At 43.2% G+C, this 71,829-nt stretch overlaps 2 protein-coding genes across 2 annotated transcripts in view; one reads left to right on the top strand and one right to left on the bottom strand.

Annotated features, from left to right (window-relative positions):
* The window catches only part of LOC123990320 (zinc finger C3H1 domain-containing protein-like), a 26,174-nt gene extending 1,381 nt beyond the window's left edge, over positions 1-24,793 (bottom strand). The window contains 34 exon segments of the mRNA XM_046290917.1: positions 168-269; positions 557-657; positions 832-997; positions 1,324-1,428; positions 1,683-1,790; positions 1,957-2,051; positions 5,525-5,723; positions 8,254-8,359; positions 8,634-8,871; positions 9,082-9,273; positions 10,638-10,824; positions 12,528-12,708; positions 12,920-13,048; positions 13,216-13,317; positions 13,512-13,633; positions 13,760-13,891; positions 14,029-14,138; positions 14,322-14,906; positions 14,939-14,956; positions 15,215-15,352; positions 16,279-16,453; positions 16,541-16,684; positions 17,329-17,444; positions 17,617-17,763; positions 18,767-18,928; positions 19,213-19,317; positions 19,319-19,408; positions 19,482-19,573; positions 19,772-19,898; positions 20,516-20,739; positions 20,952-21,492; positions 22,870-23,054; positions 23,219-23,677; positions 24,062-24,793. Coding sequence (XP_046146873.1) covers positions 168-269; positions 557-657; positions 832-997; positions 1,324-1,428; positions 1,683-1,790; positions 1,957-2,051; positions 5,525-5,723; positions 8,254-8,359; positions 8,634-8,871; positions 9,082-9,273; positions 10,638-10,824; positions 12,528-12,708; positions 12,920-13,048; positions 13,216-13,317; positions 13,512-13,633; positions 13,760-13,891; positions 14,029-14,138; positions 14,322-14,906; positions 14,939-14,956; positions 15,215-15,352; positions 16,279-16,453; positions 16,541-16,684; positions 17,329-17,444; positions 17,617-17,763; positions 18,767-18,928; positions 19,213-19,317; positions 19,319-19,408; positions 19,482-19,573; positions 19,772-19,898; positions 20,516-20,739; positions 20,952-21,492; positions 22,870-23,054; positions 23,219-23,677; positions 24,062-24,596 — 6,218 coding nt within the window. The 5' untranslated portion in view covers positions 24,597-24,793.
* An 8,520-nt stretch (positions 24,794-33,313) lies between these two features.
* On the top strand, positions 33,314-54,122 carry LOC124003865 (TBC1 domain family member 15-like). The gene is made up of 17 exons (XM_046312492.1): positions 33,314-33,469; positions 34,099-34,194; positions 34,290-34,364; positions 34,762-34,918; positions 35,212-35,419; positions 38,987-39,089; positions 39,265-39,474; positions 40,965-41,093; positions 41,364-41,467; positions 41,687-41,781; positions 49,289-49,405; positions 49,628-49,728; positions 49,874-49,973; positions 52,633-52,730; positions 52,932-53,048; positions 53,169-53,255; positions 53,398-54,122. Exons 1-17 carry the CDS (start codon positions 33,446-33,448, stop codon positions 53,596-53,598), a joined length of 2,022 nt encoding a protein of 673 aa, XP_046168448.1. The 5' UTR covers positions 33,314-33,445; the 3' UTR covers positions 53,599-54,122.
* Positions 54,123-71,829: the final 17,707 nt, after the last annotated feature.

Here is a 71,829-nt window from a genome sequence, read left to right as displayed (position 1 = left end):
AGCTATTCCCGCAATTCAAGTGCAGCGGCTTTTCAAAGCTGCGATTGAAGCAGGACAGAGGCGGCATTTTGTATGTGAAAAAGGGCATCAGAACAGTGAGAAACCATCTAGAAAGAGAGTCACCTTATAATAAATCATTCACAGCGCAGGAGAAAGTTTGGACTTACATTTTCCAGTTGGCCAGATAGTTTGGAATGCTACTGCTCAACATTCTCGCCTGGAATTTCAGATGTTCTATATTTCCATCCTGCCACTCTTGATGCAGCAACCTATACAACAACAAAAATCTAACCTAAAACGTCTGGAGAGTACAGCCTAGACAACAAAATAAGACCGGAGCCGCAGTTATAACACTAACCCAGATAATAATAGATTCCACAACCAGTAACTAACTGAGATTAAACAACAATAACAAGGCTCTAAAACAATTCCAACTTGAATATATTCCAACTTCCATCACCCTCCTGTCCATGTCAAAATGACTAGTTTTACAACAGGTTTAGGCCGGTGGTGTCGTGAGGTGGTGTCGTGAGGTGGTGTCGGGTGCTTTGGGTACCTCAGGGCCAGTTCAGCGTTGGTGGGCATGGTGTACTTTAGTCTCTCCAGGATATGGGGGTGCTGGGACTGGGGCAGACAGCACAAGTAGTGGAACATAACCTGAGTGTGGAGAAGTTTGCAATTGCACATTTCAAATACCACAAATGCTAACAGAAGGATTCAACTTCATAGACCCTTTCTGATCAACACTGGCTCTCTGGATGTTTCTTTTGTCACTGGTGCTCATCTGATCACTCGTCAGAGTGAAGACAAGTCCAGTCGCGGTTCCATTACCTTGTTGTGAAATCTGAAGCAGCTCCAGTACTGGGCCGAGCTGAACGGAACTTCCAGCCTGGAAGGGACAGTTACTAGGCAACGCTGGACCAGGTCTGATAACATCCGGAGCTCTCTGCCGTTGGAGGGGCTCCCAGCTAGCTTACTGCTGGTAAAAAGGAGATAACTGGAGAGAACAGTGAAAAGGTTAGTTAGGTTAGGTCTCTGGGCCCACCCCCACCTGGAGGTTTGCCAATGCTAAGGCAGCCCCTGTCAGAAACAGTGGAGGATAGCCGCCAACCACGCTGTGGTTGGTTAGTTGGTAAGGCCTTCTGATTGGATGCAAAGTCATCCCGATGAAAGCCTGTGCTCCCAATTGAGAACCCTTTTATTGTATGTGTCTGTTTATCATCGCTATAAAAAGGAGCATTAGATCTGGCTCGACTCTCATCAGATGTGGCCCCTTCATCCCATGGGAGGAGTTGCTGTAAGACATTGTAAGACTTGACTCACTCCATCCATAGCTTTTGAAGGACATTTAGCTGCATTACGGCTCCCAGGGCTCTTTCGAAAGCATCCATCGCCTCCCCAACACTACCGTGCACCCACTGCCACAGACTGCAAGACAAGACACCAGAAAACACCGTCTCGGACTGTATGAAATGACTTATCAGGAAGCCCAACTGTAATGTTTTATTGTATTGATGAATGAATGAATAACCCAATTCTAAAAACCTTTATGAAAAGGTAACCTTATTATAAACTGTTACCGGTAAAAGTTAACGATGGTGCATTGAACTGCCATATATGACTAAGAACTGGGCTTATGTGTAGGGCAGGGTCAGCCCGGCTTATCACAGCACAATACTTACCAGTGGACGAGGTTCAGGTAAGGCTTTTGGTGACTAAGCTGCTCTTGAAGTTGCTTTTTGATAACTGGGCCTCTTAGGATGTCCTCTGTTGGAATACCAAGGATGGACCTTGAAAAGAAATGGAGATTGTTCAATGAATTAATGCATTTAACCATATACCCCCTATACAAAAAAGGAAGCAACTTGGTTTACAAAGTCTTTTTTTTTGTTTTTTTGTAAGTTAAGAGAGTTAGGACATTCATTCCTGCTTAAGTTCTGGGAGGAAATTTCCTACCGTAGCACATCCACAGGTTTCTGTTCACTTCTCTCCCCATCACAGAAAGACAGGACAAACTCCCGGAACAGAGGAGTGATGCAACTTGACTTCTCCTGTTCAGAGACACATACAGTGCCTTCAGAAAGTATTCACACCCTTGACTTTTTCCACATTTTATTGTGTAACAGCCTGGATTTAAAATGGATTCAATTGAGATTGCCACTAGCCTATACACAATACCCATAATGTCAAAGTGGAATTATTTTTAGACATTTTTACAAATGAATTCAAAATGAAAAGCTGAAATGTCTTGATTCAAGTATTCACCCCTTCATTGACAAGGCTAAACAAATTCAGGAGAAGAAAAATGCTTCACCAACCACATAAGTTGCATGGACTCACTGTGAGCAATAATAGTCTTGAACATTATTTTTTGAAGGACGACCTCCTCTCTGAACCCCACACATACAATTATCTTTAAGGTCCCTCAGTAGAGCAGTGAATTTCAAACAGATTTAACCACAAAATGAGGTTTTCCAATGCCTTGCAAAGGGCACCGGATTGATGTTTTTTTATTTTATTTTACATTTACATTTAAGTCATTTAGCAGACGCTCTTATCCAGAGCGACTTACAAATTGGTGCGGTGCATTCACCTTATGACATCCAGTGGAACAGCCACTTTACAATAGTGCATCTAAATATTTTAAGGGGGGAGGGGGTGAGAAGGATTACTTTATCCTATCCTAAGTATTCCTTAAAGAGGTGGGGTTTCAGGTGTCTCCGGAAGGTGGTGATTGACTCCGCTGTCCTGGCGTCGTGAGGGAGTTTGTTCCACCATTGGGGAGCCAGAGCAGCGAACAGTTTTGACTGGGCTGAGCGGGAACTGTACTTCCTCAGTGGTAGGGAGACGAGCAGGCCAGAGGTGGATGAACGCAGTGCCCTTATTTGGGTGTAGGGCCTGATCAGAGCCTGGAGGTACTGAGGTGCCGTTCCCCTCACAGCTCCGTAGGCAAGCACCATGGTCTTGTAGCGGATGCGAGCTTCAACTGGAAGCCAGTGGAGAGAGCGGAGGAGCGGGGTGACGTGAGAGAACTTGGGAAGGTTGAACACTAGACGGGCTGCGGCGTTCTGGATGAGTTGTAGGGGTTTAATGGCACAGGCAGGGAGCCCAGCCAACAGCGAGTTGCAGTAATCCAGACGGGAGATGACAAGTGCCTGGATTAGGACCTGCGCCGCTTCCTGTGTGAGGCAGGGTCGTACTCTGCGGATGTTGTAGAGCATGAACCTACAGGAACGGGCCACCGCCTTGATGTTAGTTGAGAACGACAGGGTGTTGTCCAGGATCACGCCAAGGTTCTTAGCGCTCTGGGAGGAGGACACAATGGAGTTGTCAACCGTGATGGCGAGATCATGGAACGGGCAGTCCTTCCCCGGGAGGAAGAGCAGCTCCGTCTTGCCGAAGTTCAGCTTGAGATGGTGATCCGTCATCCACACTGATATGTCTGCCAGACATGCAGAGATGCGATTCGCCACCTGGTCATCAGAAGGGGGAAAGGAGAAGATTAATTGTGTGTCGTCTGCATAGCAATGATAGGAGAGACCATGTGAGGTTATGACAGAGCCAAGTGACTTGGTGTATAGCGAGAATAGGAGAGGTCCTAGAACAGAGCCCTGGGGGACACCAGTGGTGAGAGCGCGTGGTGAGGAGACAGATTCTCGCCACGCCACCTGGTAGGAGCGACCTGTCAGGTAGGACGCAATCCAAGCGTGGGCCGCGCCAGAGATGCCCAACTCGGAGAGGGTGGAGAGGAGGATCTGATGGTTCACAGTATCGAAGGCAGCCGATAGGTCTAGAAGGATGAGAGCAGAGGAGAGAGAGTTAGCTTTAGCGGTGCGGAGCGCCTCCGTGATACAGAGAAGAGCAGTCTCAGTTGAATGACTAGTCTTGAAACCTGACTGATTTGGATCAAGAAGGTCATTCTGAGAGAGATAGCGGGAGAGCTGACCAAGGACGGCACGTTCAAGAGTTTTGGAGAGAAAAGAAAGAAGGGATACTGGTCTGTAGTTGTTAACATCGGAGGGATCGAGTGTAGGTTTTTTCAGAAGGGGTGCAACTCTCGCTCTCTTGAAGACGGAAGGGACGTAGCCAGCGGTCAGGGATAAGTTGATGAGCGAGGTGAGGTAAGGGAGAAGGTCTCCGGAAATGGTCTGGAGAAGAGAGGGGATAGGGTCGAGCGGGCAGGTTGTTGGGCGGCCAGCCGTCACAAGACGCGAGATTTCATCTGGAGAGAGAGGGGAGAAAGAGGTCAGAGCACAGGGTAGGGCAGTGTGAGCAGAACCAGCAGTGTCGTTTGACTTAGCAAACGAGGATCGGATGTCGTCGACCTTCTTTTCAAAATGGTTGACGAAGTCATCTGCAGAGAGGGAGGAGGGGGGGGGAGGGGGAGGAGGATTCAGGAGGGAGGAGAAGGTGGCAAAGAGCTTCCTAGGGTTAGAGGCAGATGCTTGAAATTTAGAGTGGTAGAAAGTGGTTTTAGCAGCAGAGACAGAGGAGGAAAATGTAGAGAGGAGGGAGCGAAAGGATGCCAGGTCCGCAGGGAGGCGAGTTTTCCTCCATTTCCGTTCGGCTAATCTAATATCTAATAACATCTAATATCCCTAGTTGCATAGTGAAGTTATTAATTACTTTGGATGGTGTATCAATACACCCAGTCACTACAAAGATACAGGCATCCATTAACTAAGTTGTCGGAGAGGAAGGAAACCAATCAGGGATTTCACCATGAGGTCAATGGTGACTTTTCAACATCACTGAATACCACTTTTCAAGCAAGGTTGTGGCAGCATCATGTTATGGGAATGCTTGTCATCAGCAAGGACTAGGGAGTTTTGGGGGGATAAAAAGAAAACAGAATAGAGCTAAGCGCAAGCAAGTCCTAGTGGAAAACCTGGTTCAGTCTGCTTTTCAACAGACAAAGGGAGAAGAATTCATCTTTCAACAGAATAATAATCTAAGGCCGAAAATATACTTGAGTTGCTTACCAAGACGCAATTGAATGTTCCTGAATGGCCTTGTTAATTTTGACTTAAACTGTCTGGAAAATCTATGGCAAGACTTGAAATTGGCTGTCTAGAAATGTTCAAACAACTTGACAGAGCTTGAAGAATTTTAAAAATAACAAAATGTGCAAATATTGTACAATCCAGGTGTGAAAAGCTTTTAGAGACTTACCCAGAAAGACTCTTGAGATATTTCTGTATTGAAATTTAAATACATTTGCAAGATTTCCTAAAAACATGTTTTCACTTTGTCAATATGGGCTACTGTGTATAGATGGGTAAGAATGTGTTACATTTAATCCATTTTGAATTCAGGCTGTAACAAAATATGGAATAAGTCAAGGGGTATGAAGACTTTCTGAAGGCACTGTAGGTTAAGTCATGAAGAATCTTAGTGCAAAAAAACACAAAAACGATGTCACTACATGTAAATTGATAATGCCCTTCTTAATTGACTCTAAAGGGATATATAACATTTGAAATGACCAGGAGTGCCACCCAACCCACAAAACAGACAGACTGACCTGTGCCATAAAGAACTTGCAGGTGTGGTAGAAGACCTCTGCATTGTGTGGACACTGGGACAGAGCCCGGAGCCACACGCAGACACCCTGCTCACAGTCCCCCTTCCCCACGTAGAGCCCTGACAGTGCATCTAACAGGACACATGACTGCGGGCACAGCGCCAACAGGGACTCACACAGCTCCAGGCCCGCATCGTACCTACGGGGTGCAAGTCAGTTTTAAGTTAAGACTAGCAAGTAGATATTAATAGTTTAATGACACAGACACACACTAAGACCTGTCTTGTCCAAACACAAAAGTAAGGCTGGGCGATAAGACCAAAATGTCATGATATTTTAATAACTTATTTGACAATATTTTATGTTTTTTAATAAAAGTTAAATATTTATGAGTAGTTCATGAACCTACTGGCAAACACTATCTACAGCACCAGCCGAAGGTTTGGAGACCTAGTCATTCAAGTGTTTTTCTTTAGTTTGACTATTTTCTACATTGTAGAATAATAGTGAAGACATTAAAACTATGGAATAACACATATGGAAACATGTACGTAGAATGTATGCACACATGACTGTAAGTCGCTTTGGATAAAAGCGTCTGCTAAATGGCATATATTATATTATTATTATATTATGTAGCAAGCAACAAACAAACAAAAAGTGCTCAACAAATCAAAATATATTTTATATATTTGAGATTCTTCAAAGTAGCCACCCATTTGCCTTGACAGCTTTGCACACTCTTGGCATTCTCTCAACCAGCTTTATGAGGTAGTCACCTGGAATGTATTTCAAATAAACAGGTGTGCCTTGGTAAAAGTTCATCTGTGGATGATTTTTTGCTCTTATGCGTTTGAGCCAATCAGTTGTTGTGACAAGGTATGGGTGTTATACAGAAGATGGTATTTTACCAAATAGGACTAAGTTCATATTATGGCAAGAACAGCTCACATAAGCAAAGAAAAACAATAGTCCATCATTACATTAAGACATGAAGGTCAGTCAATCAGGAAAATTAAGAACTTTGAAAGTTTCTTCAAGTGCAGTCGCAAAAACCATCAAGTGCTTTGAAACTGGCTCTCATGAGGACCACCACAGGAAAGGAAGACCTAGAATGACCTATGCTGCAGAGGTTAAGAATAGGTGAACAGATTATTTCTGCATGTGTGGTTCCCACCGTGAAGCATGGAGGTGGTGTGATGGTGTGGGGGTACTTTGCTGGTGACACTGTTGCCTATGTATTTAGAATTCAAGGCACACGTAACCAGTATGGCTACCACAGCATTCTGCAGCGATACGCCACCCCATCTGGTTTACGCTTAGTGAACCTATCATTTGTGTTTCAACAGGACAATGATCCAACACACCTCCAGGTGGTGTGAGGGCTATTTGACCAAGGAGAGTGATGGCGTAGGAAATAGTCAAATTAAAAGAAAAACCCTACTGCAAGTCAGGCTTAAATCGACTAACTAATCACTAATTCTCTTGACTGAATGGAATTAAGTCCCCACGGAAAACGTTCCAACATCAAGTGGAAAGCCTTCCCAGAAGAGTAGAGGTTGTTATAGCAGCAAAGTGGGGACCAACTCCATATGAATTCCCATGATTTTGGAATAAGATGGTCGATGAGCAGGTGTCCACATACTTTGTCATCTAGTGTACATTATAAGTGATTTCAAAATGGGGCTCTCTCCATTCTGATCGTTTTCTACTTTTCAACTTAAACCAAGTGCTCGAGCAATTCTACTCTTCTTGACTGACACGGGGAGGTGGCATATGCAGAAGGAGAGAGACAACCCAAGTAGCAAACGCATACACTACACTGAACAAAAATATAACGACACATGTGAAGTGTTGGTCCCATGTTTCATGAGCTGAAATAAAAAGGTCCCAGAAATGTTCCATACGCACAAAAAGCTTATTCCTCTCCTTTTGTGCACAAATGTATAGAAATCCCTTTTAGTAAGCATTTCTCCTTTGCCAAGATAATCCACCTGACAGGTGTGGCATATCAAGAAGCCGATTAAACGGCACAATCATTACACAGGTGCACCTTGTGCTGGGGACAAAAGGCCACTCTAAAATGTGCAGTTGTCACAATGCCACAGATGTCTGAAGTTTTGAGGTGCAATTGGCATGCTGACGGCAGGAATGTCTACCAGACAACTTAACGTTCATTTCGCTACCATAAAGGCAGCCCAGGACCGAGCCAAACAGATAGCTGATGAAACGGACGAGTATTTGTTTGTAATTAACTCATTCTGATTGGCTGGGCCTGGCTCCCCAGTGGGTGGGCCTGTGCCCTCCCAGACACACACATCGCTGCGTCCCTGCCCAGTCATGTGGAATCCATAGATTAGGGGCTAGTTCCTTTATTTAAATTGACTGATATAACTGACAGCCTTATATGAACTGTAACTTGTTGAAATTGTCGCGTTTATATTTTTGCTCAGTATGTAAAAACAAAACCATTACACGTGTCGGAAGTTGCATATCACATTTATCAAACCAAACACTGAAATACCATTATAGACGGTAAAGTATAAACCCAAACCGATCTGTGCATCAATACCTGTATATAGTAAAATATGGTATACCGCACCACACACACACACACACACACACACACACACACACACACACACACACACACACACACACACACACACACACACACACACACACACACACACACCGCCCTGCTAGCAAAATGTTAGTGTTGAGCTTACTTTCCCAGCAGGCTGTAGCAGGCGATGAGGTTTGTGTATAGAGGCAGACAGGCCAGAGTTCTCTCACTGGGAGGCAGAGTCTGGTCTGTGCACTGACGTACTGCATCTAGCGTTGAAAAAACAAGAATGAAATCAATGCCCTTCTCAGCTGTAAACAACATTTTACATCAATGTGGCAGTAATTGTAGAAAAATGTAATAAGTAACTGAGTGGGAAATAGTCGAACTGGAAGCGTAACATTTTTATGCTTGCGAGCAAACTACATTTACCATGAGTAACGGTGGACAAAGTGACCATTTATAGACTGGGTGAAAAAGCTAAGTAGGAGACCTGTAAAAAGCACAGACAGTTTCCATGCGAGTCGTTGAACCGTGGCTCACCTTCGAACACAGCGATAAGTGTGTCAGGCTCGGTGCGGACGTCGAGCGGCTTTCTCCAGGGGAGGGCGAAGGACTCTGTGCTTACCACCCGGGAAGGGTTGGAGTTGGCCGGGTCATACAAGCTGGCCGGCAGGCGGTCAAACTCTGTCAGGTGGATGAAGGACAGCCAGACTAGGCAGCGGTCACTCGCGGTCAGGTGGTCAGCAATGCACTGCTCAGTGACCGACTTCAAGGCATTCTGGAATGAACAGGGACGCCAGAGAGGTGATTGTTTATCCTTGAGCATCTTGTGCATTTTGTGCAGCAGTAGCTAATCCAAGAGATATTAAATAGGTTTGGCCTGATGGTGGAGAAAAAAAGGATGCCATACGACTTGGAATTGCCCTGGGAATTGATGTGTGCAGCTAGATTGTTGGGGCTCTCGGGTTATTTCTTCGCATCTGCTTACCTGTAGGATGGCCAGGGCATTCTGTAGCCGGCCGGTGAACACGCTGAGTTGGACCCTGTAGAGTAGAGACTCCAGCAACTGGAAGGAGAGCCTCTCGGAGAAACCACTAGTCCAAGAACAGTCTAGTAGGTACTGCAGCAGACGACCACACACATAGTCCTTCCCCTCAAACGAGCTCTCCATGGTTAGGTACTGTGGAGGGGGTGGGGGGGGTTAGTTTAGGCCTAATACACTATAACAGCATATTGGCTACATGCCTGGCCTGCCAATATTATTCTTCTCAGACCAGTTTATATTTCACAACTCAAGCTTTGATAACTAAATAGATCAGTTGGTGTAGCACTTGCGAGGCACAGCGGAGCGTAAATTGAAATAACAATTTTATTTTACTGGATATGATGGTCATGGTGCTTTCAAGACAACTGGGAACTCTGGGGGAAAAAACAAGGTCAAATCCTGACATCAGTGATCTTCAGGTTGGAAAGTTCTAAGCTCTAGAAACATGACCGAGTTGGATGACCATTCAAAACGATTTTTCCCCAGTCGGAATCTCATTATTTTCAGAGTTCCCAGTTGTTAGGAACGCACAGACGTCAGAGATTTTCCAAGTTCTCCAGTTGTTTTGAACACGGCATTAGTCTCAGCGGAGGGAGGGACAACAGCAGAGGGTCCCGCTCTGTCACGGTCCCTGTTCTTTCCTTCCTTTTCTCCGGTGAAACCGACCAAAGAGGGGACCGGTCTTCCACCTGATGGCGAAACTCGAGTCGCACTGAATCTGTCTCGTGCACAAATTCATGTTGTTCCTATGACCAGAGAAAGTAAAATAGGCCTACTCCTCAATATTAAAACAGATGACGAGCTGCTAAGAATGATTTTTAAAAATGTAAATGCTGGACTATCGATACACTTGGCTACTCATTCATTGCAGCTGCAGTGGAAGTCGTTAGAAGCACGTTATGGAATAGTGTTGACTAAAAACAGTGCTGACTACTGAAAGAATGTAGAGTGGTGCAGCGGTCTAAAGCGTTCATTACAGAACCTGGTTTGATCCCAGGCTGTATCACAACTGGGCCGTGATCGGGAGTCCCACAGGGCGGCTCAGAATTGGCCCAGCACTGTCCGGGTTAGGTCGTCATTGTAAAATAAGAACTTGTTCTTAACTGACTTGCCTAATTAAATAAAGAAAAAGGTACATCTTGTTTTTAAACAGCAGCCCTTTGTTGTATTCTTTGACCGTCTCTGGTCATGGTTCTAAAAGTAATGAAATCTCACGTAGACTAGTGTTAAACTTTGCTGCGGCCGGGGTTGTGGAAGCTGTAGGTAGGTGCATCGATTTGAACCATCTGATTGGCCAGCGCACTAGGCGCACTCGATTGAGCCACAGACCTCCAGGTCTGCCGGGTAGTCGGAGTTGGACTTTCCAGACAAATTAGATGCTTCAAAATGCCAACAATTCGCAGAGCTTCTGAATCAAGTGCACCTACCGCCTTCATGCTTTTATACAGAAATGCTTGGTGATCGACAAGGAATGCCTTGAAGATCGACTGAGGACTTACACTCCACCAGACTTGGTAGTCGGGGGCGTGCTCGACAGCCATCTCACACATCTCCTGCACCTCGTCCCTCGTCCCGCGGCGGGAGAACAGAGACAGGTAGTGGCACCAAATCTCTGGGTTGTCCCGGTTGTCCTCCAGGGCACGAGACAGCGTGTTCAACGCAGCATCCAGGCACTCCGCCACAGAGCTACAGGGAAGCAACATAATACAATACTTATATCATATCACGTTACATTACAAAACATACAGTACCAGCCAAAAGTTCGGACACACCTACTCATTCAAGGGTTTCTTTACTGAAAACTAGGAAATAACACATATGGAATCATGTAGTAACCAAAAAAAAGTGTTAAAAGAAATCTAAATATATTTTACATTTGAGATACTTCAAAAGTAGCCACCCTTTGCCTCAATTACAGCTTTTCACACGCTTGGCATTCTCTCAACCAGCGTCACCTGGAATGATTTTTCCAACAGTCTTGAATGAGTTCCCACATATGCTGAGCACTTGTTGGCTGTTTTTCCTTCACCGGGGGATCCAAATCATCCAAAACCATCTCAATTGGGTTGAGGTCAGGTGATTGTGGAGGCCAGGTCATCTGATGCAGCACTCCATCACTCTCCTCCTTGGTCAAATAGCCCTAACACAACTTGAAGTTGTGTTGGGTCATTGTCCTGTTAAAAACAAATTATAGTCCCACTAAGCGCAAACCAGATGGGATGGAGTATCGCTGAAGAATGTTGTGGTAGCCATGCTGGTTAAGTGTGCCTTGATTTCCAAATAAACTCACTGACAGTGTCACCAGCAAAGCACCCCCACCTCCATGCTTCACTGTGGGAACCACACATGTTGAAAACGTCCGTTCACCTACTCTGCGTTTCACAAAAAGACAGCGGTTGGAACCAAAAATCTCAAGTTTGGACTCTGACCAAAGTACAGATTTCCATCAGTCTAATGTCCATTACTTTGGTTTCTTGGCCCAAGCAAATCTCTTCTTATTAGTGTCCTTTAGTAGTGTTTTTTTTGCAGCAATTTAAACATGAAGGCCTGGTTCATGCAGTATCCTATGAACAGTTGATGTTGAGATGTGTCTGTTTATTTGGGCTGCAATTTCTGAGGCTGATATGATAACTAATGAACTTATCCTCTGCAGCAGAAGTGACTCCGGGTCTTCCTTTCCTGTGGCGGTCCTCATGAGCCAGTTTCATCATAGCGCTTGATGGTTTTTGCAACTGCACTTGAAGAAACTTTCAAAGTACTTGAAATGTTCCGGATTGACTGACCTTCATGTCTTAGGGTAATGACTGCCATTTCTCTTTGCTTATTTGAGCTGTTCTTGCCATAATATGGACTTGGTCTTATACCAAATAGGGGTATTTTCTGTATACCAACCCTCCCTTGTCACAACACAATTTATTGGGTCAAATGCATTAAGTAAAGAAATTCCACAAATTAACTTTTAACAAGGCAGACCTGTTAATTGAAATCCATTGCAGGTGACTACATCATGAAGCTGGTTGAGAGAATGCCAAGCGTGTGAAAAGCTGTCACGGCTAATATGAAGAATCTTAAATCTAAAATATATTTTGATAAGTTTAACACTTTTTGGTTACTACATGATTACATGTGTGTTATTTCAGTTTTTTTTTAAAAACATCTTCACTATTATTATTATTATTATACAACGTAGAACACAGTAAAAAAAAAAAAACTCTTGAATGAGTAGGTGTGTCCAAACATTTGGACTGGTACTGTACAATACATATCTAATCCGATACACATTCATCACCCAAGAAAACAACAACTATTTAACACACCAGATCCAGACTTGAGTATGACTTGAGTCGAGGGTTACATACATACACAGACACACGAGAGGGTTCACTTACGTCTCTTTCTGGCTGAGGTATTTGAAGGCCAGTTTGATCCACAGCTGTGCATCGCGCGGGCTCTCCAGGACACTGGTCTCCAGGTTAGATATGTCGTCAGTCTCACTAATGAAGTAACGCTTGTCGTCTGGGGTCACACACACATCCATGGCAGCAGACAAACTCCTCTTGGAAAAACCGTCTATGACAAGGATAAAACGACAAACAGCAAAAGGATAAAGGTAAAACTCCCCGGGAGAAAAACTCAAACGGTTGTGTTCTGCGCAATTGAAGCGGAGCAATTGCTGTGTTCGTGCCGCCTCCACCATTTACACTGCGCTTCAGATCAGCTGTAATTCTGCTCGTCTGTTGTGGTTTGTTGTTGGGAGATGAACCTACTGACCGAGACTCACCGTATTTGACTGGACCAGGGTTGGCGTCTGCACACTCGTCCCCGCTGTCGTCCCCAGCGCTTGGGCTGGCCTGGTGAGCGGGCTGAGGCCTCCACCTCCGGAGATCCTTACACGTGGTGAAGGGAGGGACTAGACACAACACGAGTTAGACTAGAGTCAGAATGCTTCTATGGTGGAGAAGGTTCCTTAAACTCGCGAGATATTGTTGAGTGAAGAGGAGATGAAACATAAGTCGCTCTGGATAAGAGCGTCTGCTAAATGACTTAAATGTAAATGTAAAAGGAAGGATAACTCACCATGTCTTTTGCTTTCATTCACTTTGCTCAACAGTAGGACGGCCTTCTGGTCCATTCCCATGCGATCCTTGTTTGTCCCAAAGAGCTTTTTTAAATACTTTTCTGAAAATAGGGACACAAGCAACATTGGCACAACTAACCTTGTCAGTGAAAGCCTCAAACATGTATTTATCACGGAGTAAGAGGATCAAGATTTTTTAATTTTTTTATAACTTTCATTATTTAAAATCGCCAAATCCATAAATTCTAAACACAATGGCATTTTAATATTGCCAGATGTAGTGTGGTTCGGTTACCTGTGGCAACACTGATGTCATCAGTAGTACTGCTCTCCGAGCAGCCAATCAAGGCCAGGTTGTACGACAGGATATCATGGAAAAGCTGGTTTCCACCAAAAGTGCAATTTCTCATATGCTGCCTAGAAACAGACCAAGAAAACCCCCCAACATCAGATCACCCAAATGAGGCGGCGTGATTACAATGAAACAGAAATGAATACAGACTCACATGCATGTTTACACACACACTCAAAAGACCGACTTACCACTTGCAGTCATCGTCATTGCATGTGCCTGTGAGGTCGAAGCGACAGAAACACTTTTTGGGCACTACAACGTTGCTGTAAGACACAGAGCTGAGTGATAACTTCTCCTTGGTCCGAAAGTACGGACTGAACCTGAAGAAAGGCAAAATAAACAAGAAGAGGAAAAGGCGAGAGGTTCTTATTGAAAGCAGGATGCGGTCATTCTTAGCACTACCACTAGTAATGTGTAATTAATTGGAAGACGGCCAAGCAGTGAAGTAGCCACCTACCTGTATGACTTGAAGACCAGGAGAGGGCTGCGATATTGTCCGAACGGGACAGGCTTCAGCTCAGCACGGCTTGACTGGGCAGCCATTATGTCTACATCCACCTCTATCACCTGAACATTAAAACATGTCAGTCTTTACCACGGAGAATGAATGGAACACAGTTCTGGACAGGACGTGTGTGTGGTATGCAAGTCCAGAAACTGTACAGTAAAAAAAACTAAGTATAATTTCAAATCACAACAAAAGGTCATTTGAATTCAGTGCGAGTAGGTTCCAGTTATATTATGCTTTACCTTCCCAGCTGGAGGTTTCTCCACAGTGCCACCTAGCGCCCGTAGTTCCCCGAGCAGCAGCTCTCCTAGGTTGGCCTGCTGCTTGTCCATCGTCTGCAGGGCCTCCACCTCCAGCCCTAAGAACAGCTCCCCAGGCCCAGGGGCCTTCACCTTGGCTGACTTGGCTGGACAATCCTTGACCAGTCCCGTCCCACCGGGCTCCAGTTTAGGCTTGGTGAAGGCGCCCGTCTCTCTGAAAGAGCGCCTGCGAACACTCTGGGTGGAGGCGCAGGGCACTGCTGCAGTGGCGGGCTCCATGTCACCGTCTTCAGTCTCAGTGATATCCTCACTGCTGACCAGGGTGAGTTTATCCTGCGTGAGGTCATGTAGGGATGGCTGGGGCAAAGGGAAGGGGCTGGTGGGAGGGGCACTGGGCTGGCGAGCCCTGGGGATTGGGGTGGAGGTGGCCTGGGGTGGCGGGGGTTCGGGGACGGCTCCTCGGTTGTGGAGGGCCTGGGCCTCCTTCAGCTTCTGGATCTTTAGGGCGTACTCCGACTCGAGCAGCTGCAGACGCTGCTTCTGGGCCAGGAGGTCGGCGAAGTGGCGCTCAGTCCCGCGGGGGCGACAGACACTTCCACCCGCAAACGCTTCACAGGCTGTAGAATGGAGTCAGGGCAGAGAGACCGTTTAGAGAACACGGGCTTAAACTTATGGATGGGTCGTGTGCAGTTGAAAGGAAAATGGGAGAAGACTTTTGAAACAGAGATGGTGTTACAAGTCCAACAACACCCATTTTCCACTTCAAAGCAATTCACGATGTTGTGCCCCACTGGACAAGGCCTTGAACACATTTCTATGATTGATTAAACAACAAGTAAGGGCTCCGGTGTGGGTGGGTACGTTGTGATGCTCACCGAGGGGTGGCTGACGTCCGTGCGTCGTTTCTGAACCCCTGGCTCTCTGCCTGCGGCGGCCTGGGCTTGGACCATCTCTTTCTGCAGCTTCAAGCCGTGGCTCTTCTTCACTGACACGCGGAGCTGAACACGGTGAACCTATAGGGCGGGAACATACGCCACAGACGTTAAAGGGCGGAAACAAAACATTAAGAGCACCTGCCCTTTCCGTGACACACTGACCAGGTGAATCCAGGTGAAAGCTATGATCCCTTGTTGACGTCACTTGTTAAAATCCACTTCAAATCAGTGGAGATGAGAAGGATTTTGAAAGCCATGACACAATTGAGACATGGATTGTGTGTGTGTGTGGCATTCAGAGGGTGAATGGGCAAGATATTTAAGTGCCTTTGAACGGGGTTACGGTAGGTGAGACACACCGGTTCTTGACACGCACCGGTTCAAGTGCGTCAAGAACTGCAACGCTGCTGGGTTTTTCACACTCAACAGTTTCCCGTGTGTATCAAGAATGGTCCATCACCCCAAAGGACATCCAGCCAACTTGACACAACTGTAGGAAGCATTGGAGTCAACATGGGCCAGCATCCCTGTGGAACGCTTCCGGCACCTTGTAGTCCACGCCACAACGAATTAAGACTGTTCTGAGGGCAAAAGGGGGGTGCAACTCAATATTAGGAAGGTGTTCCCAATGTTTGGTCAACTCTGTGTAAATGACAGATGAGAGCTAAAACATAACACGACCAGTATGATAACGCATCAGAACCTTAATCAGGTGTGTTGTGAGTGAAAGACAGCACACCCAGTAGCCCGCCAAGGAGAAGGCATGACCACACCTGCTATATACACGCAAAGGAGAATTGAATGAAATGCGCCGTATCCTTCAGGGACATTCCTTTGTAGCTTGGCATCTTCCCAACATTCCCAGTAGAAACCATTCCTACTCCACTGTTCACCTTCCACTGACTAAAACCTTCAGCCATCCGACTCACTGCTCTCAGCTAGGAGTTTACTTCAAACTTCATTCCCTTTCAGGTTCACTTCCCCTGGGTTCCTCCCTGACACACCTGTTCCTGGAGCCTGTTGAGGAGGGTCTTGTTGGCGCTGACGATCTTCTCCGAGGCCAGGAGCTGTTCTTTGAGCTTGGCCACCTTGGCCTCAGCTGCCTTCAACGCCTCCTTCTTCTTCTGCTCCTGCTGCAAGAGCTGCCTCAGGACGCCGTCGTCCTTCAGGAGCAGGTTTCTGGGAGGAGGGAGAAGCCATAAGTCAGAGTAATTTCCTAATGTGAGACAACTACTGAAAATACCAGTGTGTTTTGGGGGGCCTCACCTGTGTTTGGTCAGGTTGGTCTCTGCCTCGGTCAGCTGCAGCTTGGCCGCTGCCTTGGCAGCAAAGTCCACATCGGGATCGGAGCCTGCAGGAGAGGACACAGCTCGGGGACTGTGGTCCATCAGAACCTTCTGTTTCTCCCTACTGCAGTCAGAAAACAAATAAAACAGTGAGACAATTTGTCAGTGTTTTTCATTTTAACCTTGATTTGAACCAGGCTAGTCAATTAAGAACAAATTCTTATTCACAATGACGGCCTGGCAAAAGGCCTCCTGTGAAGACGAGGGCCAGGATAAATAAATAAAATACATACTAAGATAAAAAAAAACAGACAACACAGACAGAAGACGCTGGCAACAGCACAAATACAACAGCAAACAAACAGCGGGTGTGTGTGTGTGTGTGTGTGTGTGTGTGTGTGTGTGTGTGTGTGTGTGTGTAGGAATGTATGCGAAGTAAAACATGCTTCCTTTACGCAAGGCAACGCAAACTAGTGGCAACGACACGTCGCAACAACCAGTTCATCTATTTGTCCTTTGAACTCCTCCAGGAACACCAGGTCGTGGTTTAGGTTGGCTCGGAAGGAATTCCAAGACCACGGGTATGAATGAATGAAAGGACCATTTGTAGTCCATAGCGTGCAACCATTCACATCCTAAAGGAATATCCTTCCTCACCTCGGTGCCTTTAATATAGCTAGGCGTGTTAATGAATGGTTGTATCCATCGGTAGTTTTTCAACCCAGGTGCAATGTCACTATGTAAGGCCATCTTCTGGGGAAACCATACCTGGCTATTTCTCCTTTCAGCAGACGATACTCAGCCTTCTTGGCATCGGATAGAGCCTCCGGAGTTCTGACTGGTTCGTTCTCCTCAGACCCTGTCGTCGGTTTGGCTCTTGCTGCCTAGACGTTCAGAGAGAGAGAGAGAGAGAGAGAGAAAGAAGCATCAACTTCCCGTCCCCCTCAGATCATATACAATTAGCACTTATCAAGCATCTCAAATTAGAATTCCGCCATTCACATATACATTGGGCGGAGGTCACGGAGGCTAAACTGTTGGGCCACACACACGCACCTCTGCAGACCTGCGGGCCTCCTTAATCATGAACTCCAGGCCTCCAAAGACAAACTGTGTCCGTGTAGAGCTGCCGCAGGTCTCCATGTCCGAGTCACTGTCGTCTGAACCGTTGAGCTGGACTACCACCGCCTTGTGCCGCGGGAGCTGGGGGAGAACAATAACAAGTATGATTTTTTTTTTTAAATGGGTCATCGTGAGGAACGGGCGCGGACTTCATGGCTCCAAATCGATTCATCGCTAAGCAGGAGTGTCAATTTTCAATCAGATCCCCCTCGTCTTATTCATTACAATCTGAAATGCAAAACTGATCCTATGTCAGCCGTCCTACTCTTGACGCTCAGTGAATACGAGCCCTGGGATGCAGTCGAAAATGAGCTTATTGTTCAGCTTATTGTTCACAGGCTCTGGGAACACAAGTGAGGCCAGGCGTCATTGGGAACACATGTCCTGCTGAAGGGACCCAGGAGTGTTTCCTATAGCAGTCAACAGCGCAAGTTCTAAGCCATTAGTCTTAGAAAACATCACATGGCGTTACTGAGGACAAAGATACCTGTGGCTTCCAAAGTCCTGTTTTACACAACTTAACTGCAAAAAAAAAAAAAAAAAAGCAGAATATGTAGTTCTTGAACAAAATTATGGCACATTGACAAAAATCTGAATATTTTCAGCACGTGCAAGATGATCAGGAAAGAAACTCATTTGCGAATCTACTGACTTGTTGCTTCAACATACTTCCACGGCTGTGTTTATAAATGTAGGTGAACAGGATGAATGCCATCCGGAATATTGTGGTTGAAAGTGTCAAAGAGAGGACGCTGTTCAGGGCATTGTGGGTTTTAAGAAATTTACATTTTAGTCATTCAGCAGACGCTATTATTCAGAGAGACTTACAGGAGCGATTAAGGTTAAGTGCCTTGCTCAAAGGCACATCAACAGAATTTTCACCTAGTCACCTCGGGGAGTCGAACCGGCGACCTTTCTGTTACTGACCCAACGCTGAATTTCTTTCAAATGTTTAGGTTTGGTTGGAAAGCCAACAGGAACTAAAAATGACTATAAAGTTGAGATGAACATGTTAACTGGTTAATTCAGTAACAACTATGTTTTAGCCTGTAGTATATCATCTCCATTGTGTTATTATCCTTACCACCAGTGGGAGCCTGGGGTGGTGATGCCCGCGGCTGAACTTCTTGTTTCGTGGTTGGGGTGCTATGTTGAGGCTGACCACACTCCGGTTGCTCATGGGCACCGGCTGAACCAGACTGACCAGAGGGGAGGGAGAGGGGGGGCCGCTGTCAAGGGTAATCTCCTAAGGGGGAGGAAGACATTGTTAAAGCCAGACTCACCAAGCCCACTGTTCAAAGACAATTATTTGCTGTAATATTGGAAAATATAATGATTGAGTTGCCCATCTCATATATCAGGGTAATGAGATAAATTAGCATTGTTCAACACCTGTCAATTAACAGAGTGAAAAATATGCATCCTTCTGTTGAGCTGAATTCACTTTGTAGAGTATGACCTACTCCTAAAACAACACAGATAACACGGGCATATCACTTTAGGCTCCTGTGGCGCCATCTAGTGTTGTACCGCAGGAAGTACCACCTTCTTGTTGGCCATGGACATGAGGCAGGTCTCTCTGAGCAGCATCTCCTCCTCCTCTTCCTCGTCAGCGAACGGCGGCTTGGGGGGGCGGCTCTAGCTCATCCGGGGGTGGGGGCATTGGGGGTAAGGGCGGAGGGGGCGCGGACGGAATGACGGACAGGAAACGCGGCTGACCCAAATCCTGGAAAGAAAGAGGAAGCTGTTGAGTTTCACTTGTAAGAGCAGCATGGTTTAGAGTTTAGAGTGGAACGTACAATTCTGTATTGAGGGGAGTCCATGGAGAAAGGCATGGGCATGTGAGTGAAACATCCTTGGACCTCGAATGGATCATGTACTGGAGAAGACGCTGGAAAGAGACAAGAACAGAATTTTAGCCAATCAGTTTCTGACAGAAATAAGACTGTCAAACATCACAAAAGCGGCATGGATTGATGACCATGTCCCAACATACAATCTATACACGATGTAGGATGGGTTCTATATAACACCTTCAGAAAGGTTGAAACGTGCTGTGAGTGCATTCGCAGGTGAGCTGATTGCTCACCCGGAGAATTGGTCTCACTGTCAGTATCCATGGCAACCTCGTCGTAGTTGTCATACTGGTAAAGGTTCCCTGAGGTGTCCAATCCCTGTTTACCAGAAGACTTCCTAGTGTGGTCGCTGTCTCTGGACTGAGAGGGACAAATAGACATTTTAACTTCAACATTTTCTCAGTATCTCTTATCTGGGAAAGTGAACATTTCTGACACAGATCCCCATCTCTGGCCCCTGCCTCATAACCACTTGTGTAACGATTGGATAGCTATAAGCAATATGGTGAAAAATGTACCAAGTATATCAGATGGCAAGGAGCCACCTCCATATTACATACTCATATCCAATCCTTTCGAAGCTACTTGATGTGCCTAGGGAGTAGGGGCGAGGGCATTCTGGACTGCAAGTAGTTTAAGTAAAAAATAAAATAAACGTTTTAAAACATTAAAATGACTAAAAACCTAATCGAAACGGTAAAAATGATAATGAACCAACATTTATAGTCTCTTTACTCTGTCCTGATTGCTAACAGTCATCAAAACCAAAGCTAGATAGCCAGGAAACATAAAACAATTCAAAGTGATGGATAGAGGATTTATATTTTGACAGCAATGAAATATAATACACTTTAAGTGCGGCCCTCCGGACCTCGTTGAAGACCGAATGCAGCCCGTGGGTCAAAGTGAGTTCGACGCCCCTGGGCTAGGGTCTAGGATGGGTTTCTGGAGAGAAACTCTCGCTCTCTCCCTCTTACCTTGCTCGGATTGCGCGCCAGTGGCGGCTTGGAGCCCCCGACCAGCTTCATGAAGCGGTTGTACTGCTCGTCCTGATTGGACAGATCCCGGATCTTGCGGATCTCTTCCTCTCTCCTGCGGCGTTCCTCCTCTTCCTGTCTCCGCAGCTCGTCCTGGTCTCTCTGCTGTTGGAGCTTCCAGGTCCTCAACTGCTGCTTCCGGAACGCCTGCTTGGCCACCGAGCCTGGGGTATAGGAATCAAAAGGGGGGACATTTTGGGGGGAAAAGCCTAAGCAATACATAAGCAGTTTTGTAAACTCAAGTTTGAGCTTTAGAAATCTAATGAACTCCATGTTGGTACCAAATGTTCCAAGACTAGAATGTCAGTTTCATGGAACGTTTGGTGCCAACATTGAGGACAGTTTGTATCTGACTAAGCAGAAAGGCCTTACTCACCTGGGCTGACCATCTTCCTCCCTGGATAGCCCTTGACCGGAGCTTTGCTCTTCTCCACTGGAGGCTTAGCCCCAGCCTTGGCCTTCTCCTGGGGCTTGTTGGCCAGAGCTTTGGCCTTCTCCGAGGCAGCAGAGGAGGCAGACCTGGTGGTGACTCTGCCTCTTTCAGCTGGGTTGGGTGCACTGGATGTATAGCTGGATGTCTTCTCCTGGGAAGGCTTGGCGTTGGGGATCTTCTCCTGGGAAGGCTTGGCGTTGGGGATCTTCTCCTGGGAAGGCTTGGCGTTGGGGATCTTCTCCTGGGAAGGCTTGGCGTTGGGGATCTTCTCCTGGGAAGGCTTGGCGTTGGGGATCTTCTCCTGGGAAGGCTTGGCGTTGGGAATCTTCTCCTGGGAAGGCTTGGCGTTGGTGATCTTCTCCTTGCTCGCATTCATTACCTGCTGTTCTTTCTGGTGCCACTTCCTGCTGGCTGACTGCAAGGCCAAGAGACGCAGCTGCAGCTCAGACAGCTCCTCGTCTTCATTGCTCCCCTTCACTTTAGGCTGCAGGGGGGAGGTAATTATAATGGGATTTTAAATTGGAATGGCCTAAGGGCCAGATGACCTGAATCCTAACTAGACAACACTACAACTCAACGTTCGCAAGTGTGCATTGTGTCAATGGACATTTCCACATCTCAAGTCAAAATTTGTGACTAAACCACTTTAAACTAGATAAAGCCTAATGCCTTGACATAAACCATTTTAACTAGAGCTGCCAAACCATTAAAATAGTGAATTGAGTTAATGACAAAAAAAAAATAACAACTTTAGAATTTGCTCAAAGTTTGCCCTAAAGAAAGATCTTTCCATTTAAGAATCAGCATGTTGAGTTAGACATACTATGTTTTGATTGTAAGGGATGGAAACACAAAATGAGCTACATCAGAATGTTTGAATAGCACTTTCACCATAAACACAAAACTCACCATAATATGCAGCTAGCTGCTAATGCTCACAACGTTTAAGTAGGCCTACTCCCTCTTATCAATGTTTAAGTTTAACACCTGCTCACAACACACACAGTCCCCAAATCCAGAACAAATTCAGGAAAGCGTACCGTATTACATAGAGACAGTATTGCATGGCACACCGTTCCATCTCATATTACTCAAATAAAGAGCAAACCTGTTTAAAAAATAAATAAAAAACATAAAGCAACACCTCACGGCCCAACCACTCTCCCCTGTTCGACCTAGATATGTAGCTCTGTCCTTGAGGTGTTCTTGTCTATTAATGTTCTGTATTATGTCATGTTTAATTTGTTGTGTGTTGACCCCAGGAAGAGCAGCTGCTGCTTTTCAACCGCGAATAGGGATCCTAATAAAATACCACGTACAAAAGCTTCAGGCATACTAAATGAGTGGGACTATATATAAAATTTAAATAAAAACTGGCTCTACAGATACAAAGAACAAAGAGCTTTAAATCTTGTCCAACAATGTTATGAAAACACTGTAACCATCTGTAGTGTTCAGATGGTTCAACTTTACACACATAGGCCTACACTCTCCCACACACTCTCTCACATACTCCCACACACCCCACTCTTGAAGAATCTCTTCGAGTAGACTATTCCTTTTCAATTTTTCCTGTGCCATCCAAATGTGTGCATAGACTAACCAGTGGTCAAAGTTATCAGGTCGCTAGCTAGGTAACATGACTAACTAGCTAAACAATGTTCACAGGTAGTTCAAAAAAACGGCCTGCGACATTCGCAAACAAAACAGATGCAGAAAAAACAACAACAGCTCTGGTAATACTGGGCATAACACGCACGCTTAAAAAGGTTATGTGAGGTGTAGAAATGTGCGCAGATAGCATGCTAATAACGCGTGACACGTTTAACTTTTGACGGCCCTAATTTTAACAGATGCCAACCTTGACAGGGGATAGAGTGGAGTCCTCTGATGATTGGCTGCAGCACACACAACCGACTTTCGAATACTTCGTCTCCCCATCTTCCTCCGGGTCCTCGGATTTGCTGCGGCAGCACACACAGGATGTCGTGTCCTTCTCCCCTGCCTTGTTCGCCTCTTTCTTCAACCCATCTTTCTCCTCTTCTCCTAAATAGTCAGTAGACAAGACAAACAGGGTCTTAACATTGTGGCTGAGAAAAACAATACATCATTGATTATGGTCAAGTCTGTTTCACAATGTTTCCTTAGTTTGTTACCACCACTGTCGCCATCGCTGCAGACTCGTGTTGCAACGTGGCTTTGGTACACACCTTTGGGAATAGCAAACGGGGTAGCAACTGGTTCAACTGGACCTCTTTCGCTCTCCGTGTCACCGTCCTCTTTCTCTGGATCTTTCTTTTCCGTTTTCGCTTTGAGCGCATCAATTTCTGCCGGAGTGAGGAGTTTCTGTCGTAGAGGTTTGAGGTTGAACGCCTGAAATACCTTCTTCTCCTCCGCAGCACTGTCATTGGGAATACTGTTAGTGTCGGGTAACGGCTCGGTCTGGGGATTACTGGCAGAAACCTCAGGCTCGTTCAGAGCCGGGAGGTCTTCTTCGGGCTTCAGAACCATGTTCTCTTCTTTTCTAATACATTCCAGCTCCAGCTGAATCTGTTTGTACTTGGTGAGCAGATCCTCAAAGCTCTCGTTGACACCATTCTCGGTTTTGGCAGCGTTGTGGTGCATCATCTGCTTGTTTCTTACCTGATTCCTCCCCATCATTACCTTCTCTGAATTCATGAAGTGAAGGAAATGCACAACTCATGAGTTTGATTATACGACACAAAGACTGACACTAATAGCAACATGTATTTAGATCCAAAATCCATTTCCAGGTTAACAGCACAAAGTGTTTTGTTTCTAATTCAAAATGCTACCAATCAATTGAGCATTGACGGCAGGGAGGAGAATATTGTGTAAAATCAACTGTTACAAAATGGCAGATATATTGTTAGCTAGAGGCGATATGGTAACTACAATCAAGGCTAGTACAACAGCCAAACAAAGAATATGTTACAATGTGTGGTTACATTTGTTAGGCTTTTACCTTCAGCAACATGGCATCACACACTTTACAATCATACAGATGCCATGAGATGAATGCCAAAGGATACGTTTGTTTCTCGAGGGAGATTCTTTCTTGTTACTGTGATTCTCTCCGGGCCCATAACGGCCGGGGGGAACCCAACCAGTCTCTCTCCCTCCACCACATCCGTCTCCCCAGCCTCCTCGTCCCCAATCCCCGCGACCGTCATCTTCTGGTTTCCACCGGTGCCTAAATCGACCCAGGGCTGTGTGACTTCGTTCCCAGAAGCTGGAACGTGGGCTCTGGTCACAGTGAGGCCCCAGTGGCGGCGGCCGATCGGGTCCGCTTTGCGGTCTGTGGTTCGGGGGGAAGGGACTGTGCGAATGAGGTCCGCGGTTGTATGGCATTAAGAGTCGAAAATCTGTAGGCTGGCTACCCATAAGAGGTGGTAAACTTCGCGCCGATGGTTTCGAGTTCCGTGGATTTCGTGATGAGTTGTTGTTCATACTACTAGGCCTCATTGTATCCTGCTGTATAAGCACCTTTTCGTCGGTGTCATCATCGCAGATCTCCCCGTCTTCCAGCTCCCCTTCGTCCGGCCGATTGCTTGACTTTGAATCCATTTTGTAGAGTAATGAGGTGTTAGACTAGTACTTAAACGTACAACATATGTTTGTAATTACAAACTTGGATGTATTATTGTGTTGTTACGCCAACGTTAAAGAATATAACGCTAACTACGCTATTTCTCTCCCTTCTTCTGCTTGAAGCCTGGGGAAGTTCCACCGCAGAAGTTGAGGGGGGGGCCGATGTAAATTTGTGACGCTATGCAACACGTCAAATGCCTCGCTTGGGTGGAGCTCCAAAGGCACGTATGCGGACTTCTTCTTCTTCGATGAGGTTTAACCGCGGTTGGCATCCAATAAATGTTGCAATACCGCCACCTACTAGACTGGAGTATAACTCCCTTATACTATGCTTGAAAGAGTAAATAAATCAAACAAATACCCTAGCAAAACACTCACATTTTTTATTACAATATTAGTAATAATATATATACAATACTCCAGTATTTAAATCTATTTAGTCCTACTTCAGGATGGGACACCACCACTCATGCCATGGCCCCATGGCATTTCTCTTATATATATTTCACTGTGAACTGCTGCTGCTTACTATCAGGCAGTGAGGCAGGCTGTTGCTGAGGGAGTGGTTGGCCTTGGGAGGGTGTGTGTTTGTGTGTTGAGAGAGCCCTGCAGAAGGCAGTATGTATGCTTCCCTGAAGAAACAGTTTGGACGAGTTTGTGCATATATTATGACAACATTTTGTTATGTTTTTGTTCGTTTTGGACTTCCGTTAGGGTTTCTTTGGCTTTTCAGGCACGCTATATCTTTTCTGGAGGCAAGCCGAAATATGCCCCTTCTTCGGTGATTGGTCAACAGTATGGATTCTTCAATAAAGTCTTTGTTGTCATTCAACGAGACAACTGATTTACTGAACCAAACATCTTACTGTACTTAGATGTGAAATTAATAAAAGATTTCTTGAGGTATCTTAGATTAATTCAGCCTAGTTTGAGGAGGTGTATACTGTCTACTGTGTCTCAAAATGGACAAACAGTACTATTGCCGCCTTTTAGCTATAGACTTCAGCTTGCCTTGAGAAAAAATGGTGTGCCCGAACAGCCGCAAAAACGAACAAAAACGTCACAATGTCGTCATAACATATTTACGAACTGTTCGGCTGGGGAGACAGGCATGACAGTACCCCTCCCCTCTAGGGGTGTCACCCGGCATCACACCTGGGCGAGCCTGACGGGCCGGCTGAGGCATGGGCGCTGGACAAGCCGACTGGGGCGTAGAAGCCTGACAAACCGGCAGAGGCGTGTGAGCCTGGCGAGTCGGCTGAGGCATGACAGCCTGACGATCCTGCTGAGGCATGACAGCCCGACGAACCGGCTGAGGCATGGGAGCCTGATGGCCGGCTGAAGCATGATGTGGGGTGGGCTCCTGCCGAGCCCACCGAGGCAAGAAGACCTCACGAGCCAGCTAAGTCGTGGTAAGTCCCCCTGCTCAAGCCAGCGCTTGTCCAGGAACATCTGAAGTTTTCCAATGACCATCTTGATGCTCCAGAGGAGGATGGGAGAAGGTCATATGGTCTGATGAGACAAAAAATAGAGCTTTTTGGTCTAAACTCCACTCGCCGTGTTTGGAGGAAGAAGAAGGATGAGTACAACCACAAGAACACCATCCCAACCGTGAAGCATGGAGGTGGAAACATCATTCTTTGGGGATGCTTTTCTGCAAAGGGGACAGGACGACTGCACCGTATTGAGGGGAGGATGGATGGGGCCATGTATCGCGAGATCTTGGCCAACAACCTCCTTCCCTCAGTAAGAGCATTGAAGATGGGTCGTGGCTGTGTCTTCCAGCATGACAACGATCCGAAACACACAGCCAGGGCAAATAAGGAGTGGCTCCGTAAGAAGCATCTCAAGGTCCTGGAGTGGCCTAGCCAGTCTCCAGACCTGAAACTAATAGAACATCTTTGGAGGGAGCTGAAAGTCCATATTGCCCAGTGACAGCCCCTAAACCTGAAGGATCTGGAGAAGGTCTGTATGGAGGAGTGGGCCAAAATCCCTGCTGCAGTGTGTGCAAACCTGGTCAAGAACTACAGGAAACGTATGATCTTTGTACTTGCAAACAAAGGTTTCTGTACCAAATATTAAGTTCTGCTTTTCTGATGTATCAAATACTTATGTCGTGCAATAAAATGCAAATTAATTACTTAACAATCATACAATGTGATTTTCTGGATTTTTGTTTTAGATTCCGTCTCTCACAGTTGAAGTGTACCTATGATAAAAATGACAGACCTCTACATGCTTTGTAAGTAGGAAAACCTAAAAAATTGGCAGTGTATCAAATACTTGTTCTCCCCATTGTACATTTCCCAACCAGATTACAGGCGACATCTGCACCGAGCTAAAGGCTAGAGCTGCCGCTTTCAAGAGTGGGACACTAATCCGAACACTAATAAGAAATCCTGCTATGCTCTCAGACAAACCATCAAACAGGCAAAGCATCAATACAGCACTAAGACTGAATCCTACCACACCGGCTCTGACAATCGTCGGATGTGGCAGGGCTTGAAAACTATTACAGACTACATAGGGAAACAAAGCAGTGAGCTGCCCAGTGATGCAAGCCTACCAGACATATGCTTGCATTAAGGCAAGCAACACTGAATCATGCATGAGAGCACCAGCTGTTTCGGACGACTGTGTGATCACGCTCTCCGTAGCCTCTGTGAGCAAGACCTTTAAACAGGTCATATTCACAAAGCCGCAGGGCCAAACAGATTACCAGGATGTGTATTCAAAGCATGAGTGGACCAACTGCCAAGTGACTTCCCTGACATTTTCAAACTGTCCCTTGACGAGTTTGTAATACCTGCATGCTTCAAATAGACCACCATAGTCCCTGTGCCCAAGAAAGCAAAGGTAACCTGACTAAATGATTACCTCCCATAGCACTCATGTTGGTAGCCATGGAGTGCTTTGAAAGGCTGGTCATGGCTCACATCAACACCATCATACCAGAAACCTTAGCCCCACTCCAATTTGCATACCGCCCCAACAGATCCACAGATGACGCAATCTCAATCAGACTCCACACTGCCCTTTCCCACCTGGACAAAAGGAACACCTATGTGACAATGCTGTTCATTGACGACAGCTCAGCGCTCAACACCGAAGTGCCCACAAAACTCATAACTAAGCTAAGGACCCTGAGACTGAAAACCTCCCTTTGCCAGAGAACACCAAGATTGGCAAATCTGCCACTGGCGCCCTGTGCTCTTCACAGATGAAAGCAGGTTCACACTGAGCACATGTGACAGACGTGACAGAGTCTGGGGACGCCGTGGAGAATGTTCTGCTGCCTGCAACATCCTCCAGCATGACCAGTTTGGCGGTGGGTCAGTCATGGTGTGGGGTGGCATTTTTGGGAGGCCGCACAGCCCTCCATGTGCTCGCCAGAGGTAGCCTGACTGCCATTAGGTACCAAGGTGAGATCCTCAGACCCCTTGTGAGACCATATGCTGGTGCGGTTGGCCCTGGGTTCCTCCTAATGCAAGACAATGCTAGACCTCATGTGGCTGGAGTGTGTCAGCAGTTCCTGCAAGAGGAAGGCATTGATGCTATGGACTGGCCCGCCCGTTCCCCAGACCTGAATCCAATTGAGCACATCTGGGACATCATGTCTCGCTCCATCCTGGACAGTCTGTGGCGTTGCACCACAGACTGTCCAGGAGTTGGCGGATGCTTTAGTCCAGGTCTGGGAGGAGATCTCTCAGGAGACCATCCGCCACCTCATCAGGAGCATGCCCAGGCGTTGTAGGGAGGTCATACAGGCACGTGGAGGCCACACACACTACTGAGCCTCATTTTGACTTGTTTTAAGGACATCAAAGTTGGATCAGCCTGTAGTGTGGTTTTCCACTTTAATTTTGAGTGTGACTCCAAATCCAGACCTCCATGGGTTGATAAAGTTGATTTCCATTGATAATTTTTGTGGGATTTTGTTGTCAGCACATTCAACTATGTAAAGAAAAAAGTATTTCATAAGAATATTTCATTCATTCAGATCTAGGATGTGTTATTTTAGTGTTCCCTTTATTTTTTGGAGCAGTGTAGTACCCGCAAAACAGCAGTCTCAACATCAAACGTGAAGAGGCGACTCTGGGATGCTGGTATTCTAGGCAGAGTTCAAAGAAAAAGCCATATCTAAGACTGGCCAATAAAAATAAAAGATTAAGATGGGCAAAAGAACACAGACACTGGACAGATGAAGATTGGAAAAAAAAGTGTTATGGACAGACAAATCTAAGTTTGAGGTGTTTAGATCACAAAGAAGAACATTCATGAGATGCAGAAAAAATGAAAAGATGCTGGAGTGCTTGGTGCCATTTGTCAAGCATGGTGGAGGCAATGTGATGGTCTGGGGGTGCTTTGGTGGTGGTAAAGTGGGAGATTTGTACAGGGTAAAAGGGATCTTGAAGAAGGAAGGCTATCCCTCCATTTTGCAATGCCACGCCATACTCTGTGGACTGCGCTTAATTGGAGCCAATTTCCTCCTACAACAGGACAATGACCCAAAGCACAGCTCCAAACTATGCAATAACTATTTAGGGAAGAAGCAGTCAGCTGGTATTCTGTCGATAATGGAGTGGCCAGCACAGTCACCGGATCTCAACCCTAAACTGTTGTGGGAGCAGCTTGACCGTATGGTATGTAAGAAGTGCCCATCAAGCCAATCCAACTTGTGGGAGTGCTTCGGGAAGCATGGGGTGAAAACTCTTCAGATTACCTCGACAAATTGACAACTAGAATGCCAAAGGTCTGCAAGGATGTAATTGCTGCAAATTGAGGATTCTTTGAAGAAAGCAAAGTTTGACAAACACAATTATTATTTCATTAAAAATCATTTTTTATAATCTTGTCAACATCTTGACTATATTTCCGATTCATTTTGCAACTGATTTCATGTATGTTTTCATGGAAAATAAGGACATTTCTAAATGACCCCCAACTTTTGTAAGTGGACAACTTTGAGAAAAAACACTTTATATCGGAGTTGTCCCTAGCCATAACTAGTTGCCACAAAGTCATAAACCACTTCTATTTCTACAATTTCTCTTCTTAAATTTGTTTTATTTTAAATCTAACCGTAACCACAGTGCTAATCTTATGCGTTAACCTAAATTAAAACCCTCAAGTAAATTTTTGTTTTCGTTAATTTTTATGATTTCGTCCATTTTTACTTTGTGGCTGTGGTAACTAATGATAACCGTTGTTCCTTTTGTTCACGCCAATATTTGATTTGTCCTCTCTTGCCTCCTTCCGACTGCCTTCCATCTTTGAATACATTTATTTTCATTGTTAGGAGCAGTATCTGGTGAATATAATGGGTAGTCTGTGGCTTTTGGCAATGAATGCACCTGCCTCTCTTCCTAAATCAAGAAAAATGTATGCTTGTCAAGCCTGGGCGAAGAGCCCTGTGTCCCAGTATTCTTGATGGTCATGCCATCCCCATTTAATAGTAGACTCAGTGGCAACCCATCATTCAGGGAAAGTGGGGCAGAGCCCCACCTGTTTAAAGCCCCACATTTTTAGCTTAAAATAAACAAAAACAAAAAAATGATATATATATATATATATATATATATATATATATATATATATATATATATATGTAAATGATTGTCTGTTTTGCATGTTATTTTTGCATTAATACGTGTCACATATCAGTGTGCAAACAATGTAAAGAAATATATATATATGTCATTGAGAAAGCCTCACACAAACAGGGTCTCATTTTTGCTTTCTTAAGTAAGACAGCTCCAAAATGCAGGTGTTTCAGCCTAGCTCAGTGCTTTCTGTGATGGTAAGGTGAGCCAGCAGAAAATAGGAGTATTGCACCGTGATTGGCTCAGTGTTCTGTCACTCATGGGGACACTACGTCATCGCCAAGTTTAAGTCCTTAGTAAGGGTAGACAGACAACTCTTTTGTTAGAAAGGAATGACTTTTTTAGTTTGTGAGACTTATTTTTCCAGATGAAGTCAAGAAAGGTCTTATTGATCTCTTTACAAGTAGCAGGATTTACACATAACGATAATGAGGGGTACACAAAACGAAACAGTCCCTCTGCCTTGGACAGAAGTACTCTCCCAAGTACAGAAAGGTCTCTTTCTAGCCAATTATTGAATATATTTAGGGTTTTCTTAGGAGAGAAATTCAAATGGTGTTTAAGTGTTTTTTGACAGATGTCCTAAATATTTAACACAGTCCTTTACAGGAATATTTTCTATTTCTTTATCATCAGAGTCAAATAAACATAAGATTTCACATTTAGAAACATTCAGTATTAATCCTGATGCAATAGAAAATGCAGTTATAGCATTAAGGGCATGGGCGACCTGGTCTTTGTCTCTTAAGAAAAGAGTGGTATCATCAGCCAGTTGGGAAATTTTGATTTCTTTGTTTAAAATGGTTAAGCCATACAAATTTTCATTATTCAGAATATCTAGAGATAGAAGTTCCACAACCAAAATGAATAAAAATGGCGAAATTGGGCATCCCTGTCATACACTTCTGTTGATACTGAATCTTTTGGAAGTATTCAGGTTTAATAACACATAACTATTTATATATTTGTAAAACATGCACATTACTTTGATAAAATGTTCAACAAATCCCAAAAGTTTAAGAGATTTTTAAAAAATTTGAATTGAACTATTTTATTAAAACATTAACCCTAGTGAACAATAGCAATAATAACATTTTCCTAAATCATTACAATAAGATTTTTTTCAGAGTGATTATATTTGCACTAGAATTGTTTTTTTTATTTTATATTTTTTGTTTGTTGCAGTATTTTCTCGTTAATACCTGCGTTCTGTTTTGTATGATGTTAGAATGTAAATTGTTGATCTGTATTTTGAAGAAAAAAATACAAAAAAAGGGGAGACTAAATTTCATCCCTTTGGGTCCTGCCATAGAGTTATATTAGAGGTGCCCTTCCAAGCAGTCCCAAGGTCATTGGTCACAGATAAAATGACGTCAAATAAAATGATATGTACAGTAGCTTTGATTGGACTGATCAAGTCGACAAACTACTGGCAAATCATTTTGAATCCTTGTCATATGAAGAGAAATAATGAAGAGAAATTATAGATTAAGTGTATCGGTGCTCATCGGCCATTGGACATAAAGATTACACAACATGTTGGAAATCGCAAATTCAACAATGAGTGGTTTGTAAGGAATCAGTGGCTAACTGCAAACATTCCAAAGCCACCACTAAGGTTAGCCTGCAATTTAATGGAGTGGCTGTGTTCTTTTTCTGAGTTCCAACCATAAATCCAGAGAATGCCATACTTTAATGACAACATTTGCCCACGAAGACTTCACAAGGGGAGTCCAAAAATGTATTGTATGCTGCTGCATAAATTATGTAATATGCAAGGGAGATATGTATACTGTAGCTAAGAAAGTATATTGTGTAATAAACTGTTAGTAGCCCATGTGCCTCACGCTAATAATTTTGGTCTATTTTCACCAACGCGGTATTGTAAACCCATCGTTCGTTGCCGGTGCGTGCTCGTTTGCAAACTTTTCCTTTTTGTACAGCTTTGACAGTGCTACTGATAGTAGTGGTGGCACATGGCTTGCACGTGCAAATTCAGCACACAGAACATTATATAATAGTTATTTGACGTGTAAACATATATATATATACAGTACCAGTCAAACTTTTGAACTCACCCACTGTAGAATAATATTGTAGAATAATAGGGAAGACATCAAAACTATTACATTTATTTTACTAGGCAAGTCAGTTAAGAACAAATTCTTATTTTCAATGACGGCCTAGGAACAGTGGGTTAACTGCCTGTTCAGGGGCAGAACGACAGATTTGTACCTTGTCAGCTCGGGGATTTGAACTTGCAACCTTTCGGTTACTATGTATATAGCCCCAAAAAAGTTTTAAACAAATCAAAATATATTTTATATTTGAGATTATTCTAAGTAGCCACCCTTTGCCTTAATTTCCTACTAAATAAAGAGATTTATGACATAATAACGTTCAATTGTGGAATCAGTGTAGTGAAATAATATGTCAAACCTGTATGCATTTTGCTACCAAAATATCGTTTCACATCAGTCCAGAACACCTCGTTATGTAAACAATTGCAAAATAAGTGTTCAGATTCAGTTTGTAGTTCACAAAAACTGCATTCACTGGCAATATCGAGTATATACAGTATTTAGAAAATCAAGCTATTATACAGGTAGACTCTATGGATAATCTTAAATTTATGGTCACCATAAATTTATGTTGGGTGAGCCAAGCATGTTACCATCAAACGATGAAGGCCAACAAAATATAGCAGAAGGAATATAATTCCCGTCGGAAATATCCCTTAATAACCGATTATTGAATTTCTTATCTAGTAAACCTATGCCATTCACCGGGATATAGCTTACAATATGAGATTTTCCAGAACATGCTTTATTCTGTAGTAAAGATTTTATCCCACTAGGTATAGCTGTTTCTTTCAATTAATGCTCTCTGTGTTAACATATTCCACTAATACTAACTACTTGGCTGGCTAGGATAATGTTTTGGTATCGCCCCATGATCCCATATAAAACATTTATGAGGTGAAAAATTTGTGTTTGTACCACAAAGCCCAACACATTAAAAGACTGCTTGTGAAAAAACGCCAATTTCACAGGACCACAGTTGCTGCAATTAACCATCAGCAGCAAACCGTCTGCGTGGTAACGCCTGAGCTAACTGCGCCTGCGCTGCCCGGAAATGCGGAAGATGACTTGTCACTGTTGTTGAAGCTGTCAGGCACGTGAGCTGCACTGTGCAACGTCGTCTTGAGTGCAAGCAGGCGATATGGCGGCGGATACTCCTCCCAAGGTACTGAAAATGCACAACTTTTGGAATATCGTCTTTGCGCCTTTATTCTCCGTTTTTTTTCGCAATTAGATGCATCTATCACTAAATGCGAATATAAACGTGGGGAAGAAGATTCTATTGATACAAACGCTTGAGCTGATCCACTCTGTGGTGGTGTCCCATCAGCTGTTTTTCCTTGCTAAACTAGCTAGGGAGCCAGCTAACTATCCTCCAGCTCACAACTATGCCACGAACGCATATAAGTACATCTCGGTAGTTGAATTTCATGAACCTGTGTGTGTGTTGTAAATAACTACCTGATACTATCAGTTTCCTCTGGCAGTTTGAAAAAACAACCATACATCGGCCAAGTGACTGCTCAGTTAGCATCTAACGTTAGCTCGTTGTAGGTCTAGTTGCTACCTCACTTGCTCACCCGCTAGCTGACCAGTTAGTTAAATTCTCTGGATTCCCTAGCTAGCTGTCTGGTGGGCTCTCTTTTTTTGTGGCCAGGACTCATGGATTTAACGTTACTATACAACTAAATACTGTTGGCGAATGTATTGAGAGAGATTATTAGGTAGAATGTAAAATAAATTCACCCATTGGTACCATAGCTGATTTTCCTGCTGTATTGTGTTTTTCTTCAGGTTTTATTTGAACATGAAGGTGTTTTCATACACTCGAACGAAGACGGCGAAGAGCCAGATCTCCTTGTTTCTGGGTTCCTACGACTCATTGATAAGGTTGATATCTGTTCATGAGGAGTTGTTGACTGCATTTCAGTTATTGAATTCCAGGACCTTGTCTGTATGCTTATTGTGTTTTTAATGATTACCAGGATGGTGAAACTATCGTGGAATACAAACCTTTGGAGGACACTGTTGATCCGTCCAACATGTTGTGTGCTGGCAAGGTTTGACATTTATTTTGTAATGTTTAATTCACCAAAATGCCAACCAATTGTTAAGTAACTTTGTGCATTATATTGCTATGTAAATTGCAAAGAAAACCGGTAATGCATTTAACTAAGGATATTATCAGACAGAACTTTACTGAAGATTTGTGTGTATTTGTCAAAATTGTTAACCGTGGCAGATCGGATAGTCTCTTCAAACAGCCGCCTTCCAATAACTCCTCCACAAACCAACATTCCATAAACATTCTATATGATTCAGCTAATTCAAGAATTCCAATATTTAGCAACACCATTCACACATCTGTTTTAAGCTTTTAGAATTTGAATGATGATGATGGGTGAAGACCTAATTTCATCATGTTATTTACCTGGTGAATCCATTCCATTCCCCCAGGATTCCAGCTCTGTGATGGAGTGGGCCCAGTGTCCCGGGGAGGAGAGGTCGACTCCTCAGCAGGCGGTGGTAGAGCAGCAGCAGAGCTACGAGACTGAGTGGGACATGATCAACGCAGTCTCCTTTCCTAAGAGGAAACCCTGCTCCAACGGAGAGGGTGGGTGGACAATTGGGTGGATTTGTTGTAATTCACCCGATGCCGGGTGATACCAAAATCATGCCCCCTACATGTATCATGAGCTTTTTTCAGATGGGTTCCCTTAACACACAAGTTCACTTACAGCAGAAGTTTACTAAATTGTGTGAAGTGGGTTTTAAATGAGAATCTCTTGCCAAGGTTTGGGCTTTCCTTTTGTAAATCTCCACTATGGTTTATTAAGGAGTGAACATAGTTTGAATTGTATGATGAGGTCAGAATGAAATTGAATGAATTTCTTTGCTTTCTTCCAGGTGCATTGAACCACACGCATGAGAAAAGCAAGTGGGCCTTCACCTTCAGTGTGTGGGACCTGAGGTCTATCACAGTGAAGAAGGAGGGTTCGTCCCGCCTGATGTTCAGACTGAAGGAGCCCCCCACCTCCCTGCCAGTTCTCCACTTCCACCAAGGGGGTAGTGAAGACTTCCTGGACTGCTTGAGGAGATATGCGTTGATCACTGAGTGAGTGCCTCAGCATTCTGGTCTGCTAAACTTGTCCAACTGGTTCTGGGGAAAAAGTCGTTATTTAACGATTGATCAATCAATCCAATTGATTTATGAAGCCCTTTTTACATCTGCAGTGGTCAAGTGCTTTACAGTAGAAATCAAAGAGCCAGCAGAAGTTTTCAGGAAAAAGTGGCTTGTAAAAAACTTAGAGGAACCAGGATCGGACATTAATATATTCTGATTCCATTCGATTCCATGGTTATTGCATGATTACATTTAGTTTCTAAGTGCAATCGTGGACGCCAAACGACCTCTGACGATGTTATGTAGGCCTGGTAATGTGACTGTAGTGAGCACAGTGTGGTGAATCACCAGCAGAGGGATCCTCTGAGCCCATTTGAATCACAGGATGATTACATTTACATTTAAGTCATTTATTTTGATGATTACTACTGTATGTTCTTCCAAAGGCCAGTGAATGGTGCAACAGTGGACAATGACTCAAATTTAAAACACTGAGTGTGTATACAGCTTGACATGAACTTTTTTGGGACTCTTGTCTTTCGGACAAGTAGTACAATTTAAAAAAAAAGTTTTACTTGTCCTAAAATAAAAAGGTCTAACGCCATTTTTACATCACTGTATGATGCAAGAAACCACCTGACAAAATAAAATGCATTACTATCTTTTTTAATCATAGAGAATCAGACAAATGTAGGCTGCACTCTGCCCTTTGGCTTGAATAGGCAAAGAAGCCATTCTCAAAATAAGACACAGCTCCTTTAAGGCTTTCGTGGCGGAAGGTGGGCCACCCTTAGTAACCTGTAAAATCTATTGAAACGTTACAATTACATCCAAAAACTTTTTTGTCTGTATAAAATATTTCCCTCCAGGGCTCAAAATTAAAGGCGTCCCGTCCTCTCTGGGACAATAATAAAAAAGATGCATAAGACAGGTCTGGGACGACAGATCCAAAATTCATTAAATCACTGCACATCAAACATTTTTAAAAAGCAATGAGGCTGATGCAACAGATTGGACTTTTTAGCTTAAGATGTTGATAAAGATTTTATTTCATCATATTTTTAGTTTAGCAATGCGCACATGGCTTTAGGCTACACGCGATGTTCCATAATGCATTTAACGGGATAACACCATTCTCAAAAGCACACCGCATGCGCGATTGGTGCCCAGGATTAAAATATTAGTTAGGGGAGATATAAATATGCATGAACTAGAATGGCTTACTGATATGACCACGATTGTGCCTTTGGCAGCTGGACAATAAAATAATGTTGATTTGAAAACCAATAGAACATAAGAGAAATGCTGGTTTCAATGGAATATGAAGTGTTTAATATTCTCTCAACATTTCTATGGTGGTGTTTTGGCTAGGTTAAGCTTCTTTAAAACAAGGTAAGACATGCTTCATAAAATGTCCATGTCTTAAACTATTAAGTTTGGTTATATAGTTTCAAAATGCTGACCACCACCTCTCAGATTCAAGGTGGTTGATGTGTGGTCGCAAAATGCACTGTCCTTCACTCTCTGGTCTTGTGACCATTTGATCTAATGTCAAGCCCTGGTGTATGTTTGTTTACAGACATGCAGTTACTCAGTAGCTATACAATCCTATTTGTGTAGGATAAATGCATCACCGCCTGGTATAGCAACTACTCGGCATCTGACCGGAAGGCGCTACAGAGGCGCTACAGAGTGTGTACGGCCCAGTACATCACTGGAGCTAAGCTTCCTTCCATCCTGGAACTCTATACCAGGCGGTGTCAGAGGAAGGCCCAAAAAATGGTCAAATAGCTTCTACCCCAAGACATAAGACTGCTGAACAATTAATCAAATGTCCCCCCCAGACTATTTACATTGACTTTGTTTTTACACTGCTGCTATTCGCTGTTTATCTTTAGCCCCTACCTACATCGACAAATGACCTCTGCTAACCTTTACCCCTGCTGATTGACTTGCTACTCTTACCCCCTGTATATAGCCTTAGTATTTTTTCTTAACTCTATTTCTTGAACTGCATTGTTGGTTAAGGGCTTGTAAGTAAGCATTTCACAGTAAGTTCTACACCTGTTGTATTCACCGCATGTGACAAATAACATTTGTTTTGATGTTTCAGCATTGTCTCACAGAAGAATTTGGTGTTTGACTAGCCATGTGTGACATGCACCCACCGTTACAAGCCTGCTAGAGTTAGCAGCAGGCGGATACTGTCTGAGCAATATCCACTGTTATAGTACGGATAACGTCTGACCTGGAATGTGAAGCTAACTGAAGCTGACTAGATTTATAAAAGCCTGAGTAGATCTAGTATGCTTTGTTGTATACCACTCTGGAATTAATTGGTAGATAGAATTCCTTAACTACCCATCTTCTATGTTTTGGCTCAATAGAGGGGGTTTTCACCACCTGAAACACTTGGCTTTTTCATGGGGTTTCTTATCTAATATGCTAGTGATTTGCATAAAGTTTACTAACCGGTGCTCCCACACATTGACTCTGTACCGGTACCCCCTGTATATAGCCTCACTATTGTTATTTTACTGCTGCTTTTTAATTATTTGTTACTTTTATTTTGATTGTATTTTTTATATATATAGGTATATTCTTAACTGCTTTGTTGGTTAAGGGCTTTTAAGTAAGCGTTTCACTGTAAGGTCTACACCTATTTTATTCGGTGCATGTGACAAATAAAATTAGATTTGATTTATAGCAAACGCTTGGTTTTCCTCTCCCTGTCCCCTCTTCTGTTTGACTGGTTAGTGGGCAGTTTCTCCTCCATGATAGAGCCAGGCTTTCTGTTTGAGCCAAATATCACATCATATAATTCCCCCTATAGAGGCACTGTGCTCCTCTTTCTGTCAGCGCATATTGCTGTTGAAATTCTTATCACGGCCTTTCAAAATGACTATTTTCAATTAAAGCTGCAATATGTAACTTTTTAGGCAACCCAATAAAATTCACACAGAAATGATAGTTATGATCTGTCCTGACTGAAAGTTGGTAGATCTGCTCTGTATGTACTATTTCTATGCTTCCCATTCCAGCTGAAAATACAATATTTTTGCTTATGGAAAATATATTAAACAGAGATTTAGATGGTAAAATGATTATCTACACTATATATTGTTTTGTCACAAACTGAAATCAGGCGAATTATTAAAAATTTTGCAACCAGGAAATGGCGGAGTGATTTCTGCATGCCGGCTGGCAATTTTCAGCCAGGCATCTGGTTAGAACAGAGAATTGGCAATGAATGATATCTCTCCCTGTATCATGTCTTCCAATAAATATTGTATTTTTGTGACTAACTGTTAACCCTTTAAAAAATATGAATGACTTTGGATATTGAGGCTATCAGGGTGCTTTACCTGCTTTGCATGAAGGATAGAGCACACTTTAATGTTTCTGAGGATTATGCATTGTCTTGTTGCTTCTCTTCCCCTCATACAGCCTTGATATGAACACCTTTGTCTAAAATGCATGCTCACTCGTAGGTTCCGGATCTTTAACTTTAGGTTGATGTCGAGAATGGATATACATTATTTCCTTGTATGTTTTCAGGGCCCCGGATGATGAAACCTGCCTGCTGGTCAGCACTCCCAACAGAGCTCTGTCTCAGTCCTTCGAGAACCTTCTGGATGACAACAACTACGGCCTTGTTACTGTAAGAGGCTACTATTGTCATGCAAATAGTTGTCGTAGTCAAACATACGGCACTTACCTAGCCTGGTTAACCAGAATGACTGCAGTGCTTACCATGAAGTGAAACTAGCACGTACATCTACAAGGGAGGAAAAAAAGCATATTTTTGCCATCATAAGACATGTTTTCCCTTACAGAAGCTCAAGAATGATCCTTACGTGACGACCCTGGGGGGCTTCTCCAAGGTCACCAACTACATCTTCGATGCGTTCCGTGGCCCAGAGCTGGAGCAGCAGCAGCGTCCCCCGGAGGAGATTGCTGACCTGGACATCCTGGGACTGGGAGAGGTCATCCCTGGCCTGGAGATCAACCAGCAGGAGGAGCCGGGCTTTGAGGTCATCACCAGGGTGAGTAGATGGAGAGTGTGACATAACAGCACCTCTGGCCATGAGCCCTGGCACCCCAAGATGCTGTGGGGGTCTGAAAGGGAAGAAACGGACCAACTGTCCAACATGGACAGCTACTGAGTGTGCGGGCTTTGTTCCAGATGTAGTACAGTAGGGCTGTTGTTGTGAGGTGTGTTAGAGTAGGCTGGGACAAAATGCCCTTTTTCTGATAACTATTCATTGCATCTGCCATGGAGGACAGTTTCATAATATTACCATATGTCCCAGCTGCTTGCTCTAGTTTTTAAGTTGTTGTGCATAAACTGTCCTTTATTTTAGGGCATTTTTCACCCTGCCAGCTCCTATTAGTTCTATTTAGCACGGTGTCACCAACTCGCCTACGGTGAAGCATGGTGGTGCCAGCATCATGCTGTGAGGATATTTTTCAGCGACAGGGACTGGGAGACTTGTCAGGATCGAGGGAAAGCTGAACGGAGCAAAGTACAGAGATCCTTAATGAAAACCTGCTCAGGACCTCAGACTGCGGTGAAGGTTTACCTTCTAACAGGACAACAACCCTAAGCACACAGCCAAGACAAAGCAGGAGTGGCTTTGGCACAAGTCTCTGAATGTCCTTGAGTGGCCCGGACTTGAACTCGATCGAACATCTCTGGAGAGACCTGAAAATAACTGTGCAGCAATGCTCCCCATCCAACCTGACAGAGATTGAGAGGATCTGCAGATAAGAACGGGATCAACTCCCCAAAACCAGATGTGCCAAGTTTGTAGCGTTATACCCAAGAAGACTCGATGCTGTAATCGCTGCCCAAGGTGCTTCATCAAAGTACTGAGTAGAGGGTCTGAATACTTATGTAAATGTGATTACATGTTTTTATTTTTAGCTAAATTAAATGAAGTTTGAATTAAATTACCAAAAATGTCTAAACCTGTTTTTTCTTTGTCATTATGGGGTATTGTGTGTAGATAGTTTTGTTCAATCATCCATTTTAGAATAAGGCGGTAGCGTAACAAAATGTGGGAAAAGACATAAGCACACTTGACACTATCGATTAGCGGATGTTTACTTCCTACATGAGTTATTTTTCAGTTTTGTCCTAAAAACAGATTGTAGTAGTAAAATAAAAAGGTTAAAATGTTTGTCACTCCAGTCAGAAGGGGCTCAGTGACAGTTCCTTTCAATTAATTTGCTATGGCATTGCGCTAGTGTTCTTTCTAGCCTATGTTTGTCACTCCAGCCAATGTTATTTTTTCAGCCTTGGGTGAATTTTGACTCGTTCTATTGTCCAGCCTAGTTAGAGCAGAGTTAAATCAAGTCTGGACACTCAGTAACTCTTCAGGAGGAGGCTTGGCCAACCCTGGTCCACTGCCTATGAATGGATTCTTTGGCAGTGGTATCAGTTCTGTATGTCTTCAGCTGGAGTTTGTCTTTGAACATCCTTACAGTGCAGAAGAGTGCATGATCTTATTGTTTAGGGATTTGTTTGTCTCAGATCGACTTGGGAGCAAGGCCAGAGGTGACGAGGAGGCAGCCACTGTCTGCAGAGGACTGGGCTGAGCACCAGGAGAAGGGGGGAAGGATGAAAAATGTCCCTCACCTCAAGAAAATAATATTCAAAGGGGTATGTTGAATTTATGGGGAGATTAAAAGCACCTTCTCCAGTGAAACTCTCTGGGCTGGTTTCCCCGACAGAGATTAAGCCTAGTTCTGGACTAAAATGACCTTTCAATGGAGAATCTCTATTGAGCTGACATGCTTTTTAGTCCCGGACTACGCTTCATATCATCTGTGTCTTGGAAACTGGCCCACTGTATATTCGTTTGTGGTAACTATCAATTCTGGGTAAAAAAAAAAAAGAAAGTAATTCTTATAAATTGTCTCGATCTTGCAGGGCTTGTGCCATGCGGTGAGGAAAGAGGCCTGGAAGTTTCTGCTGGGGTATTACCCCTGGGACAGCACCTACGAGGAGAGGAAAGGTCTACAGAGGAGGAAAACGTATGTGTGCTTTACCAAGACAGACAGACATATTTGAAACAGCGGTTTTATTATAACAAATGTATTATCACCACTAATCAAAGTGGCCAATGTGGTCTTACAGTGATGATCAGCCTTTGTTGACATTTTCCTTTGTTAACCAGCATAAGCTATGTGAGTGAAATATGAGTCAGTGTCCGAGTGAAGTGTTTCCTTTTTGTTTTCTCCCTGGTGAATAAGGGATGAGTACTTCAGGATGAAGCTCCAGTGGAAGTCAGTGAGTGAGGAGCAGGAGAGGAGGAACTCCAGGTTGAGAGACTCCAGGAGCCTGATAGGTAAATGTTGATCCCATTCACCCTGCTGTCTTATCAGGCTGTTCCAGCTGGAGACAACAGTACATACATTACCAAATTGGTTGCACTTGACTAAACATTTTTTTGCTGTGTGACCAGTACTTTTATTTTGGTAGCACCGTACCACAAAATAATTATCTAATAAAAAAACTAAATTCATAACAATATTTCGCCACAATTCTCTTCTCTTCACTGCTCAAACAAGACAGGCTGATACATTGTTTACAAATCATGACCAATCATAATGCTACAAATTCTTTAAACGTAGCTAATTAAACCAATCACAAGCCAGGCACAACCAATCCTTTTTTACGCAAACTTTCCCTCTTGAACTGTGCCGCCCCCTTTTGTCAGCTAAATAATGGCATTGGCTAGCAAGCTTTGCAACAACAATGAAACGCAGCGCAATTTTAAGCTTTCTCTAACAAAAAACGAATGATGAAAATTACCAACCGGAAGAAGATGATGTTATAGGAGATGCTGCTACCGATCGACCTCTGAAAAGGATCTACACTGAACAAAAATGTAAATGCAACCATTTCAAGTTGTTACAGTTCATGTAAGGAAATCAGTCAATTTAAATAAATTCATTAGGCCCTAATCATTGGATTCACATGACTGGGAATACAGATATGAATCTGTTGGTCACATAACTTATTAAATAAAAAGTAGGGGCGTGGATCAGAACCAGTCACTATCTGGTGTGACCACCATTTGCCTCATGCCGTGCGACAAATCTCCTTAGCATAGAGTTGATCAGGATATTGATTGTGGCCTGTGGAATGTTGTCGCACTCTTCAATGGCTGTGCAAAAATGCTGGATAAATATGAGTATGCAGGCAATGGAAGAACTGGGACATTTTCATCATCCAGGAATTGTGTACAGATCCTTGTGTAATGGGGCTCTGCATTATCATGCAGAAACATGAGGTGATGTCGGCAGATTAATGGTACAACAATGGGCCTCAGGATCTCGCCACGGTATCTCTGTGCATTCAAATCGATAAAATGCAATTGTGTTCATTGTCCGTAGCTTATGCCTGCCCATACCAATACCCCACCGCCTCCTTGGGGCACTCTGTTTGACATCAGCAAACTGCTCGCCCACACGACGCCATACACGCTGTCTGCCATCTGCCCGCTACTGTTGAAACCGGGATTAATCCGTGAAGAGCACAAGAGGCTCTCCGTGAAGAGTGTGCATGTGGCAATTGAAGATGAGCATTTGCCCATTGAACTCAGCTGTAACACCAAACTGCAGTCTGGTCAAGACCCGCGTGAGGATGATGAGCACACAGATGCTTTCTGACAGTTTGTGCATAACCTTTCGGTTGTGCAAACTAACAGTTTCATCAGCTGTCTGGGTGACTGGTCTCAGACGATCCCGCAGGTGAAGAAGCCGGATGTGGAGGTCCTGTGCTGGTGTGGTTGCACATGGTCTGCAGTTGATGCCGGGTTGGACTTACTGCAAAATTCTATAAAATAACACGAAGCGGCTTATGGTAGAGAAATTAACATTCCATTTTCTGTTAACAGCTGTGTTGGACATTCCTGAAGTCAGCATGCCAATTGCACACTCCCTCAACTTGTGACATCTGTGGCATTGTGTTGTAACACAACTGCACATTTTAGTGGCCTTTTATTGTCCCCAGCACAAGGTGAACTTGTGTAATGATCATGCTGTTTAATCAGCTTTTTCATATGCCACACTTGTCAGGTGGAATGATTTTCTTAGAAAAAGAGAAATGCTCACTAACAGGGATGTAAACAAATTTGTGCATAAAATTGGGGAGAGCGTTTTTAGGTATATTTATTTCAGCTCATGAAACAACACTTTATGTAAGTGGTCACCAACTAATCCACTGGTCGATCTTGTCCATCACCAAACATTTACAGTACCAGTCAAAGGTTTCGATACACCAACTCATTCGGGGTTTTTATTGATTTTAAAAATATTTTCTACATTGTAGAATAATACTGTAGACAACACTGAAATAACACATATGGAATCATGTAGTAACCAAAAAAGTGTTTAAACAATTCAAGATATATTCTACAAAGTAGTCAACTTTTGCCTTGACAGCTTTGCACACTCTTGGCATTCTCTCAACCAGCTTCACCTGGAATGATTTTCCAACCGTCTTGAAGGAGTTCCCACATTTGCTGAGCACCTGTTGGCTGCTTTTCCTTCACTCTGCGGTCCAAACCATCTCAATTGGGTTTGGGTCGGATGATTGTGGAGGCCAGATCTGATTTTGTACTCCTTCTTGGTCAAATGATACTCCCACTAAGCAGAGAACCAGATGGTATGGTATATTGCTGTGGAATGCTGAGGTAGCCATGCTGGTTAAATGTGCCTTGAATTTGAAATACATCACACTGTCATCAGCTAAGCACCATCACACCACCTCCTCGCTTCACGGTGGGAACCAGGCATGCGGAGATCATCCGTTCACCCACTCTGCATCTCACAAAGACACTGGTTGGAACCAAATATCTCAAATTTGGATTCGTCAAACCAAAGGACAGATTTCCTCTGGTCTAATATCCATTTCTCGTGTTTCTTGGCCCAAGCAAGTCTCTTATTATTGGTGTCCTTTAGTAGTGGTTTCTTTGCAGCAATTTGATGTAGATTGTGAAAATAAAGAAAAAACATTGAATGAGTAGGTGTCCAAACTTTTGACTGTAAAACAATACATTTCTTTTCAACACAACGATAAAGCCTTGTTCCTATACATGTTTTTGCTGTTGGTGAGAGGTAAGGCTTTTTTCTTCTTTCTTTTTTTATTTTTTCTTCTTTTTTTCCCCCCTCCCATTTTGAACAATTTCATGTTTCTGAAGGGAGAACAGTTTCCTTGAGCCATAGGCTGTAAGAAGCATCGAACACACGGCGAAGTTGATACTGTGAGATTGCAAAACTTTTAAAACCGTAACTAGACTCAACGACTACAGCAAAAAGCTTCAGTTTTTATGTGCAAGTTCATGTTTAAGTGGCAATACACAACTGTCAACACTTTGTTCAACACCTTCATAAGCCATATTAGCAACCAGCACTGCAGCTGCAATGAATGAATATAGCAAAGTGTTCCGATAAGTTTGAGTTATTAGCGGCTTGTCTTTTTTTCATGATATCTCACTTTCTCAGGTCATAGGAGTAACAACATGAATTAGTGCATGAGGTAGAAATAATGCAGTGCGACTTGAGTTTCTCCATAAGCTGGAAGACTGACCGTTTTTCTCAGCGGAGGGTGAATCACGGTTAGTCGGATGAGGGACAGCCTCACTGCTGCTCCCTCCCTCCCCCCAGACTGACCATCGGATGCAGGACATCGGTCCAGTTTAAAAAAAATTATGCTCACTTAGCTGTGCCTCAAGTAATACAGCAAAGTGTCTGTTACCAGTGTGATCAGAAACCTAAATGTTAAATATAATTTCAAAATGATCTGAGGAGCTACATTGGCACAGCAATATAAGCAACGCACATATGCAGTGATGTATTGGGCCTGTAGCCTACTGCACAAACCTCATTGGGGCGGCAGCGTAGCCTAGTGGTTAGAGCGTTGGACTAGTAACCGGAAGGTTGCGAGTTCAAACCCCCGAGCTGACAAGGTACAAATCTGTCGTTCTGCCCCTGAACAGGCAGTTGACCCACTGTTCCCAGGCCGTCGTTGAAAATAAGAATGTGTTCTTAACTGACTTGCCTGGTTAAATAAAGGTAAAATAATTTAAAAAATGTTTTTAAAAAATGCTACAGAATGGTTTTTAATTAGTTAATGTTGCGTAGGCTTATATTTTGTATAGTTAAGTAAAAAAAATGATCTGAGCGATGGATCTTGGCTTGCATTTTGACTCAAAGTGATCTTGACTCAGGTTACATGTTGCATTTATATTTTTTGTTCAGTGTTCATGTTTGAGGGGGTCTTCACGATTTTCAAGTGATTTTATGGAGAACTACCAGCAAAATGTACTGTACTGTCGAAAGTGTGGAGTAATAGCAGCTGGGAAGACTTCTTTTGCTCCTGGATCCACCAGCCTAAAACACGAGTTGTTGCTGAAAAATACAAGCCAAAAGCACATCAATTGCCGGGATAAAGGCATCATGGTAGGAGCAACATCACTACGTCTACTAGCATGTTTTTACCAAATCCAGACCCATGCTTCGTACCCAGAAAAATAATGGATTACAAATCAACCTGACATAAGGAAACAGTGTCCTGCGCAATCATTATTGGCACCATTGCAGAAGCTATCCGGAGTTCCTACCCTAAACCCTATCAGCAAGTTGATTTTATTAGCTAGATTCTAGAGCAAAGAAATTGACTAGATATTGTGAGAGGAGACTAAACATTTATTTAAATATCCAAGTTCATAGTCAGCATGTTGCCTTGTTAAAACATTATTACATACATAGTTTTTTTTAATTATCTGTTAGCTGAATACTGTAATGGATAACAGTTTAGTTTGCAGCTGCACTTTTAAATACAATGAAGGTTGTTGATCACCTTTTGTTTGCTGTTGCATTTTTTAATACAATACATTTTCTGTTTTGTATATTACATTTGTTTGTCCAAAACGGATCACCTACAATTCAATCGGAAAGCATTCAGACCCCTTGACTTTTCCCCACATTTTGTTACATTACAGGCTTATTTTAAAATAGATTCAACTTTTTTTTCTCATCAATCTACACACAATGCCCCATAACAACAAAGCAAAAACAGGTTTTTAGACATTTTAGCAAATTACGGAATATCACATTTACATAAGTATTCAGACCCTTTACTCAGCACTTTGAAGCACCTTTGGCAGCAATTTCAGCTTTGAGTCTTTTTGGGTATGACACTAGAAGCTTGGCACACCTGGTTTTGGGGATTTTCTCCCATTCTTCTCTGCAGATCATCTCAAGCTCTGTCAGGTTGGATGGTGAGCGTCGCTACATAGCTATTTACAAGTCTCTCCAGAGATGTTCGATCGGGTTCAAGTCCAGGCTCTGGCTGGGCAGAGGACATTGAGACTTGTGCCAAAGCCACTCCTGCTTTGTCTTGGCTGTGTGCTTAGGGTTGTTGTCCTGTTGGAAGGTTAACCGTCACCACAGTCTGAGGTCCTGAGCACTCTGGAGCAGGTGTTCATAAAGGACCTCTTTGTACTTTGCTCTGTTCATCATTCCCTCGATCCTGACGGTTCTCACAGTCCCTACTGCTGAGAAACATCTTCACAGCATAATACCATGACACAATCCTGTCTCAGTTCTGAGAACAATTCCTTGAACCTCATTGCTTGGTTTTTGCTCTGACATGCACTGTCAACTGTGGGACCTTATATAGACGTGTGTGCCTTTCCAATCATGTCTAATCAATTGAATTGACCACAGGTGGATTACGATCAATTTATAGAAACATCTCAAGGATGACCAATGAAAACGGGATGCACCTGAGCGCAATTATGAGTCTCATAGCAAACGGTCTGAATGCTTATGTAAATAAGGTATTTCTGTTTATTTATTAATACATTTTCAAACATTTCTAAACCTGTTTTCGCTTTGTCATTATAGGGTATTGTGTAGATTGAGACGAAAAAAATTAATTGTATCTATTTTTAGAATAAGACTGTAACGTAACAATGTGGTAAAGGGAAGGGGTCTTAATACTTTCCGAATGCACTGTATGTAAATGTTTGCAGTTGCACTTTGAATACAATTTTTAAAAGTTGTTTTATTCTAATGTCTTGCCCACTCTCTAGTGATGCATTCTACATCATCAAGATAACTGATGACAATAGCGGAACCCCTTGCCAACAGCCAGTGAAATTGCAGGGCGCCAAATTCAAACAGAAATCACATAAATCAAATTTCTCGAACATACAAGTATTAGGCACCATTTTAAAGATACAATTCTCATTAATCCAGCCACAGGGTCTGATTTTAAAAAGGCTTTACAGCGAAAGCTCCAGAAACTATTGTTATTTCACCATCAAGTCACAGAAAAACACAGCCATTTTTCCAGCCAAAGAGCAGAGTCACAAAAAGCACAAATAGAGAGAAAATTAGTCACTAACCTTTGATCTTCATCAGTTGACACTCATAGGACTTCATGTTACACAATACATGTATGTTTTGTTCGATAAAATGCATATTTATGTCCACAAATCGCATTTTACATTGGCATGTTATGTTCAGTAGTTCCAAAACATGAGGTGATTATGAAGAGAGCCACAACAATTTACAGAAATGCACATAATAAACATTGATAATAGATACAACTATTATACATGGAACTTTAGATAAACCTCTCCTTAATGCAACCACTGTGTCAGAATTCAATAAAACTTTAAGGAAAAAGCCAACCATGCAATAATCTGAGTACGGTGCTCAGAGACTAAAGCAGCCAAAAAGATATCCACCATATTGTGTAGTCAGCATTAGTCAGAAATAGCATTTATAAATATTCACTTACCTTTGATGATATTCATCAGAATGCACTCCCAGGAATCCCAGTTCCACAAATGTTTGAGTTGTTCGATAAAGTTGATCATTTATGTCCATATACTTCCTTTTGTTAGGGCGTTTGGTAAACAAATCCAAACGTGCGTGCAAGTCCAGCGGAAAGGTCGGATGAAAATTCCAGAAGTTATATTACTGGTCGTAGAAACATATCCAACGAAGTATAGAATCAATCTTTCGGATGTTTTTTTTAATCAGAAATCTTCTAATGTCCCAATCAGAGAATTCCTTTGTCTGTAGAAAAACAATGGAACCGCGCGTCATGAGCTAGTGGCACTCTGCCAGACCACTGACTCAAACCGCCCTTATGAGCCCCTCCTTTACAGTAGAAGCCTCAAACAAGTTTCTAAAGATGGTTGACATCTAGTGGAAGCCTTCGGAAGTGCAACATAACCAATATCCCACTATCTTCAATAGGGGCTGAGTTGAAAAACGACAAACTTCAGATTTCCCACTTCCTGGTTGGATTTTTTCTCAGGTCTTTGCCTTCCATATGTGTCCTGTTATATACTCAGACATCATTCAAACAGTTTTAGAAACTTCAGAGTGTTTTCTATCCAATAGTACTAATAATATGCATATATTAGCATCTGGGACTGAGTAACAGGCAGTTTACTCTGGGCACGCTTTTCATCCGAAAGGTAAAATGCTGCCCCTTATCCCAATGAAGTTAATGCTAGGACAGTAATTTACAGTAAAAAATTGAGAAAAAAGTGGTCATCCTTTAATATCTGAGCACATGTGCTACCAATGAAAATGGTTAATTTAGAACCCTGATTACATGTTAATCCTGTTTTAACAATAATGGTGATTTATCTTTTGCCGTATGTTTGTTTTTAACTCTTACTGCATTGGATTTACTGTCGTATGATTTGAGAATTCCGCTTTGAAGAAGCATCTGAAATGCCTCTATTAGTATGGTGTATCCTTTCTGAACTGGGCTATATATGGTTGTTTATTTATCATCTATGAATGTGCTTGTCTTCTCAGAGAAGGATGTGAACAGAACAGACCGAACAAACAGGTTCTATGAGGGCATAGACAACCCAGGCCTGGTGTTACTCCACGACATCCTGATGACGTATTGCATGTATGATTTTGATCTGGGTACGTGATAGCATTATTGCCAAGTCGTACAGGAGATATCCTCATTTATATCTGATTGGCATAGATTCCATTGAAGTTTCTTATTGATGATGATAATGAATAAATTGTTGCTGTTCACCCGTAGTAACAGCTAATTCAGCAATCATGGCTGAAAACTGCATATCATTGGGATTTGTAATGTTCACCTTTAATTCATGTTATGGGAATTGTACTCGTCTCCAGGGTATGTCCAGGGAATGAGTGACCTCCTCTCCCCGATCCTCTATGTGATGGAGAATGAGGTGGATGCCTTCTGGTGTTTTGTCTCCTTCATGGATCATATGGTAACAAATGTAGCATTGTTTTGTCTAGTGCTGTCTTTTTGTGTGTTTTGACTTGTTTACTTTGATATGCCCGAGTGTGCTGTTTTTTTATGACCCAACTTGTGCGTCTGTCTCCGTGTGTCTGTGGTGTTTTGCGCTTGTGCAGCACCAGAACTTTGAGGAGCAGATGCAGGGCATGAAGACACAACTGATCCAGCTCAGTACTCTGTTGAGGCTGCTGGACCTGGCCTTCTGGAACTACCTTGGTATGCAACACCACCTGCCTTCCCTCTATCATTCACCTCTTCATGTTCAGCTTGGAAAAATCATTCCTTTTTCCCCCATCAATATCATTTGTGTACTAAGCTGTAAAGATTGAGGCAAGTCCTGAGAAGTAAATGAGATGTCATGTTAAACAGATTATCAATCAGTACAGCAGTCTTGCATATAAAGCGCCTATAGAAAGTATTCATACCCCTTTTTCCACAATTTGTTACAGCCTGAATTCAAAATAGTTTCATTGCATCTCAGTGTTGCGGCATCGCTACAGCCGTGGGCTCGATCCCAGGCTGTGTCATTACTGGCCGTGACCGGGAGTAGGGCGGAACATAATTGGCCCAGCGGGTTAGGGGAAGGTTTGGCTGGGGGGGCTTTACTTGGCTCTTGCGACTCCTTGTGGGGGGCCGGGAACCAGCAGGAGGACTTCGGTCATCAGTTGAACGGTGTTTCCTTGGACACATTGGTGCGGCTGGCTTCCGGGTTAAGCGAGCAGGTGATAAGATGCATGGTTTTGCGGGACATGTTTCAGAGGATGCATGACTCGACCTTCGCCTCTCCCGAGCATGTTGGGAGAGATGAGACAAGATCGTAATCACAAAAAAGGGGGCAAATAAAATATATAGATATATAATATGAAATACAGAAATCTAATTTCCGTAACTATTCACACCCCTGAGTCAGCTTTAAGTCAAATGTAACTCGGTCACTCAGGAACATTCACTCTCTTCTTGTTAAGAAACTCCAATGTAGGTTTGGCCTTGTGAAAGGTTGTCCTGCTGAAAGTTGAATTCATCTCCCAGTGTCTGATGGAGAGCAGACTGAACCAGGTTCTCCTCTAGAATTGTAATTGTGCTTAGCTCCCTTTTTTTCTTTTTATCCGAAACTCCCCAGTACTTGACAATTGTGGAGAGTGGTACTTAGTAATGTGTTGTATTGGATTTACCCCAAACATAACACTGGATTCAGGACCAAAAGTGAATTGCTTTGCCACATTTTTTTGCAGTATTACTTTAGTGCTTTGTTGCAAACGGGATCAGGGTCTAAAATTAACACCATGTCACCTGCCAAATGCGGGTCGATTTTGGCATTGATGGTTAAGATGTCTATTTCACCAGCCACGTTGGTGGATGGTCAGGACTCCACAGTGTGAGCATTTCACTCGCATTTGTGACTAGAAATAGTCAAGTATGAGTACATTTTATAGTCAAATATATGTTGCTCTGGATGTTTTCAAAGTATTTCTGCTGTTTTGGTTTCATAGCTGTAAAAATATTTGCACAAAGTCAAAATAACTACAATTCCTATATAGCCTATCCCATCTCGTGCTGCCTGGCTGGGGGCCGTGCGCACGTGAAGAGCTGAGTGAAAGATTAATTGTTAGAAGTGCTGCACACAGGCATAAAAGTTGGTCTAATTAACTTGAAACTAAAGTCTACTGAAGTTAGACTTTTTCCTTGTGTTTCTCGGCTATTTATTTTGTTTTGTTCACAAGCTAGGTTGTTTTTCAATGTTTGAGTTTCAACTGCTATGGAAGAGAAGTCCGACTCAATCTCACAGGCACAAACATGACTAAAGTCATGTTCCCGCGGCAACATCCCACCCTTAAAGCGGCAGGAGAAAATGTGTATCTGTGATATTTTGGTTAAAAGACTTGGGTCACAAAAATGTCTAATTAAACAATATAACATATATTACTGCTTACAAGTAATACATGTATTGTTTTAGAAACATTATACAAAGCATGCTGATAGTGAGATATTTTGGCTGGTAAAATTCTGCGTGGATGATGGATTTTGTAATCTACCTGCCACAGTGGCTGATAAATCAAAAAAGTCAATTTTTGGCGCTGAACAGGATGCATGTTTTGGAGTATTTGTATTCTGTACAGGCTTCCTTTTCACTCTGTCAATTATGTTAGTATTGTGGAGTAACTACAATATTGTTGATCCATCCTCAGTTTTCTCCTATCACAGCCATTAAACTCTAACTATTTTAAAGTCACCATTGGCCTCATGGTGAAATCCCTGAGTGGTTTCCTTCCTAACCGGCAACTGAGCTAGGAAGCACACCTGTATCTTTGTAGTGACTGGGTGTTCAAAGGGATATTCAATGTCTGCTTTTCTTTTACAAATGTACCCATCTACCAATAGGTGGCCTTCTTTGCGAGGAATTAGAAAATCTCCCTGGTCTTTGTGGTTTCATCTGTGTTTGAAATCCACTGCTCAACTGAGGGACCTTACAGATAATTTTGTGTGGGGTACAGAGATGAGGTAGTCATTCCGAATTATGTTAACATTACTGTACAGTGAGTCTATGCAACTTATGTGACTTGTTAAGCACATTTTTACTTCTGAACTTATTTAGGCTTGCCATAAAAAAGGGGTTGAATACTTATTGACTCAAAACATTTCAGCTTTTCACTTTTAATGAATTTGTAAAAATGTTGATGAACATAATTCCTATTTGACATTGTTTAGGCCTGTGTCAAAAAAAAATCTAAATTTATTCCATTTTAAATTCAGGCTGTAACACAAAATGTGAAAAAATCAAGGCGTGTGAATACTTTCTGAAGGCAATGTAAATTCAAGTTCAACAATGTTCCTTTTGTTTCCTCTGAATTCTCCTCGTGTGTTTTGGTTCCTCCAGAGTCGCAGGATTCAGGTTACATGTATTTCTGTTTCCGGTGGTTACTGATCCGCTTCAAGAGGGAGCTCAGTTATCCAGATGTTCTTCGTATGTGGGAGGTGAGTTCTGTTCTCTCCATAAACCATTGGCCTGTTAGCGTAAGTGTCTCATCATTTAGGGGGAAATCAATGTCAGCCTTTCGCCTATGAGATTTGATTAATGATTCAAGTTGATGATTTTATCAGTTTTTCTTTTTGAGTTCATGATTTGTCTTCGTATTCTGATAGGTCTTGTTAATAAGACTTCCTGGTTCTGCTTAGGTCATGTGGACTGGCTTGCCCTGCCAAAACTTCCATTTGCTGGTGTGCTGTGCCATCCTGGACTCAGAGAAATGGAAAATCATGGAGGAAAACTTTGGCTTCAATGAGATACTCAAGGTAACAGCAGCTATTTGCAGATGGACTGATTTGTCAGTTGAAAAATGTTCAAGAACGGTTGTTGGTAGTGTTTTCCAGGTGAATTCGTTTTAAATGTCATTGTTTTGTATGTTAATCCAGCACATCAATGAACTCTCAATGAAACTGGACATTGAAGAAATCCTTCACAAATCAGAGGCTATTTGTATGCAGATCAGAAGTTGTAAGGTATGGACAAGGATGTAATTTGTACATTCAATTGAAAGTCCATAAGAGTCAATTGAAATAGACTATGCAGGTCCAGATTTACATATTGGTTACATCTTGGTTGTATATAATCTACATATTTCTTTATTTTCATTCCTTTTAGGATTTGCCTCATTCAATAATTGAGATCCTGGGATTTAACACAGAAAGCGAACTTCCCAGATTAGAAGGGCAGGAGTTTGGGACTCTTGATTCTCCTCAGTCCCCCAGACCCACACAGAGACAGGAGGTCTTCTCTAATGGTCACAATGGACATTACAGAGAACCCCTTCAAAACGGCTGCAAGGTCACTTTCATATCATAGTGAACAATATCATTCACACAGAGACTTTGCAATGTCCACATACCAGAATGAGTATTTTGGATTCAGTTATTGGATAATTTGTTAACTGAAGCAAGCTTATCAAAGCCCTTATATGAAGAGAAAATAATGTAAAAAGGATTTAAAGTTATTATTTTTGTAATTTCTTGTACCATATTGTCTTTCATTTAAATAAGTCATTCCTCCTTGCTCAGGTTTTTTTTGTAAAGACTGGCAAGGTGAGTTTAATTTGTAAAGTAATAATATGCTGTTTTTATTTCAGCTATAACCTTTTCCTGAATCACGGATACAAGTATTAATTGTTTGTTTGATTGATTTACGTTTTAAAAACAAACAATTACTTTTATCAAGATCAAGCCAGATATCAATTTGGTAGTAAAATACAAAAGTGCTGTAAAATGTTTTGTCTTAATGCTCTGTCACAATAATACCCTTTTCAAATTGAAAATGTGAAAAAGAAAGCTCAAACATCTCCCTGAATAAAAATTAAAGCCTTTAATGATGTACTCAGTACTGGTGTAACTTTTACTCGTGTACTGTCGTGTAACACTTCCTTTCACCGTTTTGGCAAAAACAAAATGTCAAAGTTATTTTTCCTCGGATATTTCAATTTGGGTGACTGTTTATTTAATACAATATTTTGCTTGCTTTCCAACATATTGAATTGTGCACGGTCTATCTGGCGCCCAAGAAGAACACTACAGTGAGTTGCGGCCCATTTAGTGAAATGGCCACTTTCGGAAATCAACTCTTTCACTCATCCTGTCTTGTATATGGTTTACTCTGTTACATGTGTTGTCATTTCGCAACAGTATTTATACTGTTGTTTTCATTATGATGTAAAACAACAGTTGAAATACATATATTTTTTTCATTTGGATACACATTCCCATCTCATTGTTTGAAAATGCAACCTTGGATTAAGAATACATCACCATCTTTCCTTTTGCAGTTGCTTGGAAATGACTAGTTTAATTGGAAGAAAGTAGAGTTGTGTTCAGGCAGTGATACGTTTTCTATTCCCTTTCTATTTACAAGACCTGTTTCATGTCACTTTAGACATTAGTCCCCTGTCCTAATTCACATGGGGACATAGCTGTTGTGTTCTTGGTGTGTTGCCAGAATACCTCAACCTATTGGATTTCAAGCACTCTTCCATAATGTCAACAACCTGCATTGGTCTTTGTCTCCAATGTTTACATGGTAAACACCCTTTGGTCTTCAAATGACTCCCCCCCAATCATTAAGTTGTCCAGAAATGTCACATTTTGTTATTTCACTGCTGTGTGAAGTATTAAAGCCAATTTTGCTTGCTCTGGCAGTGTGATCTTGAGGCTCCGAATGGAGGGTTGGAAGCAATTGCGGTGGCTCTTGTGGAGGCAAAATCGAGCTCTGTACTGCATCGCCGTACACCTCCCAAATGTTGTAACAATGCGGAGCTTTGGGTGTGTGAAGGGCTGCATGGAATGGGATCTACTATTGATTGGTTAATTCAAGCCATCTGTGATACATGGATGACTTGATGGATGGGTTCATTGATTGTGGTGAGTTGATTTAGCTTTGGGGCTCTCTTGATAACCGCATGAGCTACATGTTCCATTTAGACTATGTTGCTATGGTCTTTTCTGAGTGATGCACACTTAAAGACATGCTCCGTAACTTTGGCGACCACATTTTTAAACCTCCAGCTTTGGGCTGGATGTGTCAGTGTAGTTCATAAATGCATAATCTCTGATTAGAATTATTCTTACCTCAATTAGCCATGAAATCCTTAGTTTGAAATGCTATTACAAAAATATGAAGTTATGAAAACTAGATGTTTTGCAAATGTTGAACTTACAATATGGCTACTAATACTGGAAGAGTTGACTCAAAGTCCAAGTATACAGATTTTCTTGTACCTGGGTGACTTCACACTAAATGTCATGTAGCTTGCTCATTCTTCAAGTTATCTGTCAAACTTTGCACCTACACTGCAGGCATTCCCTTGGCAACAAGAGCCTCTCGGTGGATGCTGTAGTGTACCCAAGAGGTCTCGGGAGTATCTGCTTGCACGTGCGTTGCCACTCCACTATGTCTCCCTGCCATGGCTTTTGCACCATCAGTGGTGATACCAACATGAGCAGCAGCTACATATGGACTGTTAGGGGAATTCCCGCGAGAGAGTAACGATTCATGTGATTGTATGTTAATTATTTGACAAGGCTACCTGTATTTGACATTGTTATTTCGATGAACATGCCATAATGCCATAATGTATTATTCCAGCCCAGGTGTAATTTAGATTTTGGCCACTAGATGGCATCAGTGTATGTGCAAAGTTTTAGACTGATCCAATGACCCATTGCATTTCTGTTCAACATTTTGTATCAAGACTGCCCAAATGTGCCTAATTTGTGTATTAATAACTTCATGTTCAATATTGTGCACTCTCCTCAAACAATAGCATGGTATTATTTTACTGTAATAGTTACTGTAAATTGGACAGTGCAGTTAGATTAACAAGAATTTAAGCTTTCTGCCAATATCAGATATGTCTATTTGCTAGTAAATGTTCTTATTACTTACAACCTCATGCAAATCGCATTAGCCTATGCTAGCTCAACCGTCCTGTGGAAGGGACACCGATCCCAAAGAAGTTTAACAGTTTCCTTTGTGTATCAAGAATGGTCCACCATCCAAAGGACATCCAGCCAATTTGACACAACTGTGGGAAGCATTGGAGTCAACATGGGCCTGCATCCCTGTGAGAATGCTTTCGACACCTTGTAGTCCATGTCCTGATGAATGAAGACTGTTCTGAGGGCAAAAGGAGGTGCAACTCGATATTAGGAAGGTGTTTCTAATGTTTTGTACACTCAGCATATATGTCAAGTAGTATGCCATTTTCAGGAATCATTTTTTGCTTGTGAGTGCAACTTTCAGAATTACTAGCTAAAAAGTATACAAAATTACCATAGAATTTCTTTAAAGAGTTTTCTAGGCTTCCATATCTTAGTAGCCTTCACTCAAAACGGGCCAGGAAATCCTAATTTTATTATCTGGTGTAATGACTAGCTATCTCATCGCTCTGGTTATGTGAAAGCAAAGAAGGCGAGTTGAAGTAGAACTGATTGTTTGAGGCATTGGATGAGACCTGTAAGGATTAAAAAAATGTTTTTATATGTAGGCTTTGGAAAGAGGTTAATACTGAATACGGCATGGTAAATCAAGACAAATGAGTAACCTTGTCTTAGACCTCAAGGGTTGTGTTATCACTTGTGGAGCAAAGTCAATTTGGCTTACCTCTAGACATCTGTACACTACTGAAGGTTTGTGTTGAGAACCTGACCGAAAAAAAGTGATCAGGGAGTCAGGGACAACTGCTGTTGTTTTCTCTCTGAATTAAGAGATGGGCTGCCTGGGCAAAGCCCTACGGCTCTTTCAGGTGGGTATTAATCTCTTGTCTAGGTGAGTATGCTTACATGCACAGTAATAATAGGATATTAAACTGATTGTGGCAGTAGGCCGAGTATAGAAATAGTCTGGTAAGCACCTTACTATGCTTATCTTAATCTCTGGTAGGCCTGAAACAACTGACTCCAAACTTTTTAAAAATTTATTTTGTATTTTTATTTAACTAGGCAAGTCAGTTAAGAACAAATTCTTATTTTAGACTACATTAGAAGGGTAAGGCACATGGGCTACTAGCACCTTACTACACAACATACACTTAGTATTACTTTCTTAGCTATAGTATACATATCTCCCTGGCATATTGCATCATTTATGCAGCAGCATACGTTTTTGGACTCACTTTGTGCTGTGCTCACTTGAACAGGAAGGTGGCACAGTGTTCCTTCGTGGGCAAATTTTGTCATCAAAGTATGGCATTCTCTTGATTTATGGTGCTTTCAAAACAACTGAGAACTCAGAAAGAAGACAAGGTTCAATCATGATGACGTCATTTATCTTCAGCTTGTAGCTCTAGAAAGAGGTCGTATTTACAATTTTGAGTTGGATGAACATTCAAAATGTATTTTCCTAGTCAGAGCTTGTTTATTCCAGACTTCCCAGTGGTCTTGAACTCAGTGAAGTCAAGTTTTCGCAGTTCCGAGTACAGTTATTTTGAACGCAGCACAAATCATGCTTCATTGACAGAATGGCCAATGGTGAATGTTTATCATTTTAAACTTGTAAAAGAGCCCCTTAATCCCAGATTTGGGACCACACACCCACTGTCACTGACTCCTTCCAAACCACTCATTGTTGAATTTCCAACTTGTTTTGTAATGTCCAATGGCCGATGAGCACCAATAAGTTTTATCTATAATTTCTCTTCATTATTTCTCTTCATATGACAAAGATTAAAAGGATTTGCCAGTAGATTGTCGACTTGATTCACGATGATGACTGCTAGCTAAGATTTTGAAAGTATGATGTTGACATGATCAGTCCAATCAAAGCTACTGTACAAATGATTTGATGTCATTTTATGTGTGGCCAATGACCTTGAGCCTTCTTAGATGGGCACTTCTAATCTAACTCTATGGCAGCACCCAAAGGGCTAGAACTTTTGAGGTCTTCCCTTAGAATTGGCGGTGACGTAGTGTCCCCATGAGTGACAGAACACTGAGCCAATCACGGCGCAACACTCCATATTTTCTGCTGGCTTGCCCCACTACCACAGAAAGCACCGAGCTAGGCTCAAACACCTGCATTTTGAAACTGCCTTACTCAAGAAAACAAAAAATGAGACCATGTTTGTATGCAGCTTTATTAATGCAATGACATATATATATATATATATATATATTAAATGGTTTCCAAACTCAAATGTGACACGTATCAATGCCAAAATAACATGCAAAACAGGCAAGCACCCCCCACACACAAAAAATGTGGGGCTCAAAACAAATGCCCTGAATGACGGGTCGCCACTGCGACCTCATCACTTTGCACTTTCACCACCCTGTGAAGTTCCTCATAACTTATTTCATATGTAGACTAATAAACTGCATGCTTTGGTGACATTTCTTATCAGACATGGAGGCTACTTTACTTGCATACAAGGCTGGATGGAAACCTGGTTAATTCCAAGCCATTTTGAGGATGCTGTAATTACAGTACATTTGGAATGTATTCAGACCCCTTGACTTTATCCACAACTAGTTACAGCCTTATTCTAAAATGGATTCAATATTTTTCATCAATCTACACAAAATACCCCATAATGACAAAGCGAAAACAGGTTTTGCAAATGTATGAAAAGTACAAAACAGAAACACAAAAGTGTTCAGACCATTTGCTATGAGACTTGAAATTGATCTCAGGTGCATCCTGTTTCCATTGATCATCCTTGAGATGTTTCTACAACTTGTCCACAAGAGTCCACCTGTGGTCAATTGCATTGATTGGACATGATTTGGAAAGGCACACACCTGTCTATATAAGGTCCCACAGTTGACAGTGCATGTTAGAGCAAAAACCATGCCACGAGGTTGAAGGAATTGCCCATAGAGCTCCGAGACAGGATTGTGTCGAGGCACAGATCTGGGGAAGGGTACCAATAAATGTCTGCAGTATTGAAGGTCCCCAAGAACACAGTGGCCTTCATCATTCTTAAATGGAAGAAGTTTGGAACCTCTTCCTAGAGCTGGCCATCCGGCCAAACTGAGAAATCGCCGGAGAAGGGACTTGGTCAGGGAGGTCAATCTGGAGATCTGGGAGAACCTTCCAGAAGGACAACCATCTCTGCAGCACTCCACCAATCAGGCCTTTATTGTAGAGTGGCCAGATGGAAGCCACTCCTCAGTAAAAGGCACATGACAGCCAGTTGGAGTTAGCCAAAGGGCACATAAAGACTCTCCGACCATGAGAAACAAGATTCTCTGGTCTGATGAAACCAAGATCAAACACTTTGGCCTGAATGACAACCATCATGTCTGGAGGAAACCTGGCACCATCCCTATGGTGAAGCGTGGTGGTGGCAGTATCATGCTGTGTGGAGGTTTTTCAGATGAAGGGACTAGGAGACTAGTCAGGATAGAGGGAAAGATGAACGGAGCAAAGTACAGAGAGATTCTTGATGAAAACCTGCTCTAGAGCGCTCAGAACCTCAGACTGGGGTGACGGTTTCCCTTCCAACAGGACAATGACCCTAAGCACAGAACTCAGGAGTGGCTTCGGGACAAGTCTCAATGTCCTTGAGTGGCCCAGCCAGAGCCCGGACCTGAACCTGATCGAACATCTGAGCCTGCCGGGAGCATATGTGGCAACATTATAATAGGACGACTTGGGAGAATGATGATCTGCAACATACCGTGCATTCAGTATCAGAAGTAAAAATTCAGCCCGACTGGCCTGCTACTGTGCCTTTCTAGACTGTATAAACTGTTGAGAGTGGATCCACAACGGATCCAAATCGAATGAAACATTCAAATCACAGGGCTTTTGCACCATCATTCAAATTACATTTTCACTGCAGCCTGGGATAGAATGTTGTACTCACTTGAAAACAATAATGAAATTACTAATTTCATTGTAGTGTTGTAGGCTCCTCTAGGTCTTAAAATTCCATTGTCCCTAAACAAAATCAATGGGGGAGATTTCTGAGCAGTGTCTCATGTCTTCACTGTTCTTTCATGTGATGTGATTTCATAATGATGTACATGGCCTCTACGCTGCCTATCCTATTTGTTCTTGTTGATTCATATAAAAACATGTATGCAGTTTTGAATTTTTGTGTGTTATGATTGCTAGTTAGCCTGCTGCTGATCTGGACAAATTATTCACCTACCCACCTGTCACTATGAATGGTGGATAGAGGGCAGGATAGACCATTAGACTGGTAGACTACACTGACTTGTGGTATAGTAAAAGTTAGCACAAGGAAAAGTGCAGAGCATAAGGGAAGTAGCAAAACACCTTTATATTGGGGAGATGCATTCAAGCAGATGGGGAAATGTGGCTAGGATGGAAAAAATTATATAGTAATGATGTGTCAGAATAATAGTAGAGAGAATTATATATTTCCTCCTTGCTCGCACATGCTTTTTCAAATATTCTATAGGCTGAAGTCAGTGCTTTGTGATGGCCACTCCAATACCTTGACTTTGTTGTCCTTACATTTTGCAACAACTTTGGAAGTATGCTTGGGGTTATTGTCCATTTGGAAGACCCATTTGTGACCAAGCTTTAACTTCCTCATGATGTTTTCCTCATGATGCCATCTATTTTGTGAAGTGCACCAGTCCCTCCTGCAGCAAAGCACCCGCACAACATGATGCTGCCACCCCCGTGCTTCACGGTTGGGATGGTGTTCTTCGGCTTGCAAGCCTCCCCCTTTTCCCTCCAAACATAACAATGGTCGAAACAGTTCTATTTTTGTTTCATCAGACCAGGGGATATTTCTCCAAAAAGTATGATCTTTGTCCCCATGTGCAGTTGCAAACCGTAGTCAGGCTTTCTTATGGTGGTTTCGGAGCAGTGGCTTCTTCCTTGCTGAGCGGCCTTTCAGGTTATGTCGATATAGGACTCGTTTTACTCTGGATATAGATACTTTTGTACCGGTTTCCTCCAGCATCTTCACAAGATCCTTTGCTGTTACTCTGGGATTGATTTGCAGTTTTCGCACCAAAGTACGTTCATCTCTAGGAGACAGAACGCGTCTCCTTCCTGAGCGGTATGATGGCTGCGTGGTCTCATTGTGTTTATACTTGCGTACTATTGTTTGTACAGATGAACATGGTACCTTCAGGCGTTTGGAAATTGCTCCCAAGGATGAACCAGACTAGTGGCGGTCTACACATTCTTTTCTGAGGTCTTGGCTGATTTCTTTTGATTTTCCCATGATGTCAAGGGAAGAGGCACTGAGTTTGAAGGTAGGCCTTGAAATACATCCACAGGTACACTTCCAATTGACTCAAATGATGTCAATTAGCCTATCAGAAGCTTCTCAAGCCATGACATAATTTTCAGGAATTTTCCACGCTGTTTAAAGTCAGTCAACTTAGTGTATGTAAACTTCTGACCCACTGGAATTGTGGTACAGTGAATTATAAGTGAAATAATCTGTCTGTAAACAATTATTGGAAAAATGACTTGCGTCATGCACAAAGTAGATGTCCTAACCAACTTGTCAAAACTATAGTTTGTTAACAAGAAATTTGTGGAGTGGTTGAAAAACAGGTTTTAATGACTCCATCCTAAGTGTATGTAAACTTCCGACGACAACTGTATATAAAGTAGTCAATGCCAGTATTTGGTCCCATATTCCTAGTACGCAATGCCTACAACAAGCTTCTGACTTTCCAAACTTGTTGAATGCATTTGCAGTTTGTTTTGGTTGTTTCAGATTATTTTGTGCCCTATCAAAATGAATGGTAAATAATGTAGTGTGTAATTTTGTAGTCACATTTATTATAAATGAGAATATCATGTTTCTAAACAATGATCATACCCTCAAGACATGCTAACCTCTCACCATTACCAATAACAGGAGCAGGGGTGTTGTGCTGCTAGAGTGCGGAGGAGCGGCGCTCCCTCACTTAATTCAATTTGAGAACACAGAGCTGGTTAAACTATTTTTGGAAAATGTATTGTGATTGTTTAGAATCTATTATATTGAATTAACACTAAAATTCCAAGAAAAAACAATAGAATGACAAACCAAATAAATATGTATAGCAGCCTAGAGGAAGGTAAATGGTGGTGTTACGCACGCCTCTATGAAGAGGGAACACAACACCCTGCTACAATTAAACTCTCCGTGAAGTGAAAAAGGTATGGACTGTAGGTGCGAGTAAGGATGACAACAGACAGAATGTGGTACCGTTTAAAGGACTTTATTCCTTCACACGGTAATATGGGGAAAAGGGGCTGGACGGAACCAAAGCAAAGAAAGTAAATCTCAAAGCCCCCCCCCCTCTCCTATTTTACCTGCCTACCCACCACTTACCTAATTTAGCACCACCTGGTGCCCTAACCAAAATACAGGGGGTGGTCCGCCCAGGTCTTATCTAGTGTGCCTAGACAACGAATATGCTACGGGTGTATGTATGCCCGCGGGCCTCTTGCCTAAGCACTCCCTAGGTGCCTTCCCCTTCCCCCCTGGGAACAAATGAAACAGAATATTAAACAATTTCACAAACAAACTAAGAAACAAACAAAGGACATCAAATAAGCTCTATCTGAGCAACAAACTCACAAAACATACCAACTCTCAGCAATGAACTCCCAGCAAAATCTCTAGCAAAATCTCTTTCCTACAAAATTCTCTCTCCTGAGTAGAACACTGGCATTTATATATCTTCAGATGGAATGGGTAATTGGAGACAGCTGTCTTGACAAGGGGGGCGGGGTCAGCTCTCCAATTAGCCATGGAGTCGACCAATCAGCTGCTTGAGGGATTTCAGGAAGCCATTTCCTGAAATAAACACATGCAAATACACAAACTACAACACATAAACTGGGGAACGTAACAGGTGGTTTCTTCCCTGTCCTCTTTCTGACATTGGCAAGAATGATGAAGAACTATAGGCAGTAAGGCAGTGTAGGTATGTCCTGCCATACATACCTACACGTACGCTGCGGTCACAAGACGCAGGCCTCCTAATTGTCCCTAGAATTTCTAAGCAAACAGCTGGAGGCAGGGCTTTCTCCTATAGAGCTCCATTTTAATGGAACGGTCTGCCTACCCACGTCAGAGGCGCAAACTCGGTCTCAACCTTTAAGTCTTTACTGAAGACTCATCTCTTCAGTGGGTCATATGATTGAGTGTAGTCTGGCCCAGGAGTGGGAAGGTGAATGGAAAGGCTTTGGAGCAATTTTTTAAATATTTTTTTTTTATTTCACCTTTATTTAACCAGGTAGGCTAGTTGAGAACAGGTTCTCATTTGCAACTGCGACCTGGCCAAGATAAAGCATAGCAGTGTGAACAGACAACACAGAGTTACACATGGAGTAAACAATTAACAAGTCAAGAACACAGAGAAAAAAAGGGGAGTCTATATACAATGTGTGCAAAAGGCATGAGGAGGTAGGCGAATAATTACAATATTGCAGATTAACACTGGAGTGATAAATGATCATGTACAGGTAGAGATATTGGTGTGCAAAAGAGCAGAAAAGTAAATAAATAAAAACTGTGGGGATGAGGTAGGTGAAAATGGGTGTGCTATTTACCAATAGATTATGTACAGCTGCAGCGATCAGTTAGCTGCTCAGCTAGCTGATGTTTGAAGTTGGTGAGGGAGATAAAAGTCTCCAACTTCAGCGATTTTTGCAATTCGTTCCAGTCACAGGCAGCAGAGTACTGGAACGAAAGGCGGCCGAATGAGGTGTTGGCTTTAGGGTTGATCAATGAGATACACCTGCTGGAGCGCGTGCTACGGATGGGTGTTGCCATCGTGACCAGTGAGCTGAGATAAGGCGGAGCTTTGCCTAGCATGGCCTTGTAGATGACCTGAAGCCAGTGTGTCTGGCGACGAATATGTAGCGAGGGCCAGCCGACTAGAGCATACAAGTCGCAGTGGTGGGTAGTATAAGGTGCTTTAGTGACAAATGGATGGCACTGTGATAAACTGCATCCAGTTTGCTGAGTAGAGTGTTGGAAGCAATTTTGTAGATGACGTCGCCGAAGTCGAGGATCGGTAGGATAGTCAGTTTTACTAGGGTAAGCTTGGCAGCGTGAGTGAAGGAGGCTTTGTTGCGGAATAGAAAGCCGATTCTTGATTTGATTTTCGATTGGAGATGTTTGATATGGGTCTGGAAGGAGAGTTTGCAGTCTAGCCAGACACCTAGGTACTTATAGGTGTACACATAGTCAAGGTCGGAGCAATCCAGTGTGGTGATGCTAGTCGGGCATGCGGGTGCAGGCAGCGATCGGTTGAAAAGCATGCTTTTGGTTTTACTAGCGTTTAAGAGCAGTTGGAGGCCACGGAAGGAGTGTTGTATGGCATTGAAGCTCGATTGGAGGTTAGATAGCACAGTGTCCAATGACGGGCCGAAAGTGTATACAATGGTGTCATCTGCGTAGAGGTGGATCAGGGAATCGCCCACAGCAAGAGCAACATCATTGATATATACAGAGAAAAGAGTCGGCCCGAGAATTGAACCCTGTGGCACCCCATAGAGACTGCCAGAGGACCGGACAACATGCCCTCCGATTTGACACACTGAACTCTGTCTGCAAAGTAATTGGTGAACCAGGCAAGGCAGTCATCCGAAAAACCGAGGCTACTGAGTCTGCCGATAAGAATATGGTGATTGACAGAGTCGATTGGCAGGGTCAATGAAGACGGCTGCACAGTACTGTCTTTTATCAATGGCGGTTATGATGTCGTTTAGTACCTTGAGTGTGGCTGAGGTGCACCCGTGACCGGCTCGGAAACCGGATTGCATAGCGGAGAAGGTACGGTGGGATTCGAGATGGTCAGTCACCTGTTTGTTGACTTGGCTTTCGAAGACCTTAGATAGGCAGGGCAGGATGGATATAGGTCTGTAACAGTTTGGGTCCAGGGTGTCACCCCTTTGAAGAGGGGGATGACTGCGGCAGCTTTCCAGTCTTTGGGGATCTCAGACGATATGAAAGAGAGGTTGAACAGGCTGGTAATAGGGGTTGCGACAATGGCGCGGATAGTTTCAGAAGTAGAGGGTCCAGATTGTCAAGCCCAGCTGATTTATACGGGTCCAGGTTTTGCAGCTCTTTCAGAACATCTGCTATCTGGATTTGGGTAAAGGAGAACCTGGAGAGGCTTGGGCGAGGAGCTGCGGGGGAGCCGGGGCTGTTGGCCGAGGTAGGAGTAGCCAGGCGGAAGGCATGGCCAGCCGTTGAGAAATGCTTGTTGAAGTTTTCGATAATCATGGATTTGTCGGTGGTGACCGTGTTCCCTAGCCTCAGTGCAGTGGGCAGCTGGGAGGAGGTGCTCTTGTTCTCCATGGACTTCACAGTGTCCCAGAACTTTTTAGAGTTGGAGCTACAGGATGCAAACTTCTGCCTGAAGAAGCTGGCCTTAGCTTTCCTGACTGACTGCGTGTATTGGTTCCTGACTTCCCTGAACAGTTGCATATCGCGGGGACTGTTCGATGCTATTGCAGTCCGCCACAGGATGTTTTTGTGCTGGTCGAGGGCAGTCAGGTCTGGAGTGAACCAAGGGCTGTATCTGTTCTTAGTTCTGCATTTTTTGAACGGAGCATGCTTATCTAAAATGGTGAGGAAGTTACTCTTAAAGAATGACCAGGCATCCTCAACTGACGGGATGAGGTCAATGTCCTTCCAGGATACCCGGGCCAGGTCGATTAGAAAGGCCTGCTCACAGAAGTGTTTTAGGGAGTGTTTGACAGTGATGAGGGGTGGTCGTTTGACTGCGGCACCGTAGCGGATACAGGCAATGAGGCAGTGGTCGCTGAGATCCTGGTTGAAGACAGCGGAGGTGTATTTGGAGGGCCAGTTGGTCAGGATGATGTCTATGAGGGTGCCCTTGCTTACAGAGTTAGGGTTGTACCTGGTGGGTTCTTTGATGATTTGTGTGAGATTGAGGGCATCTAGCTTAGATTGTAGGACTGCCGGGGTGTTAAGCATATCCCAGTTTAGGTCACCTAGCAGAACAAACTCTGAAGCTAGATGGGGGGCAATCAATTCACAAATGGAGTCCAGGGCACAGCTGGGAGCTGAGGGGGGTCGGTAGCAGGCGGCAACAGTGAGAGACTTATTTCTGGAGAGAGTGATTTTCAGAATTAGTAGTTCGAACTGTTTGGGTATGGACCTGGAAAGTATGAAATTACTTTGCAGGCTATCTCTGCAGTAGACTGCAACTCCTCCCCCTTTAGCAGTTCTATCTTGACGGAAGATGTTATAGTTGGGTATGGAAATCTCTGAATTTTTGGTGGCCTTTCTGAGCCAGGATTCAGACACGGCAAGGACATCAGGGTTAGCAGAGTGTGCTAAAGCAATGAGTAAAACAAACTTAGGGAGGAGGCTTCTGATGTTGACATGCATGAAACCAAGGCTTTTTCGATCACAGAAGTCAACAAATGAGGGTGCCTGGGGACATGCAGGGCCAGGGTTTACCTCCACATCACCCGCGGAACAGAGAAGGAGTAGTATGAGGGTGCGGCTAAGGGCTATCAAAACTGGTCGCCTAGAGCGTTGGGGACAGAGAATTAGAGGAGCAGGTTTCTGGGCATGGTAGAATATATTCAGGGCATAATGCACAGACAGGGGTATGGTGGGGTGCGGGTATGGCGGAGGTAAGCCCAGGCACTGGGTGATGATGAGAGAGGTTTATCTCTGGACATGCTGGTGGTAATGGGTGAGGTCACCGCATATGTTGGAGGAGGGACAAAGGAGGTATCAGGGGTATGAGGAGTGGGGCTAGGGGCTCCATAGTGAACTAAAACAATGATAACTAACCTGAGCAACAGTATACAAGGCATATTGATATTTGGGAGAGACATACAGCGAGGCATACAGTAATCACAGGTGTTGAATTGGGAAAGCTAGCTAAAACAGTGGGTGAGACAACAGCTAATCGGCTAGCATAACAACAGCAGGTAAAATGGCATTGACTAGGCAACGGGGCCGACAGATAAAACAAACAAGCAGAATCGAGTACCGTGATTAATGGACAGTCCAGCGTGCATCAGCTATGTAGCCAAGTGATCAGAGTCCAGGGGCAGGGGGGCTGGCGAGTGTTATCCAGGTTAAGAAAACTAACAATGACTAAGTAGCTTGTAGCTAGCTAGCTGGTAGCTAAATAGCTTGTAGCTAGCTAGCTGGTAGCTAAATAGCTTGTAGCTAGCTGGTTAGCTTCTGGAGGTTCTTGGGTGTGTTCTGGGCTAAACAAGCTAAACAAGCTAGCAGTTAGCATGCCGAGTTAGCAAGCAAGGAGATAGCGAGGGCTAGAGAGTTAGCCTTTGGAGGACATTGCGATGGGGTGAGTCTGTTTATTCCTCTTCATGCGGTGACATCGATAGACCGGTCGTAGTCAAGGTATTGTAGCCCAGGAGTATGCTAGGAGCTCTGGCCGGGCTAGCTTCAAGCTACGTGGGTGGAGTAATCAACCAGGGTTGCTGTTTAGCTCGATAGCGAGTTGTGAAGATCCACCTGAAGAATGTTCCGTTTGTGGTGGGAATCCCGGGGTAAAAAATAAAAAATAAATAGGTCCGTTATGCTCTGGTTAGCGTCGCGTTGTTCGAACTGGCGAGAGCTTTCCGAGCTAAAGGTTAGCTGAAGACCGCTAGCATAGCTGGCTAGCTTCAGTTGAAGGGTTCCGGTTTCGGTTTCGAAGTAAATATAACTACTTTAGGAAAAGTAGCTACATTGGCGGGTTGCAGAAGAGTATTTGGAAGCTTAGGTTTAGCAAAATGTTTTTAAAGATATGCGAAGAAAAAAATATCTAAAATATCTATCCATACGTAGAATGTATGCACACATGACTGTAAGTCGCTTTGGATAAAAGCGTCTGCTAAATGGCATATATTATTATTTATTATTATTATATTTATCTAAAACGAAAAAGAGACAATATTTACAGAGAGACGATATGACAGGACGAGTTACTGCTACGCCATCTTGGAATCAATCAATGAACCGCCCTTGCTGTCTCTGCCTGGCCGGTTCCCCTCTTTCCACTGGGATTCTCTGCCTCTAACCCTATTACAGGGGCTGAGTCACTGGCGTACTGGGGCTCTCTCATACCGTCCCTGGGAGGGGTGCGTCACCTGAGTGGGTTGAGTCACTGATGTTATCATCCTGTCTGGGTTGCCCCCCCCTTGGGGTGTGCCGTGGCGGAGATCTTTGTGGACTATAATCAGCCTTGTCTCAGGATGGTAAATTGGTGGTTGAAGATATCCCTCTAGTGGTGTGGGGCTGTGCTTTGGCAAAGTGGGTGGGGTTATATCCTTCCTGTTTGGCCCTGTCCGGGGGTGTCCTCGGATGGGGCCACAGTGTCTCCTGACCCCTCCTGTCTTAGCCTCCAGTATTTATGCTGCAGTAGTTTATGTGTCGGGGGGCTAGGGTCAGTTTGTTATATCTGGAGTACTTCTCCTGTCCTATTCGGGGTCCTGTGTGAATTTAAGTATGCTCTCTCTAATTCTCTCTTTCTCTCTTTCTTTCTCTCGGAGGAGGACCTGAGCCCTAGGACCATGCTTCAGGACTACCTGACATGATGACTCCTTGCTGTCCCCAGTCCACCTGGCCGTGCTGCTGCTCCAGTTTCAACTGTTCTGCCTTATTATTATTGGACCATGCTGGTCATTTATGAACATTTGAACATCTTGGCCATGTTCTGTTATAATCTCCACCCGGCACAGCCAGAAGAGAACTTGCCACCCCACATAGCCTGGTTCCTCTCTAGGTTTCTTCCTAGATTTTGGCCTTTCGAGGGAGTTTTTCCTAGCCACCGTGCTTCTACACCTGCATTGCTTGCTGTTTGGGGTTTTAGGCTGGGTTTCTGTACAGCACTTTGAGATATCAGCTGATGTACAAAGGGCTATATAAATACATTTGATTTGATTTGAGTAAGTGTGTGCACTGCAGAGGCCCGTTTAATCTATGCAAACAAAGTATATGAATTGATAGTTCACCTCTGTTTTATTTTATTCTGTAATAGGGTATATTGTAACCATGTGTTCAAGCTAATTAAATCAAAGTGTATTTATTGATGTAGGCTACACAATACAATGAAATGCTTACTCGCAATAAACCTCTCCTCACGAACCGTGCAATGATACTAAGCAATATGTTTTTGTATTTACATTAGGCTACAGCCTACAAATAGCTATTCCACATAGTCGTAGGCCTATTAGGTTATAGGCCTACTGCAATTTAATGTTTGTTTGTTCCTGATCTGGCTGAATTGCAGAGCTATCGTTCAGCACCACAGGTTGGTTCAACTTCTTAATCATTGCGTGATCCTGGCACTTTTCTTTCAGCACCACGAAGGGCGCTCCAATCACTTAAAAGTATATCTCATCAAGATCTGTTGCCTATGCCAAATATTCATACTATTTTTTGGGTGACCAACTTTTTATTTAGTTTTGTCTTCTTTATTTGAGGGGGTGTTACAGGTACAAAATAAATCCATACAAATATAACCCCGAAATACAATAAAAGATTTGATACTGATAGTCCTCCTACATCCTTCCCTCTTTGTAAATGTGTTAATTTTATCCAGGACCATATACATATAGATACATTTTATAGCTTGAGTTGAAATTTTATTTTTCTATGATCTTCAATGTATTTGGGAATGATTGAGATACATTGTCTAGACATAGTAAAATATCATCTGCGTATAATGAGATGAAGTGATCAGTATACTTTTTAGAAATTGGTGTTATTTCGTTCGATTGATGAATTGCCTTGGCCAGGGGTTACATGGATAAAAGCAAAGGTGAAAATGGATCACCTTGTCTGCTGCTTCGGAATGGAGAAGAGCAGATATTGCCTGTTAATAACAATGGCTGAGGGATTGGCATATAGTATTTTAATCATATTAATGAAATTGGAGCCAATTCCCATATGTTCCCAGACAGACCAGAGATATAACTATTCTAGTCTATCAAAAGCTTTTTCTGCACCGAGAGATAATACAGCTCAAGGACCTGTTATTTCTGATGAAGCATCTAAAATATCTTATAGGTGGATGTTATCTGAGCATAAACGCTTTTTAAGAAATCTGCTTTGGTCTGTTTTTTAGAAAAGTTTAATATGCGTTTAAAAACAAGTTGGCGTTAGTGAGAACACTGGGTGGCATTCTTACCTTTTTTTTATCAAAGTAAAATTACTGCTGTATTCACCTTTCCCAAATGAACCTTTTGTGAATGGCTGTATTGATCATTTTGAGCAATAGTCAACCTCATTGATTACAACATTTTAAATAGACCTCAGGAGGAATACGGTCCCATCCAGGTGATTTGCCTATATTCTATTCAATGCCCTTTTGAATTCTTTGAGAGAGATTTGGGCTCCCAGCAAGGTGGCTTCCTCTGTTGAGACAAGATAAGTTCTTAATTATTTCAGAAAGGACTTAAACTGGCTTGGTGTCGATATACAATCAGAGGTGTGCAGTTTATAGAAGTGAGAGAATCTTTGATTCATTTGGATTCTGATAGTAATTCCCCTGTTTCAGATTCAATAGCTATATCAGCTAATTGGCCATTAACTTCACTAGGGTTGTTATGCAGGTGAATGAGGACCCAAAAGCGACTTGGCGAAAACAGAGTTTTTAATCCAGTAAAGATACTTTACAAAACAAAAGGCATAATACTACTCGTAAAGACGAGAACAGACTGGAGACTTGATCAAGAACTGCAGGTTGCCTCGGGAAGGCACTTGAACCTAGCAGACTCAGACACCTGCTCACCACGCAGCATCTGAGGGAAACACGACACGACAGGGCAATACATAGACACAGCACGGTGAATTATAGACAAGGATCCGACAGGGCAGGAACGGAAAACAAGGAGAGAAATAGGGACTCTAATCAGGGAAAAGGATCGGGAACAGGTGTGGGAAGACTAAATGATTGATTAGGGGAATAGGAACAGCTGGGAGCAGGAACGGAACGATAGAGAGAAGAGAGAGCGAGAGAGTGAGAGAGGGAGGGGAGAGAGAGGGATAGAAAGAGGGAAAGAACCTAATAAGACCAGCAGAGGGAAACGAATAGAAGGGGAAGCACAGGGACAAGACATGATAATCAATGACAAAACATGACAGTACCCCCACTCACCGAGCGCCTCCTGGCGCACTCGAGGAGGAACCCTGGCGGCAACGGAGGAAATCATCAATAAGCGAACGGTCCAGCACGTCCCGAGACGGAACCCAACTCCTCTCCTCAGGACCGTAACCCTCCCAATCCACTAAGTATTGGTGACCCCGTCCCCGAGAACGCATGTCCATGATCTTACGTACCTTGTAAATAGGTGCGCTCTCGACAAGGACGGGAGGGGGAGGGAAGACGAACGGGGGTGCGAAGAAAGGGCTTGACACAGGAGACATGGAAGACAGGATGGACGCGACGAAGATGTCGCGGAAGAAGCAGTCGCACAGCGACAGGATTGACGACCTGGGAGACACGGAACGGACCAATGAACCGCGGAGTCAACTTACGAGAAGCTGTCGTAAGAGGAAGGTTGCGAGTGGAAAGCCACACTCTCTGGCCGCAACAATACCTTGGACTCTTAATCCTGCGTTTATTGGCGGCTCTCACAGTCTGTGCCCTGTAACGG

This window comes from Oncorhynchus gorbuscha, linkage group LG02, assembly GCF_021184085.1.
Source record: "Oncorhynchus gorbuscha isolate QuinsamMale2020 ecotype Even-year linkage group LG02, OgorEven_v1.0, whole genome shotgun sequence".
Lineage (NCBI taxonomy): Eukaryota > Metazoa > Chordata > Actinopteri > Salmoniformes > Salmonidae > Oncorhynchus > Oncorhynchus gorbuscha.
This window is presented reverse-complemented; position numbering and strand designations above follow the sequence as displayed.

Bases quoted from the DNA above. Each gene is read 5' to 3' on its own strand.
- LOC124003865 (XM_046312492.1), top strand. From the start codon at position 33,446: ATGGCGGCGGATACTCCTCCCAAG. The intron at 49,406-49,627 runs GTACGTGATAGC...ACTCGTCTCCAG, and splicing joins CATGTATGATTTTGATCTGG to GGTATGTCCAGGGAATGAGT. The intron at 53,256-53,397 runs GTATGGACAAGG...CATTCCTTTTAG, and splicing joins TGCAGATCAGAAGTTGTAAG to GATTTGCCTCATTCAATAAT.